Raw genomic sequence first — 57,880 nt, 5'->3', positions numbered from 1 at the left:
AATGCAAACGTTTGAATTATAGTATACATGATGTTCTGTTAAATAATGTTTTCATTTAACAGTGATTTATGGACAGCTTTTTTATCAAAGCTATCAATGTAGCTTATTCTTTTTAATGGTTACAGAATATTTCACAGAAGGATGTTGATCGATCACCTACTGATGAACACTTAAGTTGTTTCCAGTTTTTCACGACTACAAACAAGGCTGGGGGTATTTCTGTAGGGGATTTCTCAGGGAGTATGTGTATTTAACAGTCTTATCAATACTGCATCCATTGGCACTTCCCTGGCAGTCCAGTGGTTGGGACTCTGCGCTTCCAATGCAGGGGGCTCAGGTTCAAACCCTGATTGGGGAGCTAAGGTCCTGCATGTTTGAAGCCAAAATATATATTTATTGAACACTTACTATGTTCTTTACCTTGGAAGAAAAGCTATGGCCACCCTAGACAGCATATTAAAAAGCAGAGACATTACTTTACTGGTAAAGGTCCGTCTAGTCAAAGCTATGGTTTTTCCAGTAGTCGTGTGTGGATGTGAGAGTTGGACCATAAAGAAAGTTGAGCACTGAAGAATTGATGCTTTTGAATTGCAGTGTTGGAGAAGACTCTTGAGAGTCCCTTGGACAGCAAGGAGATCCAACCAGTCAATCCTAAAGGAAATCAGTCCTGAGTATTCATTGGGAGGACTGATGCTGAAGCTGAAACGCCAATACTTGGCCACCTGATGAGAAGAACTGACTCACTGGAAAAGACCCTGATGCTGGGAAAGATTGAAGGCAGGAGGAGAAGGGGACAACAGAGAATGAGATGGTTGGATGGCATCACCAACTCGATAGACATGAGTTTGAGCAAGCTCTGGGAGTTGGTGATGGACAGGGAAGCCTGGTGTGCTGCAGTCCAAGGGGTTGCAAAGAGTTGGACACGATTGAGCGACTGAACTAAACTGAACTGAATGTTCTTTACCATCTGAGCCACCTGGGTATCATACCAAGTTTTTATAAAAATTGGTCCTTTAATCCTCCCAACAATCCTCCTAGGTAGGTATTGTACTATTATCAATCTCATCTTACAAATGAGGAAACTGAAGAATAGAGAGGTTAAGTAATCTGTCTAAGGGCAAATTATCCAATTGTCTAAGGGTACAATTGGTATTAACAGAACCATGCTTTGAACCCAGGCAGTCTCGCTGCAGAGTCTGCTCCTTTAACTGCTAACTAAACTTGTGGGGCTGAAGCTGAAGCTCCAATACTTTGGTCACCTGATGCAAAGAGCCAACTCATTGGAAAAGACTCTGATACTGGGAAAGACTGAGGGCAAGAGGAGAAGGGGGAAACAAAGGATGAGATGGTGGGATGGTGTCACTGACTCAATGGATGTGAATTTGAGCAAACTCCGGGAGATGGTGAAGGACAGTGAAGCCTGGCGTGCTACAGTCCGTGGGATCACAAAAAGTCAGACACAGCTGAGCGACTGAACAACAGCCACAAAACTAGTGGGGACACATCATGGAGAAGTAAACAAAGACAGTTTTGATTAGTAATAATTGAATGCCATGGAGAACGTAAAATGAAAAGGTAATGTACTGAGAGGTTGTGTGGTATTATGGATAGGAAATGTGCACTGATTTGTTAAAGACCCACCTCCCCCATCTTGGGTACCTGGCCTGGTCCAAGGGAGGCACTGTTTGGGAGGAAGGGAGGAAGGAGGAAACCCTGATAGCTGCCTCCATACACACGCTGCCAAATCTTTGCCAGTGTTTGGTCAGCTGTGCTGACTTAGAATGAGGCCTGGAACTAGGGTCAGGCAAACAGTGGGAGGAACCCTTCACCACTGATCAGCCCATCAGTCGTGTGACTTTGAGCAAGTCGCTCTCTGAGTCTCGGTTTTCCTTCTTTGAGTGTTAGTCACTCAGAGGTGCCCGACTCTGTGACCCCGTGGACTGTAGGCCACCAGGCTCCTCTGTACATGGAATTCTCCAGACAAGAATACTGGAGTGGGTTGCCATTTTCTTCTCCAGGGGGTCTTCCCAAGCCGGGAATCAAACACAGCTTTCCCACACTGCAGGCAGACTCTTTACCCACTGAGCCACCAGGGAAGCCCTTCCTTCTTTGAAGACTGGGGGAAATAGCAGTGCACCACGCGCGGGTCTGGAGGAAGTCCTGTGGCACATCAGGCCTTGTTGCCTTCTGCCTTGACAGATGAGCCGACTGAAGCTCAGACGGGGTTCAAGGTCACAGAGCAGCTAGCCAGTGGACTAGCAGCAGAAGGGACTAAGCGAAAGATCGCCCCCTAGAGGCAGCTCGGGAATTTGTGAGCGTGTTGGTAGTCACGATGACCTCAGATGGGAGCAAAAGAGTGCATCCTACCCAGAATTGTCCCACAGCCCACACGACATCTGACTGTCCTGCTAGAGATTCATGAAGGTATTAAAAATAAAACTTTGGAGAAGAAAATGGCAACCCACTCCAGTATTCTTGTCTGGAGAAACCCATGGACTGATGAGCCTGGCGGGCTACAGTCCATAAGGTCGAAAAAACAGTCAGACATGACTAAGCAGCTAACACACAGACACACACACACACACACACACTTCTGCTCTCATGAAATAACCTAATAAATGAGTCTTTAAAAATAAATAAAACTTAAAAAAATAAATAAAACTTATTTTAATGACCCGAGCCTAGAACCTACCCAAGCCTAGAGCCTATCCCATCTTGTGTTATGCTTCTTGTTGTTGTTCAGTCGCTAAATTGTGTTGATTCTTTGTGACCCCATGAAATGTAGCCTGCCAGGATCCTCCGTCCATAGGGTTCTCCAGGCAAGAATACTGGAGTGGGTAGCCATCCCCTTCTCCAGGGCATCTTCCAAGATCGGAAATCAAACCCTTGTCTCCTGCACTGGCACGTGGATTCTTTATCACTGAGCTACCAGGGAAGCCCCCTTGTGTCATGCTGGAGGGAATTATTTTGCTACAATGCTTCATGATAAAGCCCACTATTTTGCAAGAACTCCATACTTCCTAATTTCTCCACCTTAATTTGCCTTGGTGTGTTTGCTATGTTAGTTTAGTAAGTGTTAGTCACGTAGTCGAATCCAACTCTCTGTGATCCCATGGACTCCTCCAGGCTCCTCCATCCATGTGATTCTCCAGGCAAGAATACTGGAGAGGGTTGCCATTTCCTTCTCCCATGTTTGTTTAAGTTACGGTTAAATTCCTCTTTCTCTTATCATCTGCTCTCTTATTGTGATCCCCAGGAAACCAGAAGCTAAATCTAATTCTGGCTCAGGCCAGGGAGAAACGCAAGCAAGAGTGTCCCTTCTTGTTCAACAGAGAATGATACTGGCTTATTATAAGGCTCAGGGGGAAGACGGAAGTTTTGGTAATATTGAAATGGAACAGTGTTTCAGTTGGCTCACAGCAAAGTGGGAGTGTGAGCCGAGAATTAACACCTAACACCTGGACTGAGACCACGGGAGCTAAAAAAAAACAAAAAAACCGAAAAAAAGGAATGTCGCAGTCTGCTTCCTTCACTGTCCCTAGTGCTCAAGCCTCAGCTAAAGCAACTCAGGGTGTGGCCTCTCTGGGTCAACAGAGCCACAGGGTCAGATCCTTCAGGCAAGGGTGGAAAATTCCACTTTCCCCTGTTTCTTATCCGATCCCCTTCCTTTAATTCATATGAAAGTAGCACAAACATCTGTTTACTTCACAATGGTCTCTACCTCAGTATATCCATGGTTTGAAATATATATTATTTTATTTATTTTTTAATAAAGGTTTTCTTCTTTTCTTAATTTTTGGCCATGCTGAGTCTTTGTTGCTGTGCAGGCTACTGTCTAGTTGCGGTGCAGCTCTTGGTGGCGGCTTCTCTTGTTGCAGAGCACGGGCTCTATAGCACAGGCTCAGGAGTTACAGTGATCGGGCTTAGTTGCTCCATGGCATGTGGGATCTTCCTGAATCAGGGATGGAACCTGTTTGTCTCCTGCATTGGCAGACGGACTCTTTACCACTGAGCCACCAGGGAAGCCCCATGTATAATTTTATTTTAAATTGATTTCCTTGTATGTGTCTTTTACATTTCAGGGAGGGCATTTGAGCCAATTGTTTGAAAACCATGTGATCAATTCATACAACGCAGTTTACACTGTAGCCAGTACTTTGCCGTGGATTATCTCATTTGATCTTCTCCCCAACTCTAGGTGGTGCTAGTCCTAAAGAACCCACCTCCCAATGCAGAACGCATGGGTTCGATCCCTGGGTCGGGAAGGTCCCCTGGAGGAGGGTATGGCAACTCCCTCCAGTATTCTTGCCTGGAGAATCCCCTGGACAGAGGAGCCTGGTGGGCTACAGTTCATGGGGTTGCAAAGAATCAGACACATCTGAAGTGACTTGGCACAAATGCCAACTCTATGAGGTAGATACAGTTACTATCACCCTCAGTTTACAGAGGAGAAAACAGAGGCTCAGAGAAGTAAATTGACTTGTCCAGGGTCATACAGGAGGTAGTGGATCAAGGGTTTAAATCCAAGGCATCTGGCTCCAGAATCGGCTTAACCATTCTGCTAGTCTCCCTCTCAGGAGAGGGAGATTACCTAGGGACCCCCAGTTCAGGATGTTAAGGGGGTTTCCAGGATGTTTTTTATATTTAAAAAAAATAAAAGGAGGGCTGAGCGTGATCAGTGTTAAGATCAGTGACATAACACATGGTGGGTTGTACCCTCTCCAGGATCATTCTTTATTCCATGATCTGCCACCAGGGTCCTGAATCTGAGCCGGAAGTGGGTGGGGTGGGGCTCAGCTGTGTGGCCATGACCCCCAGCCCAGGAGGGGCATGTGGCAAAGGGCAGAGGGCAGGAGATGGATAAGGAAGCAGTCAGCCAGGTGAGGCCCTCAGTTCCCTGTGGGCCTTGACCACAAACACTGTTTATGCCCAAACCCTGTCTCTTACCCCCTCCCCTCTAAGGGGCGGGGATCTCCTCCGTGGAAAACTACCCAGCTGGGCGAGCCCCAGGGAGAGAGGAGGCGAAGGGGGCTGGGACTCACAGGACCAGCTCTTTCTCCCCCCCCACCCTTCCTCCCGCCCCGCGCTCTCTCTGATGCTTACTGGGCTGGGTTCTGGGAAAAGGCCAGATTGCATCAGACTGGGCCTGAGGGGCTGGAGCCAGACTGTGGGCTGAGGAGGAGACGTGGCTTTATAAGTTGAGGCCAGTGAACTGGGAGGTGTCAGCAAACCAGACACAAACAAAACTTTAGAAGACGGGAGAGGGAGAGACAGACAGACAGAGACAGATAGATAGACATTATGGCCACCTTCCCAAGAGCAGCCAGCCCGTCCAGGCAGCCCCCAGGCCCAGAGGATGAAGATGCCATCCTAGATGAGTACGACCTCTACAGCCTGGCTCATTCTTACCCGGGTAAGGCCTGGCCCCACCACCTTCCTGGTCCTTCCATTTCCAATGTCCACCCTCTAAAGCGGACTGAACCCCACCTTCCCACACTAGGATCCCTCCTTGAGCTCCTGTCCACCCATCACCCTTCTCCAACCTGTCTCCTTGACCCCTGGAGTCACCCCCTCCCCTTAACCCCTCATCCAGTGAGCGCTGTCCTACTCAGCCTTGGGACCTCACACACTTCTAGAATATTGGAGATCATGAGGAAGGGGGGAAGTCCCTCAATCCACAGATGCGGAAGCAGGGACAAAGACTGCCCTAAATCTATGTGGTGACGATCCCCGGCCTCCCAACTTTAACCCAAGCTCTCTCCACTCGTGCCCTCCGGACCCCCTGAGACTCACACCTCTGCCCACCTCACCACGGACTCTCGCCTCATTTCCCAGGAATGGGAGGCCGGAAAGGTCGCAGCAAGAGAGAAGCCGCCATCAACACCAACCGCCACAGCCCTGGTGGGCACGAGAGGAAGCTGGTGACCAAGCTTCAGAACACGGAGCGGAAAAAGCGAGGGGCACGGCCCTGAGACAGGACTGGAGGTAAGGAGTCAGGGGCCCCCAGCAACTGTAAAGGTCCCTCTGCCTGGACGGGACAGACCTGAATGTGCGAGGGCCGGGAGGAGGGAGCCAAGAATTGTTGTCTCAACATAGAACAAAATGAGACACATGTTTGCGTTGCCTAGTGACCAGAGCAAAGGGAGAAACAGACCCTTTGCAAGTGGAGCAACATTTGATTTACAGACAGAAAAACTGAGGCCCAGAGAGGGTAGGGTCTTTCTCTGGAGTCACGGAACAAGTGAACAGAAGAGGCAGAACTAGAACCCAGGCTCTGGATTTTTCACCAGCTGCTTTCCTTCCCCCAGATGAGGCCAGAGGACGGACACCCACAGCAATGGAAATAGGACTGAGGCGGAACCAGCCCTGGGGGTGAGATCCAGGCCTGCTTGCCACACCCAAGCCCCAGGACTTAACCCCACCTGACTGAGGCTCCAGGGGCGCCACGGAAGAAGCACCCCCGGCCCTAGAGAAAGGACAAGATGGGGAGCAAGAGGCAGAGAATAGACAGAGGCAGAGTCAAGAAGGTACCTCCCCCCAAAAAGAAGAAACCGGAGCTCCCCAGGGTGATGGTGGCAATAAACAAAGTGTAGCAGCTGCCGACTGTGTGTTGTGTGTTTTCGTTCGCTCTCTTTGTGTGGCTTTCTGGGTGCACACTTCTGCCTGCAAGTGTCTGCATTTGCATGAACCAATGAGAGCATTTTGGTGAGTGTTTGTTTTGGGCTATGTGTCTGGGAGGGGTGTTTCTAATTTTGTATGGGCATAGAGGTGAGCATTTTTTTTTTTTTTGGTATATATGTGTTTGGGTGCATTTGTTTCTGTGGTTTCTCAGGAGGTGTATGAGAATTTCCTCTGTTTCTTTGAGATGCTGCCCATGAAACAAGCCCCCTCCTCAGCTCCTCTCCATTTTTGAAACAACAAACCTGTTGTTTATGTCGTCTTCGTATCAAATCACCTTTTGAAGTGAATGTTATTTATTGGTGCCATCTGCAGAACGACAAAAAGTGGGATTTAAAACATTTTGGGACTTGCCTCAAGTTACTCAGGGCTCAAATTCACGAATTCTGATTGTCCTCAAGTGTGAGGTAGGTCCCTTTGCCAAGGGGGCCGCCGGGACAGTGCTCTGGAAAGTCAGGTGAGCAGGAAAATTCTTACCCAGTGTTATCAGTCTTACAGCCAGACTTCCAGAAAAAATGTGGAGTAAGTAAGAGGCATGCTGGGAGCTGGTAGGGTATGTTGATCAAGAAAGAGACTCAGGTTGCTGTAATAAAGACTCAAACAAAGCAGGATAGAAAGTTCTCTGTGTGTCAGAAAGCAGTTCCAAGGGTTGGTACTCTGGGGTTAAAGTGGCAGCTCCATCGTGTCAGGGATTTCAGTTACTTCTGGCTCATTTTTCAGCCACTCTTCAAACATGGCTACCACTCTGCACTCCAAACTAGCTGCTCCAGCACCTGCCATTTCATCTGCATTCAGCTTATGTAAATAGAGTGGGAAAGGGCCTGGTGGAGGCCACAATAATTTATTTTTAAGGCCATAACCTAAAAGCAGAACACATTGCATCTGCTCAGAATTTAAACATATGACTACATCCAACTACAGGAGAAGTTGGGACATGTAGTATATAACTACTTAGCCACGTGCTAGCCCAAACTTGGGGAGAGTTTTATTATTAAGTAGGAGAGGGACTTTTCTGGTGGTCCAGTGGCTAAGACTCTGCGCTCCCAATGCAGGCAGCTTGAGTTCGATCCCTGATCAGGGAACTAGATCCCACATGCTGCAACTAAGACACAAATAAATAAGAAAGAAGCCAGAGAGTGAATATTAGAAGAAACTAGCAAGCAACAAGGGTTACAGGATGGAGAAAACCGCTCGGTCTGGCCCTGAGCATAGCCTTTTTCCTTTTCTCCTGTCCATTGCATATAAACCCTGGGTTGCAAAATTCAGAATCAATTGTTCTCAGGGACCCAAGAATATGAACAAAGGAATAAAGCAGCAGTTGGAGCAGAAACAGATGCACAGCAGATTAAGGCCAGCTTGAACCTTTAAGAACCTTTATCCATCAGGCTCCCTTGAGTTGCCTAATAACTGTCCTAGAATCTCTGACCTGAGAAGGACTTTAAAAGATATCTTTCCTGGTGGTCCAGTGGCTAAGACTCTGCACTGCCAGTGCAGGGGACTCAGGTTCAATCTCTGGTTGTGGAACTAGATCCCACTTGCCACAATTAAAGGTCCCATGTGCTGTAATGAAGATTGAAGATCCTGTGTGCTGCAGCCAAATAAATTCCTTTCAAAAAGGTGTTTACTCCAACCTTGTCCCCAACTAGGGATGGAGCCAGCACCCCCTGCATTGGAAGCACAGAGTCAACTACTGGACTGCCAGGGAAGCCCCCAGAGTTATCCCTTAATGTGAGCTGAAATCTGACTCTCCTACCTGCCCCTTGAGCAAGCTTCTGTTTTCTGGTCCCTTCTGTCTGATATGCTTTTATTCTCACTAGTCCTGCAAGGCTCAGCTCTTCAACGACTTCTCCTATTTGCCCTCCACCACCTGACTCCTTGCCTCCAAGGCAAGCAAGTCTGTGCCCAGAATCTCAGTCATTTTGACATTTAGCTCCTTCAGATTTCCCTTCAAACCCCTCTTTCCATGACAGATTATTTATTCATTCATTTAATACTTATTGGATGCCTACCACATTACCAGGACCTGGTTGAAGGTATGCCCTGCAAGGAGGGACGAACAGGACCCCGGTAGGATTGGAACCAGGCCTTGGAGTCAGTGTCATTTCTTGGACTCAGGAGTCAAATGACAGGAGCAGCACTAGGCAGTAGGTCTCTGCCTAGGATAGATCTGATGTGTCAGCTTCAGAAAAGCAAAGCAACAGCTCCCATGCACTGGGATACTGCTCTTGTGACACATGTTTTATAGGTACTGTCCCATTTAATCCTCACAATAACTCAGTAGGCATAGTATTATGTGCTCAGTTGCTTACACATGTTCAACTCTTTGCAATCCCGTGGACCGTACCCTACCAAGCTTCTCTGTCCATGGGATTTTCCAGGCAGGACTACTGTTGTGGGTTGCCATTTCCTCCTCCAGGGGATCTTCCTGACCCAGGGATCAAACCTGCATCTCCTGTATCTCCGGCATTGGCAGGCAGATTCTTTATCACTGAGCCACCTGGGAGCCAGGTAGAGTACTACTGATCCCATTTTATGTACCAGAAAACCAAAGTTTCTGTAAAAGAGAAGTTAAGTCACTTCCTCAAAGTCACACAGGCACAACCTGCAGAAGTTGGGACTTTTAAATCAGGTCTGTCTGATTTTCAAAGCCAGGTTTTCCTCTTTGTGACTACACGCCTGAGAAGAACTGACCATGAGGGATGCTAGTTAATTTCTGGTCAGTTACTCGGGACCTGTTTCCTTCCTCTGCCAATTGCTGAGACTATCCTGTCTTCTTTCAGCTTCAAAGGAGAAAATAGGCTGGGAAGGGTTGTGTCTCGCTGGGTGTGGCCACTCCTCGGGTAATGGATCCTTTGATCCACACTTGCCAGGAGGCCCCACACATGACCCCTCACTCCTGGTCCTACCCTTCCCTGGCACAGCCTCTGCTTGGGACGTTCCAGGAACCAGATAATTCTTGGGCTTATAGGATGTGCAGAGTTAAGGAGCCCCACTCTTTCCCCTTTGTCGAAGGGGAAATCAAGGCCTGGGGGGAGTGCAGGAGGGTGGGAGTGGCTTAAACACACAGGGGGACTGAGGATCCAGTCGGGACAAGAACCCTCCAGAACCTCCCTCTTCCCCTCCACTCCTGTCTTCATCTTCTCCTGCTTGTATGTAATACCTGTTTCCCCAGTTTCTTGGGTTCCTTCTGAGAACTGGAGAGTTGACTGACCTCTCTTTCTTCCTCAGGGGCTTATGGAAATTTCCAGGTAGGTTGCCACACTTCAAAGGATTCCCAGCTCCTTGCAGAGAATCTGTAAAGACACTGGGGCTCTTTATTTGCTTGTCCTCTTCTGTCCACTCCTTTCTCAAAGGCCAGCACTCAGATATATATATATATTTTTAAATTCAGAATCACCCGAAGTTGATTTTCAATGAGCCCTTTAAAAAAAGTGTGTGTTTTTTTTTTAATTTTTATTTTTGATTGCGGTGGGTCTTTGTTGCTGTGAGCAGCCTTTCTCTAGTTGTGGTGTGTGGGCTTCTCACTGCCGTGGCTCCTGTATCGGAGCACAGGCTTTAGGGTGCAGGGGCTTCGGTAGTTGCCCTACTCATTCTTAGTTGCCCTGCAGCATGTGAGAGCTTCTTGGACTAGGGATTGAACCTGTGTCCGGTACATTGACTGGCGGATTCCTAACCCCTGGACCACCAAGGAAGTTCAACTTTATTTTTTTGTTGTTGTTGTTTTTTTTTGGAAGTTCCACTTTAAAAAAATTAATTATTTTAAAAATTTATTTGGCTACACTGGGTCTTAGTTGTGGCTTGTGGGATATTTTTCAGTTGAGGCATGGGAGATCTAATTTCCTGACCAAGACTGGAACACGGGTCCTCTGCATTGTGAATGTGGAGTCTTGATCACTGGACTGCCAGGGAAGTCCCTCAACTAGCACTTTTTAAAAGTGGTACTATTAATAATAATAACAGTCTTAGTCCTAGATACCGTTGTTGATTTGCTCTCTCAGGGTTTTCCCAGCTTTACCTTTCACAGTTTTGTGATTTCTGCCTTATGGGCATTCAAGCTATACCATTATTTACTTTTTTACTCAAATATATTTAGAAGGAAACTATATAACTTTCAACAATGGAAGCCCACAATCACTTGTCACAGTTAGAAAATAACTGTAAAAAGAAATACCTAACCATAATTTTAAGTCCACCTGTGTACTACCTATGACAACTTTGTGTATTGAGTCATAAGTGTCCACACTTGGGGGAAAAAAATCAGTTGTTCACAAACCAGACACTGTGACAGGAACTTTGCATACATGGGAGATGGCCTCATTGTAATCACCCAGAAATTGAAGAAAATACTGATTCCTGGCTCCCTCTCCCAGAGATTCTGATTTCATTCATCTGGAGTGCAGCTTGGGCACTGGGACTTTGAAAAGTGAGTCAGAAAGAAAAACAAATACCATCTACTAATGCCTATATGTGGAATCTGGAAAAATGGTGCAGATGAACCTATTGGCAGGGCAGGAATAAATATGCAGATGTAGAGAATGAATGTGTGGACACCGGTCGAGGTAAAGAGGAGGTGGGAAGAACTGAGAGGTTGGAATTGACATAAATACACCGCTGTGTGTAAAACATAGCTAGTGGGAACCTGCTGTAGGGCACCGGGAGCTCAGCTCCATGCTGTGAGGACCTAGATGGGTGTGATGAGGGTGGAGAGGGAGGTTCAGGACGGAGGGGATATATGTATACGTAGGGCCAATTCACTTTGTTGTGCAGCAGAAACTAAAAAAACATTGTAAAGCAACTCTACCCCAATTAAAAAAGAGAAAAGTGATTCAAACGTGTGGTGAAGTTTGAGAACTGTATTTACCAAAGATGATCACAGCAAGATCCCACCCCACAAGCTCTCCTGACAGTGCGGGCTTGATGCGCCCTCCATCAGCTGGGGGATATGGGACTCTTTTCCTTCCGAACACGCGAGGACCTCTGCAACTCCCATGACTGACAGACCGTGGCGGAAGTGGTATTTCCTGAAACACCAAGCGCTTGTACCTTGTTGTTGGCGGTTCTTGGACCCCAGCCACCCTGTTGTGAGGAAGTTCAAGATAGCCCACGTGAGTCAATATAGAAAAGGTCACGTGTTATTGGTGGTCTGACCTTTGGTGCGGCGGAAGTCCCAGCTGAAAGCCATCTCCAGCCTCCAGACATGTGAGTGAAGGGAGCCTACAGAGGGTAGGGTCATCTTCAGCAACTGAATCTTCTTGGTCGAGGCCCGAGATATTGTGCAGTAGAGACAAGCCACCTCCAACTCCTGATCCGCAGAATATCTAGGTACATAACCAAATAGCTGTTTCATACCATTATGTTTGGGGATGGTTTGTTGTTAGGCCAGCCTTACTTAGAGTTTCCCCAGATCCATTCCAGATCCTGCCTGCAAACTTGGCTGTGACCTGGGACAAGTTATTATTTACCCTGTATCTTAATTTCCTCGACTGCAAACATTCACCTCCCAGAATGGTGTGGGGTGTTTTTTTGCTTGTTTGATTGATTGATTTTTGGCCAAGCCTTGTGGGTTTTGGGATCCTAGTTCCCCGACCAGGGATGGAACCCGTGGCCCCTGCAGTGGAAGCATGGAGTCTTAACCACTGGATCACCAGGAAGTCACCAGAATGGTGCTTTTATTGTTGTTTTTTCTTTTGCTGCTTGAGGGGCCTTAGTTTCCTGACCAGGGACTGAACACTGGCCCTGGGCAACAAAAGCAGTGAAAGCATGGAGTCTTAACCACTGGACCACCCAGGGAACACCCACCTCCTGAGATGGTTTGAGGATGCAAGGAAACTTTTTCAAGCACTTTACAGGGTACCCAAAAAAGATCTTAAGAAGGTAGCAGAGTGACAGCTGACGCCATGAGCTCTGGGCCCATGGCTTCAGGTCCCAGCTTGCTCACCATCTCTGTCTGACGTTGGTCCAGTTATTTGACCTTTCTCTGCCTCCATTTCCCCATATGGGAAGTAAGAGTGCTGATAACATTCAACATAGCATTATGGCTGTGACTGGGTTAATGTAAAATACATAGTAAACATCATGTGAGTGAGCTTTTAAAACAAGGGTACAGCCAACATAGCTCAGGTGTGCAAGAAATGAGATCTGTCTGTTGTTTAACTGAATTGATATTTCCTGTTCCTTTTCTGCCGGCGGCAGGTGTTTGAAGGGGTCAGTTTGCCATTTTTTCCACTTCTTTTCCCAGGGCACCCCAGGAGCAGAGTTGAGAAGCGGCATGAGTCCTCTTGGCCTTGACATCCCCTGGGTACACTGGAATCTGCCAAGACGTCCCCCCTCAGCCTTCCTGTCCTTTCTGTCTGTTCTGTACCATCAGCCGCACAGCACCTGCTCTTGTCTGTGTTCTCTGGGCCACCTCCCGCAGCCTTTGTGCCACACTGGGGTACAGGGGCACTGCTGGGGTCTGTCCACCTGGAAAACGGGGTACAGTTCCTTGCATACCTCAGATCTCACCAAACTCTTCAGAACAGTCAGGTCAGAGGAATCCCTTCTCAAGGACAGGTCTGCTCTAAGATCTCCCTCTGTCCTTTCCAAATTGCCTCCTTCTTCCTTAACTTGGGGAGTATTTTATTTTATTTTTGGCTGTGCTGGGTCTTCACCGTGGCACACAGGGTTCTCTAGCTATAGTACGTGGGCTTAGTTGCCCCATGGCATAGGAGATCTTTGTTCCCCGACCAGGGATCGAACCCGTATCCCCTGCATTGGAAGGTGGGTTCTTAATCACTGGACCACCAGGGGAGTATTTTAAAATTTGCCCACTCCCCACGCCATCCACCCTGCTCTTGTGTCCTCATGATTTTCTGTGCCTTGAGTCCCCTATGTTAGTTGCTCAGTCATGTCTGACTCGTTGCGACCCCATGGACTGCAGCCTGCAAGGCTCCTCTGTCTCTGGGATTCTCCAGGGACAAAGAGTGGATTGTCATTCTCTTCTCCAGGGGATCTTCCCGATTTAGGGATCAAACCCGGGTCTCCAGCATTGCAGGCAGATTCTTTACCATCTGAGCCACCAGGGTTCCACCAGGAGTCCCCTAAGGCTGTTGAAGTAAAAAGGAAACTTCAATGACATCCCTTCCCTGTAACCATGAAAGTCCACACTGATTAAACAGTGATGGGATGAGCATAAAAAGAAGAGGAAGAAAACTCCACCTGGGTTTGTAGAAAAAAAAATGTCTACAATCGCAGTGACTTTTATTATCATACTGAATATTTACCAAAGCGCTGTGGGAGGGAAAAGACCTGGGTCATGGGTTCACCAACTGTCACGGGCTGAGCCAGGAGGAGACCAGGTGTGCTAACACCCACACCCAAGCTTTCTAGAGAGTTCTGTGGTCTTCAGGGAGTCCAGGGGGAGCAAGCTAAGAAGCAAGAGCACCTCGCTCCCCTGAGGCCCTGTGCAAGCAGCCAGCCTGGACAGAGGAGAATGCTCCCCAGAGGCTGCACCGGGAATCCAGGTCTCTGCCAACCAGAAGCACTTTCTTTTCTTTGTAAAACAAGGTTCTTTTTGCTTCTCTGAAAACAAAAGCGGCTCATGCTGTGGAGGCGCTATGGTAAAGAAACTGTCTGCCAAGGCAGGAGGCCGGGAGACATGGATTTGATCCCTGGGTGGGGAAGATCCCCTGGGGGAGGGCACAGCAACCCACACCAGTATTCTTGCCTGGAGAATCCCATGGACGGAGGAGCCTGGCGGGCTACTGTCCAAGGGGTCGCAAAGAGTCGGACATGACTGAGCCCTGACTTGGCACACACCCGCGCTGTGGAATCAGAAGAATGACCCCTCACCTCTTGTTCTGTCCTCTTGACTGAACACATTCTTTCCAACTTTAGCAGAACACTGGAGTTATAAAATTAAGCACTTTGTGAAATGTTCACAGCAGCTCCGTGCAGCCTCGCCCTGTTATCTCTCTTTTGGAGAACAGTTGAGAGAGTTGTTAACTGCTTAAGGAAAGAATTATTTATTCCTTCAGCAGATATTTCCTGAGCCAGGGAATATTCTAAAAGCTACAGATACAGTGGTCAACGAGCTCTTTCCTTTTGGAACTTGTAGTGAGGGGCAGACAAAGAAGAGGAAAAAACCATGAATTTCAGTGTGGCTTGTCCCTGCTGGCTCAGACAGTAAAGAATTCACCTGCAATGCAGGAGACCCAGGTTTGATCCCTGGGTTAGGAAGACCCCCTGCAGAAGGGAATGGTTACCCATTCCAGTATTTCTGCCTGGAGAATTCCATGGAAAGTGGAGCCTGGCGGGCTACAGTCCAAGCAGTCGCCGCAAAGAGTCAGACATGACTGACCAACTAATACTTTCATATTTGTGCAATTTAAAATACCTTGGGTCTTCCCTGGTACCTCAGTGGTAGAGAATCTGCCTTCCAATGCAGGAGACACAGGTTTGATCTCTGATTCAGCAAAATCTCACTTGCCTCAGAGCAGCTAAGCCCATGTGCCACAACTTTTGAACCTGTGCTCTAGAGCCTGGGAGCCGCAACTACTGAACCTTGGTGTGGGATCTCCATTGTGATCCAGTGGTTAACACTCTCTGCTTGGGAGTGGCATTCTAGGGCCTCAGACACCTGCACCTTAGCATCAGGGTCCTCTGGTTCCTCTGCTTCAGAGCTGGTACCTGGCACTAAGTAGGTGCACAATTTCTGTAATAGTCACGAATCAATGCATCAGACATAGTCTTGATTAGGTGCTTCCCTGGTGGTCCAGTGATTGAGAATCCACCTGCTAATGCAGGGAACACGGGTTCTATCCCCAGCCTGGGAAGATCCCACATGCTGTGGGGCAACTAAGCTCGTGTGCCACAACCACTGAGCCCCCATGCCTAAAGCCCGTGCTTCAAGACAAGAGAAACCACCGCAATGAGAAGCCCTCGTGTCTCAACTAGAGAGCAGCCCCTGCTCGCCACAACTAGAGAAAGCCTGAGTGCAGCAACAAAGGCCCAGTGCAGCCAAAAATAAATTAAATATATATTTATATATTTATAAACTGTGAGCATGTCCTGTTTCTGGGAAGTGAACTGCCCACTCACCAAGGGGCTCCACGTGCAGTGCTCAGGATTAAGTAACAGACAGAGCAGTCAGGGGTGGTAGAGACCTCATGGCAACTGCCAGGTGAGGGGTCCGGGGTTGGCATGGGGCCTCAGAGGGTAGGGCTACTGGAGGACCTGGTGTCGGCCCAGGGCCTGCTGTCTCTCTCAGACACCTAGCAGGGCCTGGCCCAGGGCTCAGCCCAGAGTCAGTCTTCACTCCAAGTTTTCTCCATAGGGAGGCTTGATGAAACCTCACCCAAGCTAGGAAGTGAGTCCCAACCAGTGGTGCTCAGATCCAAGGCTGTCCACACTGTGGCCCAGGGCCTGCTTGGCTGGCTGTCTTCCAGAGACCTCTGCTTCAGCCCAGACTGTGCTCCAGAGAGGCACGTCTCTGGTTACCAGGCTCCTTTGGCCTGGGGACCCCCATTTGCACTCCAAACCTGTCCGAACTTCCCAAGCTCTAACTGCAGCCTCTTCTGTTCCTTCTTTACTCGTTCTCATTTTTTACATATTTAATCTTATTTATTTATTTTTGGCTGTGTTCTGGGTCTCTGTTACTGTACAGGCTCTTCTCTAGTTGCAGCGAGCAGAGACTACTCTTGGTTGCGGTGTGCAGGCTTCTGCTTGCGGTGGCTTCTCTAGTTGTGGAGCACGGACTCTAGGTGCCTGGGCTTCAGTAGGTGTGGCACGCGGGCTCAATAGTTGCAGTTCCTGGGCTCTGGAGCACAGGCTCAGCAGTTGTGGTGCACAGGTTCAGCTGCTCCAAGGCATGTAGGATCTTCCCAGACCAGGGATCGAACCTATGTCTCCTGCACTGGCAGGCGAATTCCTTAACCACTGAGCTACCAGGGAAGCCCTCTTCCTTACTCTCTTCTTCCAACTCTCCTTTAGCCTTTCTTTGCCCATTGATAACATCCATCCTGGGGTATTTATTAATGACAACTAGCATTTCCTAGGAGCTTGTGGAGCAGGCCTTATACTACTACTAAGAGCTAAACCTACAGCTTTACTACATGTCAATCCCAGTTCTAAGCACTTTACAAACAATAGCTCATTGAATCCTCTAAAATAGTCTTATGAGTTTGGATTATTTTCCTCATTTTGTTTTCCTTCAGGCCGAGCTGGGTCTTTGTTGTGGCGCCGGCTATTTCTAGTTGCCACGTGGCTTTTTCTTGCTGCTGTGCAAGGGCTTCTCCCGGCAGTGGGCGGGCTTCTCTTAGGGAGCAGAGGCTCTAGAGCTTGCAGCTCAGCAGCAGTGGAATTCGCGCTTCTCTAGTCACCCCGAGACATGTGGGATCTCAGTTTCCTGAGCAGGAATCAAACCCATGTCCCCTGCATTGGAGGGCAGATTCTTAACCACTGGACCACCAGCGAAGTCCCCTTTCCTCACATTAGAGATGATGAACCTAGGCACAGAGATGTTACATAACTTGCTTTAAGATCACACGGCTACTCAGCAGCAGTGCCAGGCATTTATGTGTATAATCGTCACTGCTGTCCCAGCTGGCTGGCAGGAGTGGTGTCCCCACTTGGTAGAGAAACCAGGCACAGGGATGTTTCCTGCCTTGTCCAAGGTCATCCTGGAAACTCTTGAAGCTGCAAAAGGTCTGTCTGACTCCCAACTAGAGTCCTGAGCCTTGAAACCCTCTACCTTCCTAATTTTGCCTTCTCGTTTGAGCTGAGAGGTGGGCAGGGCTGGGATGGCGGGCCTCGTGTTCCCGATGGGGAAACTGAAGCCCAGCATATTTGGGCAGAGTGGAGTGGGGACTTGCGTTGGGACTTTTCACCCCCAGGCTGGTGTTTTTTCTCTGCAGCCCTGACTCCTGGCCTTCAGACTCTTCCTTCCTGGCACTCAACAGAGCTGGCTTTCCCACCTTCTCACATTCCGCGAAGCTCAATCTTCCTGCCCCGTATTCATATGTCATTTTCATAGAATGTCCAGTGATGAACGTCTTGGGGATGGCAAGGTGATCCCTGCACCCCCTTTCCCTCAGCTCTCCCCACATACCTGACATGACCTAGAGAGTGCCCCCCTACGGGAGAAAAAAAGAGGAGGGGCTGAGGGTGAGAAGCCTTTTTTTCTTGCTAGACTTCCCCTGCCTCACCCCCAGGGTTGGTTGTCCCATAGGAGATGCACCCAAGGTGGGTGGCAGGGGGCGTGGCACCCAAGCTGCCTCACTGCTGCCTTGAGCACAGGGCAGGATGCTGGGACTCCAGTGGGGTCCAGCTCTTTGCAACCCCAAGGACTGTAGCCCACCAGACTCCTCTGTCTATGGGATTATCCTGGTAAGAATACTGGAATGGGTTGTCATTTCGTCCTCCAGGGGATCTTCCCGACCCATGGATTGAACCCACATCCCCTGCGTCTCCTGCATTGGCAGGCAAGTTCTTTTACCCCTGAGACACTGCAGAGGAAACCATACATGTGGCGAGGAGCCAGGCGCATGCGTACAAGGAGTGCAATGATCAGGTCTGGGGTGTAGGACTTAATTCACCTCTCCTCTCGCGAGAGCTGATGGGCACTGTGCCTAACCTCTGGGTCTTATCACTTGTGTTTTGGAGATAGCAGTGTGACTCCAGCTCCAACCTGGCCTCACCTCCCCCCTCAGTCTTCCTGACTTCACTAAAGCCCATCTTGGTTTCACCAAGGGGTTAGTTCCAAACCTTGACGCTGACATCATGGGGCCCAGGGATTCCCCTGGCCAGCCCAGGATGAAAATGAGGGACTTGAGTTCCAGTCTTCATTCTGCCACTAATCTGCTCTGTAACCTTGAACAAGACTTCCCCGCCCTGATTCTGTCCTGATGTCACATCTGAGGCTTCTAACTTCTGCTTCCTGAACTCAGGATTCCCTTGCAACCCCATGGAGTGCCCCACATGGTCAGAGCTGTAACAGGGCTTGGAAAATAATCAGAAAAATTGGCGGATGGTTCCTTTCTCTCTCTCTGTTTTTTAATCATCTGGGTTTTAATTTCCCTATGTAATCACAGTGGCAGCATTTGAAAATTGTTATCACTTTTCAATGAGGAAACTGAGGTCCAGAGCAGGCTAGTGACTCACCTGAGGTCACCAGGAGGGTTAGCTCCACACCAGAGTCTAGAGCTCTTTCCAGCAGTTGTTACCCTCACCACATCCCTTCCATTTCCTTCTGGCCCCAGCCCAAGCCTCAGCCCACCAGCCAAGATCCACTTGTGAAAGCTGAGGCCCAGGTGGGTAGGCGCAGGCCCATCCTTCAACGATGTGGGCAGAGGCTGTCATGGCCTTCACTGGCCCTCTGGCTTTTTGCCAAGGATCTGCTAAGATCTCTTCCAGGGCCAGTACCCAGCAGCCCAGGTGCCTCATTACCCCCTCAGCACCTGGCTGAAGCCTTGGCCAGACTGGGAGAAAGCTGGCTGTGAGACCTCAGGGCTTTGCTGATCCCAGGCCTTCTGTTTCATCCTGGCAGTTTACAGCTCACCAGCCATAAGCAAAACCTGGTTTAGACACTTGTTGGCAGAAGACAGATTGGTTCAATGATTTATTGAGAACCTGCTCTTGTTAACTACTGTTATGCATCAGTGCATAAAACAGGCAAAAATTTCCATCCTTGTGGAACCCATATTCTAGTGCCTGGAGACAGAGCAAAAAAAAAAAAGAGAGAGAGAGAGAGAGAAAATGTTCAATATCTAAAAATATTTGATATCTAAAGTACTATGCAGAAAAATAGTACAGGGAAGGGACTAGAGAGTTCCAGGGGCAGGCTCACCTTTTATCAGGGTAGTCGGTAAAGATCCTATTTGTGAAGGAGACATTTGAGCACAGTAGTAAGGAGAAAGTGAGCTTTGCACACATGAAGCAGAACAGCCAGTGCAAAGGTCCTGAGGCAGGATGTTCTAAGAGCCAGGAGGAGGCCAGTATGGCTAGAAAGGTATGAGTGAAGATAGAGTGGGCAAGATAAAGAAATGTGAGATGTCCACTGGAGACAAGATTTATGGCAGGAAGGGATGAGCCATTCAGGGAAGAAAGCCCATGCCGAGGGGTCTGGGTACAGAAAAGGTTGGGGAAAGGGACCTTCAGAGAAGGCAGTGAGGGCATTCTAGGTTGAGAGACCAGCCTGTGCAAAGGCAAAGAAGCAACTGGTGGAGCAAGAAGAGGGTTGGAGGGAGGTGTGAAGCTGGAGGAGTCAACCGCAGACAGATTGAGAAGCAGCAAGGGCTGGGAGGTCCCAAGGAACACTGAGAAGGCTGGGAAGGTCAGGAGGTTGTAGTCAGACAGTGGAAGATGGGGTTAAAGGTTTGAAGGGTAAAGCGGCTCTGGGTGATGGCAGAGAGTCAGGAGTGGCTGTGGTTGGGGAGGGGGCGGAGTGTCCATGCCTCCAGGACAATGGCGGGGCTCAGGGATGTGAGGAAAACCAGCCAGGGCCTTGTCAGCATCAGTCTCAGGATGGATGGGACCCAACAGGGAGGAGCATCAGTTGCCTGGGATGTGGGGGAACGAGCTGCCACCACTGGGGGGCGCTGCAAAGGAAACTGGTCCTGGCTAGGCAGGTGTGAGCCACCCTTCCTTTTCCTTCTCCTCCAGTGGCCTTCTGCATGGTTCCTTGGCAGGTGCTGATACTTCCCTGGGAATTGGTCCCTGGTGGCCCTGTGCATGGGCACGGATGGGGAGGCAGGGTATAGGAAGGGGAAGCCCCTTTGGTTTCTGTAACACAGCCGGGGCCCAGCAGGGAAACCCCATGGGTCCTAAAAGGAAAGTGGCAGCAGTGGGCTTGGGGGAAGACCAAGAAACCCCATCTTCTCCTTGAAGATGGGAAATCCAGGGCGGGGCAGCGTTGGAAGGGAGATCTGTAGCCAGGCCTGACAGCCGTCTACAGAGCAGAAACACCAGAGCAATTCGGGGACCTGGCCCAGCCCTGATCCTGACCTCACAGAACCCAACCTGGCCATGGGCTGAGCCCTGACTCTGCTCATCCACTGAGCTCTTAACCCGGCCCAAGCCTGAGCCCTGACCTGAGTCACCCAAGCGGTCAGGATGTTGGCCGCAGACTGAAGTTTGTGTCCCGTCTGGTCTGAGCTCTCAGCCCAACCCTAACTGGTTCCACACAGGGCCCCCACGTCATTGACAGCTCTGACCCCAAACACAGAGCCAGGGCAGAGCCAGGGCACTGACCCCAGATGAAGTTCAGAGTCTGGCCCTAGACTGAGTCCTGAGTGCTAAATCCTAGATCTGATCCTGGCTGAAGTCTGAGCTTGGCCCTGAATGAACCTATTCTCATGCTGCCCTGATCCTGACTACAGACTGAACCCTTGAGTCTGCCCAGACTGAGACCCTACCACCTCACACACAGCCTCATCCCAGCCACCCACTGAGGCCTGGCTTCCCTTGCACTCCCTCCCTCAGCCATCTGGTAAACCAGCAGAGCATGAGGATGACTCAAAACCCAAGTCCCCTCTAATGGGCAATCCCCTTACCTGGCCATCCGTCTTTGGAAGGACAGTGGACTGGTGATGGCACTGGGATGATGGCGACATAGAAGAGAAACAGGAGAGGGGGCTGGAGTCCCTGGGACCTACCAGCAAGCAGAGTGGGGCGGCTCGCCCAAGGGTGGGGAAGTAAGGGGATGGCTGGACTGTAGAGTGCAGCAGGGAGTCAGGAGCTGAGATTGACCGAAACCCCAGCTTCCCGCCACCCCCACTGCACCTCCCACCCTCTCTGGGAAGGGAAATTACATTTCCCCATTTTAGCAAGGGGTGGTGATGAGGGAAGACTCGGTGAACACAAAGCCGAAAGTAGAAGCAGGACGGAAAGTGAAACTGGGCGCAGCCCCCAGTATAAGACTCCCCCTGCCCGGGAGATGGCTGTCCAAGGAGGCTGGGCCCCGCCATGGGCCAGACGGCAGGCGACCTTGGCTGGCGTGAGTTTGAGGCCAGGGCTGGGAGCAGAGGGGAGGGGGCTTGGCTGAGACTGGGCAGAGGATGGGTGAACTTGACCACTGTAGATAGGGGCCAAGGGCTGAGGGGCTACTATGTGGCCAAGACTAAGGAAAGAGGCTGAGCAAGTAACACACACACACACACACACACATACACACACACACACAAGAATACAGGACACAGCTGGATAAAAGATGGGAATGAGATAGGCATAACTTGGAGAGAGGGGCTGGGGCAGAGGCTAGGGCTGGGCAGAGGGTGGGGCAGGTTGGCTGGCATGAATGAGGGGACAGGAGTAGAAGGGAGGAAATTTGGTGAGAGCTGGGCTGAGGATGGGAAGACCTGACTGGCATGAATGGGGAAAACTGGGCAGGCAGTTTGACCAGGATCAGGGCCAGGCAGATAAACTAAGCATCTATTTGGGATGAATGAGCCCCTGCTCAGTCAGCTTGGGTGAGAACTGGGGCTGGCTAGGGGAAGGACAGAAGGAGCAGGGCACTGGGGCCAAGGAGTCAGCAGCCTTACTGGGTCAAGGGTGTGGAGTTTGAAGCTTGGAAGGAGGTTCAGGCTACAGTGGGTGACTGAAGGACTCAGAGGTTGGAACCAGAGCTATAGGCAGAGGAGCTGATGGGAGGGTCAGGGTGGGGACCAAGGGCTGGACGATGGAGACAGAACCCTCAAAGACCAGGTCCAAAACCCCAGGATTGGCTGCAGAGGGGAAGGAGAAGCCAAGGGAAGGATCTGGGGGCTCCAGAGTCCAAGCAGAAAGCAGGGGATCGGCAGGAAACGGCACAGCTCGGTTCTGGGTGGGCAATATATGGAACTAGAAAGGACCTCACTCTGTCTTAAGCCTCCAGAGTGTCAGAGTGACCCCCAAGCCACGGAACCTGAATGCTGGAGATTAGAGACAAGACCCACCGTCTCTGGAAGTCCATGGGGGTAGCGGAAGCACCCAGAATTTCCTCTTAGTCTTTATTAAGAGGACATTTCAAGGAGCAGAGCTCAGGATTTGGAGATAGAGAACAGATAGGAAAGACGCAGGGAGAGAAGAGGGAGTCAAGAATAGACTTCGACTTAGTAAGCAGTTTTGGTTTGGGTTTCAAGGAGAGTTGTGCAACTGCCTAGGGATTGCTAGATTTCCTCTCCCGGAAGAAGAAACTGCCCTCTTCCCAGAGCTCCAGCCCCACTGCCCCTCTTCCTTCTTTCCAGGAAATGCAGGGCGGGAGGCATTTTCAGAGATCAGCCCATCTGATCCTCCATTTTACAGTTGGGAGCCCAAGGCACAGAGATCAGAGGTGGCTTGCTCAAGGGAAGAACCCAACGGAGAGACAGGGCTGCTCCCTCCTGTTCCAGGCCCTCCTCCCTCTCCTGGGAGCCCTGTTTCTCCCACACTGCAGAGTGATCTACCTGCCCTGGGGGAGGCTGGACCCATCTGTCCTTCTGACTCCCTGGGATAGAGCCTTCAGCATCACCAGCCCTCCCCTGGGGTTCTGGTTCAGGCCAGCCAAGCTGCCTGGCTAAGCCCGGGGAATCATCGGCAGAATAGCCTGTGCCCACTGCGGTGGAGGTGGTGGCCTTCCCCTGAGGTCGCCGGGGGAAGCACTCAGGCTCTGCATTTGGGCCTATCTGGACCAGCCCCGGTCTGCTCACCCTCTGGCAAGTCACCCTCCCTGAGTCTCATTTCCCCATCTGCAAAATAGGGAGAATAACAGCACCCAGATTTCCTCACATCCTTGTGCAGTTTGTGCATTGAGGAAGGCATCTGGCCAAGGGAGTTAGTGGCGATCAAGATGCAGCCCGAGATGTGCTTCAAAAGTGGGCACTCTGCGCCAGGCTGTGTGTACCTGGGGAAGGGGCATTTTCCTTTCATTGTACAGAGACGCAGAGCATGCGTGCCAAGTCGCTTCAGTGGTGTCCGACTCTGTGCGACTCTATGGGCCGTAGCCCACCAGGCTCCTCTGTCCATGGGATTCTCCAGGCAAGAATACTGGAGTGGGTTGCCATGCCCTCCTCCAGGGGTTCTTCCCGACCCAGGGATCGAACGCGAGTCTCTTATGTCTCCTGCATTGGCAGGTGGTTCTTTACCACTTGCGCCACCTGGGAAGCCCACAAGAGATGCCATATGGTGTCTCAATAGCTCATTAGTGGTTTTGAGGAGTCAGTGGGATGACACATAGCGCGTGCCTGTAGCACAGGCTCAGAAAAGGCATGGTCCCTTCCTTCCTTCGCCCAAGTTCTCCTCAAGCTCACCCCTCATCTTGTTCACTCCCCTCCCCCATCTCTCCAGGGCTCAGCCTTTTGCTGCTCTTCTTGCTTCTGGCTCGAGCTGGTGTCTGGGGATTCCCGAGGCCCCCGGGGAGGCCCCCCCTGAGCCTGCATGAGTTGCAGAGGGAGTTCAAGGTCAGCCTGCATCTCGCCAGGAAGCTGCTCTCCGCAGTTCGGGTCCAGGCTCATCACTTTGTGAGTTTCCCTAATGCAGCTGGCTCTGGGGATGGGAAGATCCCCAATCCCCTTGGGCCCCCACTTATAGACCTTGTCCCATAGGCTGAATCTCACCTGCCTGGAGTAAACCTCGACCTCCTGCCCCTGGGAGAGCAGCTCCCCGACGTTTCCACGACCTTCCGGGCCTGGCGTGGCCTCTCTGTGAGTGGGGGACTGGCAGGGTGGGGCAGGAGAACTGGCAATAAGGCTGGTCTGGGTCCGTGGAGATCAAGTCCACTGAATTGAAGATGGATTTGGGGATAAATTGAAGGAGAGCATCTGGATGAGGCTGGGTAGGTCACTGAGCATAAAGATGAGGCTGGAATAAAGAAATGGCATTAGGAAGAAGGTTAAGAATGAAGCTGAGCAAGGACAGAGGCCGGGATGAGAATAGAATGGGATTGGGGATAGAGATTAGTAGGGAGGAGGTATGCAGTTGGTGTGAGGAGAGAGAATGGTGAGAGGTTAGGAATGGGGGAAGAGGCTGGAGATCAGTGGAAATGAAGTGGGGGACAGAGAAATAGTGAGGATTGCTGGTGAAGATGGGAATGGAATGAGGGTGGGTACAGTTGGAGATGGGATGGAGACACGGTGACAGTGAGGCTGGACGCATGGAAGAGGGACGGCACTGGGATAAGGATGGGAATCAGGATGGGAAGGAAGTTGGAGACAGAATAAAAACAAGTGAGAAGATGGAGCTGGGATGGGATGGTAGAGAAGGAATGGAATGGGGTTGTGGATAGAGAGTGACAGGAGGATGGAGATGCGGTTAGGGATTAGAGATAAGTTTGGGCGTAAGACTGGAAATGAGGTTGGGAAAGGAGATAGGATAGAGATCAGAGACCATGGAGATAGGAATGGTGATGAGCACAAGAAAGAAGTATGGATGGAGATGGGGTTAAGGATGCGAATAGCCATGGAGGGACTTCCCTGGTGGTTCAGTGGTTACGACTCCATGCTTCTACTGCAGGGGGTGTGGGTTCACCCCCTCGTTGGAGACCTAAGATCCCTTGTGCGTAGTGTGGCCAAAAAAAGAGTTCTACCAAGAATAGATTTGGTGATGGAATGGAGACTGGAGTTGTGTTGGGGATGGGACCCAGAGAGAGATGAGGTGGGTTGAAAGTGGATCCTTGGCCTGCAGGCCTTTCCTGATGCCTTCCCTCCCCTGCCACAGGACCCAGAACGACTCTGCTTCCTCTCCCTGACACTTCATCCCTTCCGTACCCTGTTGGGAGGGCTGGGGAGACAGGAGTTCTGGACCAGCTCAGAGAGGATGCAGCTACAGGTCACAAGGTTGGATCTCCGAGATTTGCAGCAGCATCTCCGCTTCCAGGTAGAGTGTCCATCCACCCTCCTCCACCCCCAGAGACCAACACACAAAACTCTTAAGGCTCACTGGCTCCTTTTTTTTTTGTTGTATTTTTAAATTTTTCATTGGCTTCCGTTTAAAACACTCCCCCTGCCCAGACATAGGGTGTCTGGAAGGAGATGCTCTGTGTTTGTGGGTGTGTGTGAGAGTGTGTGTGTGTAGGTGCACGAGGCCCTGGCTCTGCCCCCTGAATCTCTGCCTTCTCTTGGGGTCTTGGTCTTAAATGAGAGAAGCCAGGACAGCACCCGGCATCAGCAGGTCCTGCAGCCAATTAGGTTCCCTTCTCTCTCATCCTCTGACATCACCAGGTTTTCTTGAACATTTCAAAGGGAAATAGGAATTTTATCCTTAGCAAAAGGATAATAGAAAAGGAAGATAGCATAAAAACTAACCAGATCACTTTTATGCCCATTTCTGATCCTAAGATGACCCTTGAGAGAGGAAGTTCCCTGGTGGCCTAGCGGGACTCCTACTAAGCCTCTTAGGACTCCAGACTTTCACTCCTGGGGACCAGGTTCAATCCCTGGTAGGGGAACATCCTTCAAACCCTGGACTGAAACCTAAAGAAAAAAAAGAGAGAGATAGAGGGAAAGAGAGGACCTTCCAGAACCCCCAATCCCCAGGGCAATCCTGGGTGAGTGACAGTCTGCTCTGTGAGCACCATCTTGCCTTGTGACTTCCAATTTTTTTTTTGAACCAAAAAATGAATCAGGCAGTTCATATGAAATGATGACATCATGGGAGATGTGAAGTAGGGGTTGTCCAGGGAAATCTGAACCTTGTGGTCTCTGATGTCACTCTACACCATGGGGCACAGAAAGAGACAAGGTTTCACTTGGGGTCTCAGGCTGGCCATTCTCTGACCCCCTGCTCCTCTCCTTGCAGGTGCTGGCTGCGGGATTCAACCTTCCTGAAGAGCATGAGAATGAGGAGGAAAAAGGACTGCTCCCAGGGGCTCTGGGCGCCCCCTTACAGATATCTGCCCAGGTATCCTGGTCCCGGTTTCTCTACACCTACCGATTGCTACACTCCTTGGAACTTGTCTTGTCTCGGACCGTGCGGGACTTGCTGCTGCTCTCCCGGGCCGGGAACTCGATCCAGGCCTTGGGGTTCCCCACGCCCAGCTCCCAGCCCTGATGGAGTGACCTCTTAGCGGAACCCATTAGGACTTGAGGACTGGAGTCTGGGGCATCAGACAGCCTCCAGCTCATTTGCCTTAGACAAGGCACAACCCCATCCCAGACCCTACCCAATAACTTAAGGCCCCTCCAGTCTTTGTCAGATATTTATTTCTTAGATATTTATTTATTGTTTAGAAAAATGAAGGTTTATTTATTGTTTTGGGGGCCTGCTAGTCATCCTCAGACTAGGCCACCATGCTGTCTAATAAAGCACTCCCACCCTCTCTCTGCCTTGGTTTCTTTCCAGAGAAGGGGTGCCTGACACCCCGAGGGGCCCTGGCGAGGAGGCTGCAGCTTTTGGCCACCCTGGACTCCTCTCTGCTCCTCCATTTTGAGGGTTTCTGGCCCACCTTCTCCCACTCTGGTTTGTTCAGCTGGTGGTTGCCATAGTAACCAACAGAGTTCCCCCACTCAGCTCCCATTCTGGAAGTTCCAGAATGCTGGCAACCGGCATGCTTCCCTTTGATTGCAAATGGAGCTCCACAGTCCCTCCTGACCCTTTCCTCCAGGCTGGCTTCAACCTCAGAGGATCGCGTTCCTCCTCCACAGCACCGAGGGCCTAGTCAGAGACAGGGTTAGGGAGAGCAAAGAGTGGGTGCCGTCCGAGAGGGAAGGCCCGGGGGAGAACGGTCTCTGTCTTCACTCGGTTTTCCGAGCAGCTGAGACAGATTTACGAGGCAGGCAAGGCAGGTCCTCAGAGACAGGCAACCCCAGCAGGGCAGGGGTCCATCAGCCACAGCGGAGAGGCAGACTCCTTAAGTTCATGATTCTCGCTGGCATCTGGTTCTGTCTGCTCCACGGACGACACATGCAGCAACTCAGGCCCAGGGGGGTAGCGGGGGTCGGTGAAAAGGACACGTCCGAAGCGGCAGAGGAAGTCAGGCTGAGCTGGGTTCGACCCAGCCGTCCCAGCAAGCCTTGCTCGGCGCCTGGCTCCCGGGGCCTCGGATCCTGTCACTGGGGCTTTGGCTGGCCCAGCCGGGCCCGCAGTTCCTGCATCATGCCTGGGTGTGCCAGGCCAAACCTGCAGATGGAAGACAGGCGTGGGGAGCTGGCCTCCAGGTGCTGTCGGCCTCTTCCCCAGGCCGACCGGGTCACCCCACCCTGTGCTCACCCCTGTCCCAAGGGACTTCTCCTGGCCGGCAGTGGAGTCCCTTCAGGCCTGGGGGGCCTTGGCTCCGGCGGCTGCTCTGGCTGGATTCTCTGCTCTGGGGCTGATGGCTCCTCCTCAGTTGGGGGGCTGGGAGGCTCCTCGGGTGGCTCAGGGGCCGGGGTCCGACGGAAAGAGGGCCGGGAGCGGCGCTGCGAGGAGCTGCGGGACAGGAATACCCGGCTCCTCGAGACAGAGACGTCCAGGCGGGACCCCGGGAGCAGGGCCTATAGGGAAGAGGGCACAGGGTACCACAGGGCTGGCTACAGCTTTGGGATTTTGCTCCATCCTGTCCTGGACCCTACCCAGAGCGCTCACCTCACCCCACTTGCCATCAGCATCCTGTCCAGCGCTCCCGTCAGCCTCCCCTCGTGGTCCAGGCTCAGCCTCTGCAGGGCCCTCATTGGTTGACTGGTCCTCCAGGGCTTGGACATCCTCCAGGACTTGGATATCCTCCAGGCCGTCTGGATCAGTCTCCGCGGCCTCTGCCTTTTGGCCTCCGGTCACCCCGGCATCCTCCACGTCAAGGGGCCTTTGTGCTTTTCCCTCCTCGGGGTGCTGGTTCCCATGCTGCCCCTCACCGCTTTGCCCCTGCTCCCTTGCTCTCCATCCCCCAGCCTCTCCTTCCCACAGTGCCTGCCCTCCTGGGAGGTCCTTTGCCCTCAGCGCCTGTGGGCCCAAGGGAAAGTCATCCACCTCACAGATTCCTTCTGCCCCTGCTGATTCCCCCAGCCCCGTCACCTCTCCCTCTGGCTTACCCTCCAGGGTAGCCTCAGGAGCCTCTGCTTGTCTACCTTGGCCAGGCACCTCCTCCTCAGCTGAGCCCTCCAGGCCAAACTCCTGCCCCCTTCTCTTCTCTCCCTCTGCAGCCTCCACCAGCTCACCTCTGTGAGCTTCCTCTCTCCCTTCCAAATCCCAGGCTCTCCCAAAGGCATCCCCAGCCTCTCTTTCGGGCTCTTCTCCAGGCCCAAGGGCCCCTCCATCCAAAGCTGCCTTATCCTCCACCATCTCAATAGCCAAAGAATTTGCCTCTGGGCCCTCACTGCTCTGGGGGTTCACAGCCACCGCCTCCAGCCTCCAGCCTCTCCCTGAGGGTCTGTCCTCCCCGAAGGGCCCAGGGGCTTCTACCTCTTCCTCCTGGGTTTCTCTGATGTCCAACTCTCCCAGGAACTGGCCGGTCCCTGCTTCTGCCCCGTGCCTTCTGCCCTGCTCCTGGTTCTCCGCTCCCGGGGCCTCCGCCTCCTCTGCTCCATGCCAGGCTTCCATCCACTCCCCACCTGCCTCTGGGATTGCTGGTCGTGCCAACTCTCGGCCTCCTGCAGCCTCCACCACCGATGCCTGGCCTCTTGTGGCCTCCTCCTCCCCCTCTTCAGCATCTCCTTTTTCCTCCTGGGCATCATCTCTCTCCACATCCTTTCTTCTATTTTCCCAGGCTTCGGTCACAGAGCTGTTAGGATTCACATGCCCCACGTGCCTGGGATATTCCTGCAGGCTCCTCCCTGTCTCCTCTCTGCTCAGGGCTAGAATGCTCTGGAGCTCTTCTTTACCCACCGGCCCTTCCTCAAGTTGTTCTGTTGTGGTCTGGGGGCCTCCCATCAGCTCAGGTTCTTGGCCTCCAGTGACCTTGTGCTCAAGGCCACCCCGCTCCTCCTCCAATGCTTCATCCCCTGTCTGAGTCTCTTCCTCCTCCCTTCCCCCATTGAACTGCTGGGGCCTGGCCTCTGGGGTTGCCTCCAAGTCAGCATCCCCTTTAGCCTCATTAGCTACTTTGGCCTGGGGCAGCTCAGCCTCTGTAGCCGAGCAACTCTCCTTCTTCTGCTCCTTAGCCTCCTCTGTTTGTACCACCGCCTTGAGACTGGCTTGACCAGCCTTGACCTCTGAGTCTTGCCTCCCCACGGCCTCTTCCTCAGCCCGATCTGCCTGACCCTCAAAGCCCTCCCTTACCTCCCCCACTGACCTCGGACCTTCCTCAGTCTCCCTCCCTGCTGCCTGGCCTTTGGCTTCTGCTTCCACTCTCCGGGTTCCTAGGACCTGGGTCTGTTCAGGGAACAGGCTCACTTCGGTCTCTCTATTCTCGTCCACCTCCTCCTCCTGGTCTCTCTTGGAGGTCTCCTCTAGGGCCCAGACTCTCCCAGTACCCTCTGGGATCCTCTTTTCTGGGACTGCCCCATATTCTGCCTCCTCGACTCCTGGGAGGTCAGCCTCCTCCCTGCCCGAGGCCTCCCCATCCTCAGATTCTGCCCCCGGCTCCTGCGTCCCCAGTGCCCTTGGGCTTCGACCACACCTGACCACCACCACCCCTTCTTCCCTGCCAGCCCCTTTGGCCCCAGGGCCCTGGATCTCCTCTGCCGCTGCCTCACTGACCACCTGCTCTGACTCCTTGCCATCCCCTGCCACCTTGTGCCCGTCGGCACCGGCCTTCCCCTCAGGCTCCTTGTGCCAGGCCCGCTCTGACTCCACCCCTCCCACCACCCCTGGCTCTGTTGCCCTGACCTCTTCCTCCTCCCATTCCCATGTTCTCAGTGTCTCCTCTCTCTTCACTTCCTGCTCATCATGCTCCTGGCTCTCCAGAGCTTGGCTCCTCCTATCTTGACCAGCCTCCGACTTCTTTCTGGCCTCCAAGGGGATACCTGAATCCTGGCATCTGATGGCTTTGGCTGCCTCCCAGTCCTCAGTGTCCTGCCTCTCAGCTTGAGACCCATGGGAGCTGCCTTCTCCACCACCTGAGGTCTGTTCTGTAGCTGAGCTTTCCTCCCAGCATCTTCCAGTCTCTCCAGGCTGTCTCAGCCCTCCATCCTCCTTGCTTTGACTGCCTCCAAGACCCTCCAGGGCCTCCTGGGCTTCCTCTTCCACCTTCCCCAGGGGCCTTCCTGCAGCCACCTCCCTCAGTTCCTCAGCTGCACATGCCTCCTTCCTCTCTACAGTGGGGACTTCATCTCCTATAAGGTAGGAAACAAAGGTATTGAGAGAGTCCTAGAAAAAAAGAGGGAGGGAGACAAAAGGCATTAAGGGGAGGCCCGGCCCTCTCCCTGGGGGCCCTGGGCCAGAGGCACTCAGGATAAGAAAGAGGGGTTCTAGGATCTGGGGGAAGGAGGAGGACAGGATCTGCAGAAGGAGTAGGAAAGGGCCTAGATGAGAGATCTGTGGATATGTTTGCGGGGATTGGGGGATTGAAATCCAAAGAAGATTGGGCTAACAGGCTGCCTGATCCTGGGGAAGGAATCTGGGTCTGAGGAGAGACTCAAAGGGAGAAAGGAAGGTGAGGCCCCAGAGAGCAGGGTAAAAGGCTCCAGCATCTCTTTGCCCCTCTCACCAGTGCCCCTCTCAAGGCCTGATGCAGCCCAGGGAGATGTAGCCGGAGGAAATCCATCCTGTCTGTCTCTGTGTGTCCAGAAAACTGATAATGACTGTCCCCACCCACTGAACCAGTCTTCCCCAGGACCCAAGACACTTCCTCTTCCCCTATCTCTTCCTGACGCATCCCCACCCCAAGCCCTGCCCGCAGCTGCTTCCAGCACAGGTTGGGAAATAGGTATCTATCACATAAGGGACTTGGATGTGCATTTGGAGCTAGAAGGCAAGGGAGGAAGACCAAAAGGGAAAAGTGGGAGCCAGAGACCTCAGAATTGGGGTCTGCTGAAGCAGTATGGGGCAACTGCAGCTCAAGTGACTCAGGTCTTGTATTTACACCTCGGCCATTTCTGTCTCCCCTCAAAGCCACAGCCTCTCTGTGAGAGGAAGCTGGGGTTTGTGGTTCCTGTTTTGCCTGGGGACAAGGAGTAGGAGTGAGCAGGGGGCTGGTAAGAGCTCTGGTTTCTCATTTCAGGGTCATTAATGCTTCCCCAAGAGGAAGAAAGAGCTGGATTGGTGGCTCCAATGCCCATTCGCTCATCTGTAGTCATTCTTGCAAAACGAAACTTGGCTACACTTTGCATTGTGGTTATTCACGTCTACCTCCCACCTTCGAGTTCCTTGAAGGAGGAGGCCATGTATGACATGTTGCTGAATTTCTAGAGCCCTGTATGGGTAGTAGGATCCTGTTTTTCATTGGTTGAGTGATCTGGGAAGCATACCAAGGGGGGTACATTTCAAACAGCAAGTCTGAGGGCCTGGTGGGGAGAAAGAACTGGGAGAGGTGGGCATTGACTGTTGGAAGCCCACAAGAGAGATTAGCAGGGGAAGGACGTGATGAAGAAAATGCAGAATGCTGCTTTACCACCTAGAGGAAGGTAAGAGGATATCTGCTCCTTATTTGGGACTACGTGAAATTACTTTAATCTACACCTCTTCCTCTATCCCCTCCTGGAGCCTCACTTTCTAAATTTTCAATGAGAGGAACTAGATGAGATCGCAGACTCAGAATCACCGGCCTTAGAATCATTTGGTCTAAGCACCCTTAATGCAGGCAAGAATCTGCAGCCAGCTCAGCCAGCAACCCTGCCCCTGGTGCTCTATTTCTTAATGCCGAGTTTCTAAAGTCACCTTTAGATCTCATTTTGTATGATCATCAGTAGCTTTCCTTTTTTGTTTTCTCATCTGTAAAACCAGGGTTGAACTACCTTGGTTCTAACATAAATTAAGAAAAGAGTTCTCTTAACTCTTGTATACTGCCAAGAGATAATTCATGAAATCTTTTTAGGTGGGTGCTATCTTTACTTACATTTTCTAAAGCAATCTAAAGGCAACAGATAGGAATAAGAATGATGTGAAGCAGCTGCCTTTGTTGTCAGCCAGAAACAGTCTGGGGTAGTTGTGTGGCCATATTTGTTTCTGGCAGTTGCAGGCCGTGAGAGAAGCTGAAGCCATTGGTAGCCATGACTAGTGCTGGCATGACGTTCAAGGCCTTGGGCGCTGCTACCTAACGTCATAGCTCTTCTTGCTTATCCTATCCACACCAGTTTTAAACCGGTGGTTCCAGGATTCTCCCAGCCTCTATCTCTCCTACGCCCCGAAGCTGGGAAGGTCTAAAACGAAGGCCGAGAGAAGACCCGGAAGTGGTGAGGACCTTGAAGCACGTGATGAGGGAACCCACCGGTGCTGTCACGTGACTCTCTGTTTAAGGGTGCGGGTGCGAAATGTTCAGCTACTCTTAAAGGTACAGGCTGCAGGGCCCCCTGCTTTAGAGGGGGTGGGGGCAGAGTCCGACAGCGGAGCGTGGTAGGGCGTGCCAGGGTGGGAGATGGAGCCCGGGGTTAGGGTCGTGGCTCGCCGGGTGTGAGTGCAACGGAGGACTCGGAACTGGGACGGCAATGGGGCGTTGATCCCTCTTACCTGTCTCAGACCCTCATCCGTCCCACTGGAGCCAAGTTTGAACTCTCGCTGACTTCGGACTCCCGGGGGGACCAGAACCTGAAGCCATGGGAGGCTGTACGGGCTCGCCGCGGCGCCTTTCGGATTCCGAGGGTGAGTATAGCCGCTGAGTATAATCCTTCAACGGGATTGACTTCCTCTGTCCTCGCGACGTACCTGACAGGCTCGGGCGCTGGTCGGCCCCGGGAGAATATCCGTGGGACCATCGTGCACCTGAGACTAGGGTGGGAGTCATGCCCTCTTTTTCTGCCTCTTTCAGGGGAGGAGACAGACCCGGCACCTCGGCCTCCGCTGCAAGACAGTCAGGGCGCCCATTGGAAGAACGCGGTGGGCTTCTGGTGAGTGGCCTGAGTAAGTAAAAAGCGGGTGGGAAGAGGGAAGCAACAAGAGGAAAGAGGAAAGAAAGAGTTGAGCTTCAGAAAAGGAGCTGAATTCACAAAATTTTTTTTGTTGTTTTAGTCGCGAAGTCGAGATTCTTTTGCAACCCAGTGAATTGTAACCTGCCAGGCAGGCTCCTTGGCCGGTGGGGTTTTCCAGCAAGAATGCTGGAGTGATTTGCCATTTGCTTTTCCAGGGGATCTTTCCCACCCAGGGATGGAACCCACATTCCCTGCCTTGGCAGGCAGATTCTTTACCACTGAGCCACCAGGGAAGTTTTTTTTTTGCCCTGAGGATCCACTGTAAATTTTCCACATTTCACTCATTCACTTTCACCTTTTGGTCAGTTCCGCATATCACCTGGAGGGTTATTTTCTTCTTGTTTTTACTGCAATCAGCTCAGCCTTTAAATTTGTAAATACATGTATTTTTAAAAAGAAAACTGTAAGTCACTTTTCTGGATGGAACGCCAGTATTTTTTTAATGCACTTTTGAATAAATGCATCACTAACTTTAAAAAGTCATCTGTCTACCTCCTGAAATCATTCAAACACTGAGCCTTGGGAAATAATTTTAGCACTAACTTAAACATCAAGGGGGCTTCCCCGGTGGCTCAGCAGTACAGGATCCACCTTCCAAGCAGGAGAACCAGGTTTGATTCCTGGGTCGGGAAGATCCCATGGAGAAGGAATTGGCAACCCACCCCAGTATCCTTACCTGGAAAATCCCATGGACAGAGAAGCCTGGCGGGCTACAGTCCATGGCATTGCAAAGAGTCGGACACAACTTGGTGATGTTTACAACAACAGCAACAAGCATCAAGGACTTGGGTAGCAGATTGGGTTGGAAGTGAGGCTTCTCTCTCTGAGCCTCAGTTTCTCAGCAGTAAAATGGGAGGAGCAGCAGTAGGCTGCTCCTTGTGAAAGGACTTCGTAGGCTTGTGAAAAGGACACATGAAATTCTATTGCTCTGCCCTGTTCCCTACCCATCACTGACAGCAGCTGTGGGAGATGAGAGTAAGTGAACAAGATCCTTCATAGATCATAAAGGGTATTATCTTGTTTTGATTTCTACATCACTCTGTGACATAGTCAGCAGGGAAGTTTGTACCCCCATTTTACACATGACTCGACTGAGGCCACTCAAGTAGGAAGTGGCAGACTTGGGACCTGAACATAGTCCTTTGGGTTTCAAGCCCCCAGGATCTTTCTACTGTACCACAGTTGGAGACATTGGATCCGTGGATTAGAAATGCCCCAGGAACTGAGTCATGGTGGGAGCTTGGAGGAGAGAATCATCAAGGATGACTTCCTTCTCTTCCTGGGAGAGGTCTCGAAGATTAGATGTGAACCTAAGTTTGTCATCCCGAAGCCTGTGTTTCGAACCCTCCCACTACATGGGGATGTGGTCTGAAGACAGAGGAAAAAGAAGGCATGGGGAAGGGGGAGGTTTGGTGCTGGGATGGTGGATAGATTGTAGTCCTAAATAGAGGTTATGATCTATTCTCATTTGTCAATTGTATCTCAATAAAACTGGGGATGGGGGGATCTGTCCTGCTGACTCCAGGCTCTTGGGCCTCTGCAACAACTTCTCTTATGTGGTGATGCTCAGCGCTGCCCACGACATCCTTAGTCACCAGAGAACACCTGGGAATCAGAGCCATGTAAGTGACCCTCTCTGCCACCACCACCAGTTGCTGTGGGAAGATGAGGGACTCACCTTGGGCAGAGACCTACTTGAAACACTCATGGAATGGAGTGGCTAAGGGGTGGGGCAGGATGGCTAAAGTTCCCAGACCTCAGAGCAGTAAGGGCCTTTAAGAATCAATTGGTATGGGCTTCCTTGGTGGCTCTGTGGTAAAGAATTTGCCTGCCAGTATAGAAGACAAGGGTTCAATCCCTCTTCTGAGAAGATCCCACATGCCGCAGAGCAAATAAGCCCATGAGCCACAACTATTGAGCCTGTGCTCTGGGGCCCAGGAGCCGCAACCATTGAGCCTGTGGGCTGCCACTTCTGAATCCTGAGTTCCCTAGAGCCCCTGCTCTGCAACCAGAAGGGCTACCTCAGTGAGAAGCCTGCCCACTGCAACTAGAGAGTAGCCCCCACTTGCCACAACTAGAGAAAAGACTGTGCAACAATGAAGACCCAGCACAGCCAAAAATAAATAAAATTTAAAACTTTTTTTTAGAAAAGAAGCAGTTGGTTCTTGCAAACCAATTGCAAACTCAAATGTTGGCTGGGTGGGACTACGGTCTAAAGCATGGTTTTTTAACCCCAGCATTATTGTTGACGTTTTGGGCTGGATAATTCTTTGTTGGGTGACTTTCCTATGCATCATACGATGTTTAACAGCATCTGTGGCCTCTGCCCACTGGACACTAATAGAATGTCCCTCACCCTCCAGTTGATGACAACCAAGAATGTCTCCAGACATGGCCAAATGTTCCCTGAAGGGTATAATCACCTTTGGTTGAAAACTTCTTGTCTATCATGAGCTAGAGGAGGCAGGCCTAAGAGGAGCAGCTACCACCTTGCAGGTCCAACAGGAAATTTGGTCCAAGATCAAATTTCTCTGGAAACCTAGGTTTTTAAAATGAAAGTTCCCGCATGTGTTACCCAAATAAAGTCTGTTTACAGGGCCCTCTTTGGCATGTCGACCTTTAATTTGAGACTCCCGTGGAAACCTCCCCCTTCCCATTGAGCCCGTAGAGAAAGTGAGGTCTTAAGAGGCGAGGACTGACCCAAAGACATCCTTCAAGTCAGAGCAGAGCTGGGAATGGAACCAGGCCTTGTTTGTCTGCCCTCCTGCCTCCCTGGGTGAAAAACTTTCTTCTCTCCCATCAGGTGGACCCAGACTCAACGCCCACCTCCCACAATAGCTCATCTCGATTTGACTGCAACCCTGTTTCCACAGCAGTGAGTACCCATCTGGTCCTCCCCTTCCCCTTCTTCTGGGTCCATAGATCCCACCCACTCAGAACCCAGCACCCATGATTCTAATCACTAAGGCTGCCATCTACTGAGCACTTCCTGTGTGCAGCAGGAATTAGCTTATTGAATCCATGTAACAGTACTGTGAGTTAGACTCTATAATTATCTCCATTTTCTAAATAAACTGAAACTCAGAGAATGTGAATACTGAACACATAACTCAGGAGCAGCAGAGCTGGGACTGGGATCCAGACCTACGTGATGTCAGAACCTGTGTTTGTACCCAACTAACCGGGTTTCTGTCTTTCCCTGGCCACTGGGTTGGAAGGCTTGTCCCTGGGAAGGTCTGGGGTCTCATTCGGATTCTCTGATCCCAGGCAGTGCTTCTGGCCGACATCCTTCCCACCCTCATCATCAAATTGCTGGCTCCTCTTGGCCTTCATCTGCTGCCCTACAGGTCTGGGTGTGGGTGGCGGGAGGAAAGGCAGATGGGATCTGTGAGTGGGGAGACGGGGAGGGCTGGGGAGCCGAGAATGGTAGCTGATCATCCCCATCCCCCTCCTCCCTCCAGCCCCCGGGTGCTCACCAGTGGGATCTGTGCTGCAGGAAGCTTCCTCCTAGTTGCCTTTTCTCATTCCGTGACGATCAGCCTGTGTGGTGAGTGGGAGGTTTTATGTCAAGTGGGGGGTTCAAAGGATCCACAACACACAGGGTAGTCTCCCCAACTTCCCAGAGGAGAGAGATCATTTTTTATAACCCTCAGACACCTGCTAAAACTGTCACGGTAGGAGACAGGACATGAGGTCAATCTGGAGGGATAGGTAGGGGAGATGGGGGAAAATGGACAGAATAGATGGAGATCAAGATGAGCAGTCACCAAGAGTTTGTGATGGAGGTGGAGGAGGCATCAAGGACAGGGAATTCTTGGGAATTCCCTGGTGGTCCAGTGGTTAGGACTCAGCACTTTCATTGCTGTGGCCCAGGTTGGAAAACTGGTTGGAGAACTAAGATCCTGCAAGCTGCACGCCCAGCCAAAACAAACAAAAAGAATGAGTTCTTGCTCTTGGTTTGATAGCTGGGTGGGTGGAGGGTGCCATTCCTTATGAGAGGACGTACAGAGGAAGGGGCTTGGTTCTACTTCACATCTGGAGCCCAGCCTATTGAAGGGAGCTGTTTTTATTTATTTGATTTTTGGCTGCGTGGGGTCTTCCTTGTGGCATGAGGGCTTTCTCTAGTTTGCGGCATGCGGGGTCTTCTCTAGTTGTGGCTTGGTGTTCTCTTGTTGCGGAGCATGAAGTTAGTTGCCCGGCATCATGTGGGATCTTATTTCCCCCACGAGGGATTGAACCCACGTTCCCTACATTGGAAGGAGGATTCTTAACCACTGGATCACCGGGAAGTCCCAGGAGATCTCTTTTCAGCCCGTCTGTGTGGATGCAGAGGAGGTTGCGGCCACACCTGCTTAGGGGATTGGGGCTGTCGGGGAAAGGCCAGGTGTGGCCACTGCCATGCTTGTCGTCCCCCAGGTGTGGTCTTGGCTAGCATCTCTTCAGGTCTGGGGGAAGTCACCTTCCTCTCACTCACTGCCTTCTACCCCAGGTAAGCAGGCAGAGCAGGGAGTGAGGGGAGGTGGGGGCCCCGCTGCTGGCTTTGATCCTACCTACTGCTACTGTGTTCTCCTTCTCAGGGCCGTGATCTCCTGCTGGTCCTCAGGTACTGGGGGAGCAGGGCTGCTAGGGGCACTGTCTTACCTGGGCCTCACCCAGGCTGGCCTCTCTCCCCAGCACACCCTGCTGTCCATGCTGGGTATCCCCGCCCTGCTGCTGGCCAGGTAAGCAGTCCTGGGCTGGGAGGAAGAGGGATTCGAGGAGTGAAAACTTGACCATGATCCCCATCTTCAGATCCCTACAGCCAAGTTGGGGGATATGGGTTCTGGTCTCTGACAGGCCTGGGTTTGAATTCTGGAGCCTGCTTCTTGTTAGTGGTCTTATATGGGACAAGTTGCTTTACGTCTCTGGCTCTCAGTTTTCCCATCGGTGGACTCTGTTCATCTTGTGTGTATTTTCATGTGTGTTAGGAGAACATTTTCATTGGTCGATCAAACCTGTGATTTCACAGATCATTGCTTAGGACCAGGCCATGTAGAAAAAGGGAATCAATTGAAAGGGAAATACTAAGTGAAAAAAATATGATATACAGGAGGGATATGGACATGGCAAATATCATGAAGGCAAAACATAAGTGACCGAACTTTGGGAAGTTCTGGTCTAGTACAGGATGTTCAGTTCAGTTCAGTCGCTCAGTCATGTCTGACTCTTTGCGACCCCATGAATCGCAGCACGCCAGGCCTCCCTGTCCATCACCAACTCCAGGAGTTTACTCAAACTCATGTCCATCGAGTCGGTGATGCCATCCAGCCATCTCATCTTCTGTCGTCCCCTTCTCCTCCTGCCCCCAATCTCTCCCAGCATCAGCATCTTACAGGATGAACACATCATAAATGGAAGCTGGAATGATTATTGGGGCTTTCCTGGTGGCTCAGTGCTAAAGAATCCACCTGCCAATGCAGGAAACATGGGTTCGATCCCTGGGTGGGGAAGATCCCCTGGAGAAAGAAACAGCAACCCACTCCAGTATTCTTGCCTGAGAAATCCCATGGACAGAGGAGCTTGGTGGGCTACAGTCCATGGGGTCACAGAGTCTGAGATGACTTAGTGACTAAACGAGAGTGATTATTAGAAAAATAACAAGAAGGCAGAGCTGATACGCTTGTTTGAGCCGAGAGTCAAAACAAGGGCCCGTGGTTTAGAAACAAGGATATACATTTCAGCTCCAGAGAAAGAAGCATTTTTGCACAGTTAAAGGCTCTCTGGCCAGGTTTGAGGTGTCTTGGAGGAGGGAAGGAATGATGGGGGCTATCCTGGGAGGGAGTGGCCTTTCCAGTCCGACAGAGGCTCTTCAATCTTCTCTTCATTCTGTCCTTTTCTAGCTATTTCTTGTTGCTCACATCTCCTGGGCCACAGGATCTTAGAGGGGAAGAGGATTCAGACCCATCAGCTCGGCAGCCGCTGATCAACAATGAGTCCTCAGAGTCGAAGCCAGGTAGGAGACTCAGGAGCCCCTCAGAACAGTGGTCACTTTCTCTCTCTGGGTTTCAGTCTTTTCCTTTCTACTGTGGGCAGTTTAAAGGGGACATGGATAGGCAGACCGGTTATGGTGAGAGCCAATCACATTAGTCTATTCAAGAAACACTCATCTTTGGGACTTCCCTGGCAGTCCAGTGGTTCAGACTCTGCGCTTCCAATGCAAGGGGCATGGGTTCAGTCCCTGGTCAGGGAACAAAGTTTCCATATGCTGTGCAGTACGGAAAAAAAAAAAAAAAATTATCAAATACTACGTGTTATGTCATTTGTAAACAAATAACCAGATCAGAAACTCATTTTCACATGATGTTGATAAGTATTAGAAGAGCATAACAGAGTGATGTGCTTCGAAATGACATGGTGGGAAGGAGAGGGGTTCTACTTAGAGAAGGTGCTCATCGAAGGCCTTTTTGAGGACATCTCATTGGGCTGAAATATGAAAGACAAGGAGTCAGCTCTGTGTACATTGGGGTGAATAGGTTCCAGGCAGAGGGACCAGCAAGTGTTAAGGCACTGTGGTGGGAATGAGCTTGGATGTTGTTCAAAGAAACAGAAAGAGGGGCCCAGTGTGGCTGGGGGCAGGGCCCTATATACCACCATCAAGCTGTAAGCTATACAGGGACTTTCCTGATGGTCCAGTGGTTCAGACTCTGCCTTCCAATGCAAGGGGCACGGGTTCAATCCCTGGTCAGGGAATTAAGATCCCACTGAACATGCTGAACATGTGGCAAAAAAAAAAAAAGGCTATACAGGAGTCATGAAAAAATCTTTTATCTGGTTACTTTTTTTTTTAGTCATGGTAACGTTCATACCATGAAGTTTACCGGTTTAACCATATTGAATTGTACAGTCCAGTGGCCTGTGTGCATTCACACTGTAGCATTGGCTGGTTGATTCCTGCACACCAGCACCCCTTTTTCTGAGTCAGGGTGCTGACCTCACCTGCCCTTCTCTCCCTGCCGCCCTACAGGCTCCGGCTCACCCCTCTCCCTTCAGGAAAGGTGGACCGTGTTTAAGGTACGGATGGTGGCTGTGGCGTGTCCCCCGCGGCCAGCATTCATCACCTGCCTCCCACTCATGTCTCCTGACTTTCCAGGGCCTGTTGCACTACATCGTCCCCTTGGTGCTGGTTTACTTCGCTGAGTATTTCATCAACCAGGGACTCGTGAGTGAGGGCTGCCAGGAGGGGTGTGGGAACAATGATGGAGGTGGGGACCCACACGGCCTTGTCCATCTCCCCTGTCTGCTCTTTGCTGCAGTTTGAACTCCTCTTCTTCCGGAACACGTTCCTGACTCATGCTCAGCAGTACCGCTGGTGAGAAGTGTGGGGGTGGGTGGCAGGACTGGCAGGGGGCTGGGGGCGCCCCTCAATGATAAGGACTGAGGTTGGGGGGGGCTGCCCTGCCGAGGAGGCACCAGAGGGGCTTCCTCCTTCTCCGTGCCCCATCGAAGGTACCAGATGCTGTACCAGGCCGGCGTCTTTGCCTCCCGCTCCTCCCTCCGCTGCTGTCGCATCCGCCACACGTGGATCCTGGCCTTGCTGCAGGTACTGAGCCCCTGGCCCTCACTCCCCTCCTCCCTTGGCTCCCAGCTTCCCCAGGTTCCGTCATTTCTCTCCCTCAGCAGGGGTTATTGATCGCATCCCATCATGTTCTAATCATGGGGAATGGAGGCCAACAGGGGTCTGTGTAAGATGCATGGCCTCAGGTACCCAGCAAACCCCGGTGCAGATCCCAGCTTCTATACTCAGTAGCCGTGTGATTTAGGGCAGGTCTCTGAGCTAATCTTGAACCTCAGTTTCTTCATCTGTAAACCGGGCATGGTTGTAAGAAATGGAAATGTGAAGCATGAGAGAGTGAGATTGTGTATCATGTCTTAATCAGTTAGATGACTATTTACCCAAGCCTCCTGCAAAGAGACAGACTTTCAAAGAATGTTTCTAACAATCGGAAAAATGTCCTGTTCTTTTATCCCGGATGGTTAATTATATAGAACCAGTGACTTTGTGAGTAAAGCAGGTTATTTATCTCAAGACTGGTGAGCAAATTCATGGCAAAGGTCATGTAAGTGATTAAGCTTTAAATGAGCAAAAAAATGAAAGGAGTTTTACATAACCAGCAATCATATTTCATTATCATGCAATTAAAGCCATTGAAGGTAACTAATAAACCTTCGACTTTTTTTTTTTAAAAGAAAACATGATTTTAAATATTCATATTTTTTAATTTGTTTCTAAGTGTCAGAGTTCTTGGTCAAACAAAAATAAGTCCTTACTGTGTGCTCAGCCACTCAGTCGTGTCCAACTGTTCGTGATCCCGTGGACTATAGCCTGCCAGTTTGCTCTGTCCAGAGGATTTTTTTCCAGGCAAGAGTACTGGAGTGAGTTGCCATTTCCTTCTCCAGGGGATCTTCCAAAACCCAGTGATTAAATCTACATCTCCTGCTTGGCAGATGGATTCTTTACCACTGAGCCATCAGGGAAGCCCAAAACAAGTGGTTGGCAACCTCCAAATTATTTTAATATCCCTCTGGACCATGCTCTTGGGAACAGAAAGAAAGAAAGTGAAGTTGTTCAGTTGTGTCCGACTCTTTGAGACCCCATGGACTGTAGCCTGCCAGACTCTTCCGTCCATGGAATTTTCCAGGCAAGGATATTGGAGTGGGTTGCCATTTCCTTCTCCAGGAGATCTTCCCTACTTAGGGATTGAACCTGGGTCTCCGCAGGCAGACTCTTTACCGTCTGAGCCACCAGGGAAGCCCAGAAGGGCATATAAAAAGGTGACCTTTAAAAAATAAATCTCACAAAGGTCCATCTAGTCGAAGTTATGGCTTTTCCAGTAGTCATTTATGGATGTGAGAGTTGGACTATAAAGAAAACTGAGCACTAAAGAACTGATGCTTTTGAACTGTGGTGGTGGAGAGTCCCTTGGTCTTGAGAGTCCCTTAGACTGCAAGGAGATCCAACCAGTCCATCCTAAAGGAAATCAGTCCTGAATATTCATTGGAAGGACTGATGCTGAAGCTGAAACTCCAATGCTTTGGCCACCTGATGTGACTAACTGGAAAAGACCCTGATGCTGGGAAGGATTAAAGGGGGGAGGAGAAGGGGAAGACAGGATGAGGTGGTTGGATGGCATCACTGACACGATGGACATGAGTTTGAGTAGGCTCCAGGAGTTGGTGATAGACAGGGAAGCCTGGTGTGCTGCAGTCCATGGGGTCTCAAAGAGTTGGACACGACTGAGCAGCTGAACTTACAGGAAAGTCCTTTGCCCTTTTTAATAATTTTAGCTCACTTCTATGATAACAAGGTACAGCATTAGAATAGATTATACTTTAATGTTAAGTCAACTGCATGCAAATATCCTCTCAGTCTCTTCCTTATTTATTTAAACTACTGCCAGCCTAGGGCTTTGTACTTGGCAAGTTCCAAACTGTATGTTCTTAACTCGGATTCTTCATTAGATGCTACTGAAATGAGTCACTTACGATTTTCGCTATAATTTTAAGCAAGGCTACTTCATAGAATTAGCAGCGTATAATCGTTTGATTCCATTACAGAAAGCATCTGGCCCTGATGTGCCAGATGAATGTGTGTGCAGTATTTCTAGGGTGACCTTGGTATTACCAGGGTGTGTTCTTTTAGATGCAGATCTCTGAGCCCACCTCTGGCTTCCTGAATTAGAACCTCTGAGGGCAAGGCCTGTGTAACAAGACCCACAGGTGATCTGTGTGTATTGGCTTGGCCAAAAAGTTCGTTCAGGTTTCCCCATGCCATTATAGTGAAAACCTCAAATGAACTTTTTGGCCAACCCAATACATTAAGCATGTGAACCACTGGGGTGGCCTACAGACTAGGGAGGCAAACTTATGTCCCACTGGGTTGGTAGGATGCTCTGAAGGACTAGGGCACAGAGGAAGGGACCTACACCCTTGGATGGGGTCAGCAAGCCTTCCTAGAAGGCAAGGGAACCCCTAAGCCCCGCTTTCTCAATCTCGACTTTATTGGCATTTTGGGCCTGGATGGTTCTTCGTTGTTAGGCTGCCCTGGGAGCCATAGCCTGCTGAGCAGCATCCCTGGCCTCTACCCACTCCGTGCCCGTAGCACCCTCCCTCCCCAGGTGTAACAACCAGGAACATCTCTGGATGTTGCCGCATGTCTCATAGGCGGCAGAGTCACGCCCAGTTGAGAACCTCTGGTCTCACTTAGCATCTGGTTGGTAAAATCGGGGGAAGGGAGACCTCTCCCCTCAGGGAGGCTTTGGGAGGAGGAATGAGATCATGGGAGTGAGAGGGGCCTTGATCCAAGCTGAGCCGTGAACAGTGGTGACTAGGAGAGCCCAAGTGGGGGACCGCAGGCTAGCATCCCAGACCGTGGGAGTGACACGGGTGCAGGGAGGAGGGGAGGAGACCCCCAGGGTCCAGGCTGCTGGGAAGCGGTAGGGAGAAGGCCTCCCCCAGGTCCCAGGGTCCGGTAGGCCAGCTGGGTGTTGGAATTTGGTCCCCGCCTGTCAGCCCTCACCTTCATCAGCATTCTCCCAGACCCGGGACCACTGGACGGGATGGCACCTCCCTTCTTGCCCTCCTCTGGTCCCAGGTTCACCCCTCTCCTCTCCCTGCACCCACAGTGCCTCAACCTGGCCTTCCTGCTGGTGGACGTGTGGCTGAGCTTCCTGCCGAGCATCTACCTCATCTTCCTGATCATTGTGTATGAGGGGCTCCTAGGGGGTGCGGCCTACGTGAACACCTTTCACAACATTGCCGTGGAGGTCAGCACCAGCCGGGCGAGGGCTGTGGGTGGGCGGCCTCTCTGGGAAAAGTTCCAAGCAGGGGTGTTGAGGACTAAAGCCTCACCTTCGTTCCCCACCCTCCCCAGACCAGCGATGAGCACCGGGAATTTGCCATGGCAACCGCCTGTATCTCTGACACCTTGGGGATCTCGCTCTCAGGGCTCCTGGCCCTGCCTCTGCATGACTTCCTCTGCCAACTCTCCTGACATTCTGACTCCTTGGGACATAGGACACGCTGACCTGGGCCTCTACTGATAGGTGGACAGGTTGGACCAACCCCATGCCCACCCAGATCCCATCTGTGAGGTCTATCCCCAGCCTTCCCTACATGGCTGTGGTGTAGAAAAGTGCTGAGGCCCCATTCCCCTTGGACGGAGGGGCAGCAATTTTTCTATCACTACCAAGCTGGTTTCAGGGAATTTCTTGGCATTAGGCCCTCGGAATAAATGCCTATTTTATCAATTGACTCTTGTGCCATTTTTCTCTCTGAAAACATTTCCTGGGACTTCCCTGGTAGTCCAGTGGTTAAGACTTCACCTTCCAATGCAAGGGTTGGGGGTTCGAGCCCCGGTCAGGGAGGTAAGATCCCACAAGCCTCTTGGGCAAAAAACTAAAACATAAAACAGAAGCAACATTGTAACAAATTCAGTAAAGACTTTAAAAAACAAAAACATTTTCTTCTGTTTATGAAAATAGGAAGTTCACTATGGAATATATACAGGAGAGTGTGAAGGAAGCACTTCAGCAAATGGTCTAGCCTTTGAGGCTTTATTTGTTAATTCCTTTATTCATTTACTCATTCATTCACTGTGTGGGACAATCTATATACCTTTTTTCTGCCAACATGTAAGTTTCCAAACCTACAGAGGCTGAAAGAACTTGCACAATGAGTACTATTGTATGCACCACCTGGCTTCTACAATGAATGTTTTGCTGTTTGCTTTGTCATGCAGCCAACCTTCCATGCACATCTAACCTTTCCTTAGTTCAACTTATTTTTGTGATGTATTTCAAAGAAAGAGGGTGACTACAAAAAAACCTCCCTCTAAATGCTTCAGCATGCACAGTTTTACCTAGAATTTAGTCTTGTTTACAGTCCCTTTTCAAGGTTATTTACATACAGTAAAATGCACAAATCTGTTACATATTTTCAAAGTAACTGAGGTTGACTTTGCAGTATTTCCCACTCTTCATTTTTTTTTTTTTCATTTATTTTTGTTAGTTGGAGGCTAATTACTTCACAACATTGCCGTGGGTTTTGTCATACATTGACATGAATCAGCCATGGAGTTACATGCATTCCCCATCCAGATCCCCCCTCCCACCTCCCTCTCCACCCGATCCCTCTGGGTCTTCCCAGTGCACCAGGCCCGAGGACTTGTCTCATGCATCCCACCTGGGCTGGTGATCTGTTTCACTATAGATAATATACATGCTGTTCTTTCGAAACATCCCACCCTCACCTTCTCCCACAGAGTCCAAAAGTCTGTTCTGTACTTCTGTGTCTCTTTTTCTGTTTTGCATATAGGGTTATCGTTACCATCTTTCTAAAAAATATGGAACGCTTCACGAATTTGCGTGTCATCCTTGCGCAGGGGCCATGCTAATCTTCTCTGTATCGTTCCAGTTTTTAGTATATGTGCTGCCGAAGCGAGCACCCCACTCTTCATAATTACTGTCTCCACCATATTTGCTATACCTGTGCATAACAATACTTTATTAAGATTTTTTATTAAAGCAATTAACTTTTAATAAAATTTGGTTATTTTAAAGAAAAACAATGTTACTATTAAAATGATGAGTTTGGAATGTTAGTTATCTATATAGTTTTTCAAGAATGTGTTAAAATATATAGCTAGTGGAATGTAAAACGAACATTCAAGTACCCTCTGAGACTACCCCATCTCTATCAGTGATGTTTTTGGCCCACATTCAGGGAAAATGCTGACTTGGTGGTTGACAGCATGGGCTTTGGAGGTGGAGAAACCTAGTTTTGGGGTCCCAAATCTGCTATCCAGTAGTTCTAAAATCTTGTGCAAATCTCTTCATCTCTCTGAACCTCAGTCTCTTGATCTGTCAAATGTTAATAAGACCCAACACATCATCAAGTGGCTGTGGAAATTACATGAGCCCCTGGGAAAGCATGGCACTCAGTTAATGTTGGCTTAGATCATGTTGTGGGTTTTTTTTTTTTTTCCATGTTGTGGTTTGACTCTACCTTTCATCTTGTCTTATTTCAGTGGTTCTCAAATTTTATAGTGTGCACCATGTTGTTCAGTCGCTAAATCAGTGTCAGACTCTTTGCGACCCCATGGACTACAGCACGCCGGGCCTCTCTGTCCCTCACTATCCTGGAGTTTGCCCAAGTTCATGTCCATTGAGTCGGTGATGCTATCCAGTTATCTCATCCTGTGCTGACCTCTTCTCCTTTTGCCTTCAGTCTTTCCCAGCATCAGGGTCTTTTCCAATGAGTGTGCACCATAAGGCTTGTTGACATACAGATGGCTGAATTCATATCCAAAATATGTAAAGAAATAATACAATCCAGTAGCAAAAAAAAAAAAAAAAAAAAAGATAATCCAATTTAAAGTGGGCAAAGGAACTGAATAGATATTTCTCCAAAGAAATATGAAAGGTTAACAGGTCAACAGGTACTTGAAAAGATGCTCAACATCACTAGTCATGGGAGTTCCCTGGTGGCCTAGTGGTTAGGATTCCTGACTTTTAGTGCTGTGGCCTGAGTTCAGACTCTGGTCAGGGAACTGAAATCCCACAAGCCGAGTGGGGTGGCCAAAACAAAACAAAAAAACCACTAGTCATTAGGGGAATGCAAATCAAAACCACAGTAACATGTCACTTCACACCTCTTAGAATAGCCATCCTCAAAAAGACCAGAGATAACAAACGTTGGCAAGGATGAATAGTAAAAGAACCCTTGGGCATTGGTGGGATTGTAAATTTGCGCAGCCACTATGGAAAATGGTAAGAAGATCATCAAAAAATTAAAAGAACTACCATATGATGCAGCAATTCCACTTCTGGGAATATATCTAAAGGAAGTGAAAGCACTAATTTGAAAAGATATCTGGACTTCCCTGGTGACTCAGTGGATAAGAATTTGCCCGCCAATGCAGGGGATACAGGTTCAATCCCTGGTCTGGAAAGACTCTACATGCTGTGGAGCAAGTAAGCCTGAGTGCCACAACTACTGAACCCACTCATTCTAGAGCCGGTGTACCTTAAGGAAGAGTAGCCTGGCTCACTGCAAGTAGAAAAAGCAACGAAGACCGAGTGAAACCAAAAATAAATAAAAAATTTTTGAAAGAAAAGATACCTGCACCCCTATGTTCATAGCAGTGTTATTTACAATAGCCAAGACATGGAAACAACCTAAGTATCCACTGATGGGTAAGTGGATGAAGAAGTTGTGGCAAAAAAATACACACACGAATTCTACCATTTGCAGCTACACGGATGAAGCTTGAAGGCATTACGCTAGGTGAATGAGATTGACAGCAAAAGACAAATACTGTAGGATTTCATTTACATGTGGAATTTAAAAAAAAAAAACTTTTTTTCTTTTGTCTGCTGCCCTTTGTGGCTTGTGGGATCTTAGTTCCCCATCCAGGATTAAACCTGAACCACATCAATGAAAGGGCTAATTTATGATCCATGAACATGGGATGTCCTTCACTTATTTATTAATGAAAGTGTTAGTCATTCAGTCATGTTTGACTCTTTGCGACCCCATGGACTATAGCCTGCCAGGCACCTCTGTCTATGGAATGCTCCAGGCAAGAATACTTGAGTGGGTTGCCGTTTCCTTCTCCATGGGGTCTTCCCGACCCAGGGATTGAACCTGGGTCTCCTGCGTTGCAGGCAGATTCTTTACAGTCTGAGCCACCAGGGAAGCCTGATCTTCTTTATTTTCTTTCAACAACGTTTTGTTGCTTTCATTGTACACATTTTGTATCTCTTTTGTTAAATTTATGCCTAGGGATGTCCCTGGTGGTCTAGTGGTAAGGAGTCTGCTTTCCAATGCAGGGGACACAGGTTTGATCCCTGGTCTCAGAACTAGAATCCCATATGCTGCAGGCCAACTACGTCTGCCCGCTGCAGTGAAGACCCAGCACAGCAAAAAAAAAAAAAAAAAGATAAAATTTTGCCTAAATATTTTACTGTTTTTGGCGCTTTTGTACATGGAATTACTGTCCTAATTTCCTTTCTGGGTTTTTCATTGCAAGTGTCTAAAAATACAATTGATTTTTGTCCATTGATCTTTTTACCCTCCAGCCCTGCTGAATTTATTAGTTCAAATAGGTTTTTGTAGAGTCCTTAGGATTTTCTATATACAAGATTATGTTCTCCGCAAACCTTCCTAATCTGAATGCCTTTTGTTTCACTTTCTGATCTAATTGCACTGGCTAGAACCTCTAGTACAACGTTGAATAGAAATGACAACAGTGGACACTCTTGTCTTGTTCCTGATCTTAGGGGAAAGCTTTCAGTCTTTTTTCATTAAGTATGATATTATCTGTGAATTTTTTATGGCTGCCTTTTATTATATTGAAGAAGTTCCCTTCTATGCCTACTCTGTTAGGTGTTTTGATCATGAAGGGGTGAAAAATGTTGTCAAATGCTTTTTTTTTTTCATTTATTGAGATGATCATGTGGTTTTTATTTTTTTATTATTATTATTTTTTTGATCATGTGGTTTTTAATTAAAACTGACTTTGCGAGACTTCCCTGGTGATCCAGTGGCTAAGACTCCATGCTCCCAATGCAGGGGGCCTGGGTTCAATCCCTGATCAGGGAACTGGAACCCACAACTAAGAGTTTGCCATAACTAAAGGTCCCATGTGTCACAACTTAGACCCTCTGCAGCCAGATAAAAATAACTTAAAAAAAAAAAAACCTGACTGCATTTCTGAGAAAATCCCACTTGGTTATGGTTAACGGTTTATGTATGAGATTTTCTAGTAATTTGCTGAGGACTTTTATGCCATCATTCATGACAGAAATTGGTCTGTAATTTCCTTTTCTTGTGTCATTTTTGTTTGGTTTTAATATCTGGTCAATGTAGACCTCAGAGTATGAGTTGAGAAGTATTCCCTCTTCTATTTTGAAGGAAGAGTCTGTGAGGAACTCGTGTTAATTCTTTAAATATTTGTAGAACTAGCTAGTGAAACCATGTGGATCTGGGCTTTTCTCTGTGGGTAATTTTTGCTTTTTTGTTATTGTTCTGTCGTGTCCAATTCTTTGCGACCCTATAGATGACAGCATGCCAGGCTTCCTTGTCCTTCACTGTCTCCCGGAGTTTTTGCTACATGTGGCTTTTAAGCAGTTGAAATGTGGTTAGTATGACTGAGAAACTGAATTTTAATTTCATTTAATACTAATGAGTTAAGTTAAATAAACCACAGATGGTTGTTCTTACAGAATAGGTCTTGAACAGTGGTAGCCAGTGGGGTGTTACTGCCCCCTATGGTCATTTTGGTAGTTTGTGGGATTTTGAATCCTATCGTAAATGGGGCAGAGAGCCTATGAGAAGCTGAGGGCCAAGCCATCCTACTGTGTACAACATGGTCCTGTGTGAAAAGTAATTTTCCTATGCCTGAGTGACTTTTCAATGTCCCCCTCAAGATATCTAGCTCCACTTTACATGTGAACCGAGAGTATATCTTGCTTAGTTTTAATATACATGAATTTTCCAGGATCTCAAGTATCATGTTCATGGAAGGAAGACTGTATTTTGTTTTGTTTGAACATTTATCAAGAGCTTGTTGCTATGTTTGAAAAATCCCCTTAGTAAAGGGAATACCCATTGCCTCATTCACTGTGAGTCTAAGTATATATAAAAATGCTAAGTATACATATACATCCTTATTTCAAAATGTCAAACATGAAGGAAGAAATTCAACATTTGTTCATATGATAATTCTGCCTTCATAAATCCAAACAATGTCACTGCAAATAGGTACAATTTTCTATTTCTTTTGTATCTTCTAAGGAACTGTCTCAACATTTACATACTTAAATACATATTTTTAAAAAATTATTTATTTAGCTGTGCTGGGTCTTAATTGTGGCCTGCAAACTCTTAGTTGCAGCATGTGAGATCTAGCTCCCTGACCAGGGATTGAACTCAGGGCCCCTGCATTAGGAACCCTGAATCATAGCCACTGGACCACCAAGGAAGTCCCCAAATACATATTTTTAATGAAACTTTCCCCCTATTTTTCCTTTATAAACACACTTAGAACATAGCAGTATTTACTGAAGCTGGATATATGCTTACTCTATGACTCAGTTATCCGACCCAACAGGATAAGTATTTATGTCCACAAAAAGACTCATATCAAAATGTTGATAAAAGCTCTATTCATAATAGCCTGAGACTGGAAACAGCGCAAATCAATAGGCAAATTAATACATCACAAATTAATTGTGACGTAGTCACAGTTGAAGAATATTCAACAATCAAAAAAGAAGGAAATTCTGGTTTATGTAACAACATGGATGAATCTTATAGGCTTCTGAAAGCAGCTAGACACAAAAAGAGAACATACCTTCTAATTCTATGTTTACATGAAACTCAAGAAAAGGCAAAACTAATAGGTTATGGTAGAAGTCAAAGCAGTTGGTCCACTCAGCTGTATGTGTCTTCATTAATAATAATAATCATTGTCTTTCAGCAATAATAATGAAAAGAACACATTACTGAACACTCAGTCACTTGGTTGTGTCCAACTCTTTGAGACCCTGTGGACTGTAGCCTGTCAGGCTCCTTTGTCCTTGAGGATTCTCCAGGCAAGAATACTGGAGTGGGTTGCCATGCCCTTCTCCAGTGTGTTCTTCCCAAACCAGGGATAGAACTTAGGTCTCCCGCATTGCAGGCAGATTCTTTACCATTCGAGCCATCAGGGAAGCCCTTATTGAACACATGCTATTGGAAATTCACTGAGGGGGCAACCAAGACACACACAGAGACACTATCCCTAACTTCAAGGAGCTCAGCTCGGTGGCTATTTGGGAAAATAAAACACACACAAAGTAAAACAGTGTGTGTCGGAAGGTTATATTATCTATACATTTCATAAAATGTTTCAAGATATTTGTTTTGAAAGTGGGGCATTGCATCTGATAGAGCTGAGACCTCGGCAGCCAGAGGTGGGTGAGTAAGCATGGTACCCAGGGTCTAGCCCCAGAGAGGAGTCTTAACACCATCCTCCACCTCTGTGGTCTGCCTCCTCCCAGTCTACCCCTCTTCCAAACCATGGTGTATTCTACTGTAGTCAATATTAGAAAATAAGACAATATGTTCAGAAGAGTCTTCTGTGGCCTCTAAATTAAGGGACCTAGTTTTCAAGACCTCACTTTGTCACTAGCTTAACCATTACCTGCCCTTTCAGAGTCTTGGTTTTTCTCATCTGTAAAATGAGGTTAGTAAAAGCAGTTTTTCCTGCCTACCTACAAGTTTGTTATGAGTTTCAAATGCTTTTATGCATTTGAAATTGCGATTCAAGTGCCAGTAAAGATTATCATCTTTCTGCTTACTGGTTGCATTATTACAGGGACTGAGAGAGAAGCAGTTTACTAAGGGCCATGTGATACCCACAAGGGATGGGAGATTCCAGCCTGCTCAAAGTTCCTCCAGGGTGTGCTTCTTGTTCTGGAACCATCAAAGACCGCAAAAAATAACCAAAACAAAACACCTAGGCATTAATGAAATTCATTCATTAAAAACATTCACGTTCAGCTTGGCTCCACTTAAGGAAACTAGTTACACTCAAGGAAGACATTCTTGGGTTTTTATTCTGCTGCCCTCATTCCCATCCATCTTACTCACAAGACCAAGTTGTGGCAACAACTCAAAAATTGTTAGGATCTAGCTCTAAAACAGCCAACCTCCCAATAGTTCAGATGACTGTGAAATAATATTTGAGTTAAAATATAGGCTAGCAGTGTGATCCTGGGCAAGTCACTCGGCCTCTTAGGACATCAATAGCCTCTTCTCTAAAGTTGGAATGGGGGGTTCCCTGGTGGTCCAGTGGTTAGGGTGCCACTCTTCCACTGCAGGCAGTGTGGGCTCAGTCTCTGGTTGGGGAACTAAGACCCCACAAGCCATGTGATGTGGGAAAAAAAAAAAAGTTGGGATGATCACACTTGCCTGGGACTTCCCTGGCCATCCAGTTGTTGAGACTTTGCCTTCCTGTCAGGGGGTGCATGTTCCATCCCTGGTTGGGGAACTAGGATCCCATATGCCTTGTGGCCAAAAAGCCAAATCACAAATGAGAAGCGGTATTGTAACAAATTCAGTAAAGGCTTTAAAAAAAAAATCTCCTTCAGTCACTAAGGCATGTCCAACTCTGTGACCCGATGGACTGTAGCCATGAGGCTCCTCTGTCCATGGGATTCTCCAGGCAAAGATACTGGAGTGAGTTGCCATTGCTTTCAGTGATACGATAGTCTGCCATTAAAAAGAATAAGCAGGAGGGAGGGATAAATTTGGAATCTGGAATTAACAGATATGCACTACTGTATATAGAGAAACAACCAGGACCTACCATATAGCACAGGGGTCTATGTTCAATGTCTTGTAATAATCTATAGTCGAAAGGAATCTGAAAGACTACATAGTTACATGTATAACTGAACCACTTTGCTGGACACCTGAAACACTGTAAGTCAACTATACTTGAATTAAATAAAAATTTTAAAAAAGAACGAGAGATCCATAAGCATTATAGAATGTGCTGCAAGATATATGAACAATGAAACAAGATGCAGAAGAGAACATAAAGTATGACAGGACTTGTGTAAGATAAGGGGTGGGGTATACATATACATACATATATATATACACATACATATATATATACACACTCCATGTCTCTCTCTAGGTAGACAGATAGATGATCATAGATAGATAAATTATCAACAGATCTATCAACCTTTCTCTATACTTAGGCATAGATATGTAAAAGGACATAGATATGCGACCCCATAGACTGTAGCCCACCAGGTTCCTCTGTCCATGGAATTCTCTAGGCAAGAATACTGGAGTGGGTAAGCTGTTCCCTTATCCAGGGGATCTTCCCAACCCAGGAATCGAACCCAGGTGCCCCACATTGCAGGCGGATTCTTTACCATCTGAGCCACCTGGGAAGCCCAGATAAATGCATGCTCATGTATAAAGATTTTATTGATAAGGATATATAAACAGAAACAGATATCCAGTATCACATGTAGATATCTAAGAGATAGATCTTTACATAATCCTTATACATATACATACATCCATATATCTGTATCATTTTATGTATCTATATCTATATATATAGAGAGATATCTGGAAGATTACATTGTAAACTGATCATTATATTTGCTGCCAGGGAAAGAAGTTAAGGAACTGGAAATTGGGGTGAGAAAGAGATTTTTTTCCCCTCTGTATATTCTTTTGTAGGGCTTCCCAGGTGGTGCAGTGGTAAAGAATCCGCCTGCCAATGCAGAAAACGCAGAAGACATGGGTTTAATTCCTGGGTTGGGAAGATCCCCTGGAGTAGGAAGTAGCAACCCACCCCAGAATTCTTGCCTGGAAAAGTCCATGGGTAGAGGAGTCAGGTGGGCTACAGTCCACGGGTCTGCAAAGAGTTGGACATGACAGAGCACATATTCTTTTGTATCATCTACATTTTGTAATCATATACGAGTAGTACTTTCAAATAAAGAGAGATGATCCTGTAAAAGATCCTGGAATGGTAGATGCTTTAAAGAAATTTGTGAATGTTCAGTGAACCTTGTTCATTTAACTGGGATGTCCCAAATGTATTTTTTTCTTTAAAAATATAATTGAGTCACAGCAATATGTGGTATGTGGTATCTTATTAAGTTTTGACAGTGCTTAGTGGATTGTGGGTACATAGATGTTCATTAAAACAATCTTTATTCTTATCTCTATGTTTTAAATATTTCACACACAAAAAAATCTTAAGCGTACTCAGTCGTGACAGGAGGGAGATTACGAGAAGGGAGTATGGGGGGGATTCTGATCTTCTTTTTCTTGATGTGGGCATACAGGTGTGTTTGCTTCGTGGAAATGCATCAAGCTGTGCACTTATGATTTGTCACTCGTCTGAATCTGTGCTACAGGTCAATAAAAATTCTACTAAAAAAGCCCCCTCCCTGTTAAATTGAAAATTTTCATAATGACTTAGTAAAGGATGAGTAAAAAATAAAGAGTTTAGATATGATTTTTTTTTTTTCTTTGCACATGATCAGGGTCTTGGGAGTAACGAGAAACCACTCTAAAATCAGTAGCTTTACTTTAGTCTGAATTTGCATTTCTTCATCTTCAGTGACAGTGATCTTCAAATCACTCAGCCTCCTTTACCCTTTATTCAAGCTCCCTTGGCAATTTCAGTGTATTCCCTTTCTGTTTTTGGAGGTGAAGAGGTTTGAGATCTGTGGAGAGAGAGGGAGGGAGAGAAAAAAGAAGAGAGAAAGAGAGAAAGGAAAAGGGAGAAGGTGGAAGAAGAAAGGGGTGACAGGCCAGGATGTGTGGAAAGGCCCTGCCACATTCTAACCCCGATACACCAGCTGTTGAATGTGCTTTGAACTGCTCTGTCTCTAGGGTTTTGTTCAGCTCTTTCCTCTACCTAGAGTGACCTCCTCCTTTCCCCAGTTCCGTTCAGTGACTCCGTCATGTCCAACTCTTTGCGATCCCATGGACTGCAGCATGCCAGGCTTCCCTGTCCATCACCAACTCCCAGAGCTTGTTCAAACTCATGTCCATCGAGTCGGTGATGCCGTCCAACCATCTCATCCTCTGTTGTCCCCTTCTCCTCCTGCCTTCAATCTTTCCCAGCATCAGGGTCTTTTCCAGTGAGTCAGTTCTTCATATCAGGTGGCCAAAGTATTGGAGCTTCAGCTTCAGCATCAGCCCTTCCAATGAATATTAGGACTGACTGATTTCCTTTAGAATCGACTGGTTGGATCTCCTTGCTGTCCAAGGGATTCTCAAGAGTCTTCTCCAACACCAGAGATCCAAAGCATCAATTCTTCAGCATTCAGCTTTCTTTATGGTCCAACTCTCACATCCATACATGACTACTAGAAAAACCATAGCTTTGACTAGATGGACCTAGCAAAGTAATGTCTCTGCTTTTTAATATGCTGTCTACGTTGGTCATAGCTTTTCTTCCAAGGAGCGAGCATCTTTTAATTTCATAGCTGCAGTCACCATCTGCAGTGATTTTGGAGCCCAAGGAAATAAAGTCTATCACTGTTTTCATTGTTTCACCATCTATTTGCCATGAAGTGATGGGACCAGATGCCATGATCTTCATTTTTTTAATGTTGAATTTTAAGCCAGCTTTTTCACTCTCCTCTTTCACTTTCATCAAGAGGTTCTTTAGTTCCTCTTTGCTTTCTGCCATAAGGGTGGTGTCATCTGTGTATCTGAGGTTATTGATATTTCTCCCAGCAATCTTGATTCCAGCTTGTGCTTCATCCAGCCCAGCATTTCTCATGATGTACTCTGCACATAAGTTAAATAAACAGGGTGACAATATACAGCCTTGACGTATTCCTTTCCCAATTTGGAACCAGTCTGTTGTTCCATGTCCAGTTCTAACTGTTGCTTCTTGACCTGCATACAGATTTCTCAGGAGGCAGGTAAGGTGGTCTAGTATTCCCATCTCTTAAAGAATTCTCCACAGTTTGTTGTGATCCACACAGTCAAAGGCTTTGGCATAGTCACTAAAACAGAAGTAGATATTTTTCTGGAACTCTCTTGCTTTTTCAATGATCCAGAGGATGTTGGCAATTTGATCTCTGGTTCCTCTGCCTTTTCTAAATCCGGCTTGATGTCTGGAAGTTCTCAGTTCATGTACTGTTGAAGCCTAACTTGGATAATTTTGAGCATTATTTTGCTAGCATGTGAGATGAGTGCAATTGTGCGGTAGTTTGAGCATTCTTTGGCATTGCCTTTCTTTGGGATTGGAATGAAAACTGACCTTTTCCAGTCCTGTGGCCACTGCTGAGTTTTCCAAATTTGCTGGCATGTTGAGTGCAGCACTTTCACAGTATAATGTTTTAGGATTTGAAATAGCTCAACTGGAATTCCATCACCTCCACTAGCTTTATTTGTAGTGATGCTTCCTAAGGCCCACTTAACTTCACACTCCAACAACACACTCCAACGCTCCAAGATGTCTGGCTCTAGGTGAGTGATCTTACCATCGTGGTTATCTGGGTCATGAAGATCTTTTTTGTATAGTTCTGTGTATTCTTGCCACCACTTCTTAACATCTTCTGCTTCTGTTAGGTCCATATCGTTTCTGTCCTTTATTGTGACCATCTTTGCATGAAATGTTCCCTTGGTAGCTATAATTTTCTTGAAGAGATCTCTAGTCTTTCCCATTCTATTGTTTTCCTCTATTTCTTTGCATTGATCACTGAGGAAGGCTTTCTTATCTCTCCTTGCTATTCTTTGGAACTCTGCATTCAGATGGCTGTATCTTTTCTTTTCTTCTTTGTCTTTAGCTTCTCTCCTTTTCTCAGCTATTTGTAAGGCCTCCTCAGACAACCATTTTGCCTTTTGGCATTTCTTTTTCCCGGGGATGGTCTTGATCACTGCCTCCTGTACAATGTCATGAACCTCTGTTCATAGTTCTATCAGGCACTCTATCTAATCCCTTGAATCTATTTGTCACTTCCACTGTTTAACCCGAAGGGAGTTGATTTAGGTCATACCTGAACAGTCTAGTGGTTTTCTCTACTTTCTTCAATTTAAGTCTGAATTTTGCAGTAAGGAGTTCATGATCTGAGCCACAGTCAGCTCCCAGTCTTGTCGAATAACCATTGACAGGGGAATGATGGATCCCTCCTTTCCCCATGATCTGCTAAATCCCACTTTTCTTTCAAGGGAACACTGTACCCCCAGTGATTAACAGTACCAGACACACAGAAAATGATGAATGAATGAAACCCACTTTTTAAAAATGTAAGACAGTTACATAAGGATTTGTGGACTAATGAAAGAATACTAGGTAATAATTATGCTTATGTTGTACAAGGTACTTCACATACACTGTCACTTAATTCTCAAAACACCCTATGTGTTCAGTCGTGTCAGACTCTTTGCAACCCCATGGACTATAGCCCATCAGGCTCCTCTGTCCACAGAATTTTCCAGGTAAGGATACTGGAGTGCGTTACCATTTACTTTTAGGGCTTCCCAGGTGGTGCTAGTGGTAAAGAACTTTCCTGCCAATGCAGGAGACATAAGAGACTCGGGTTTGAATCTTGGGTTGGGAAGATCCCCTAGAGGAGGGCATGGCAACCCACTCCAGTATTCTTGCCTGGAGAACCCCTGGGACAGAGGAGCCTGATGAGCTACAGTCCATAGGGTTGCAAATAGTATGAGGTGACTGAAGTGACTTAGCATGTGCATGCACTCCTCAGAACACTCTATGA

The 57,880-nt window shown here is 48.8% G+C and overlaps 4 protein-coding genes and 1 non-coding gene across 13 annotated transcripts; 3 read left to right on the top strand and 2 right to left on the bottom strand.

Annotated features, from left to right (window-relative positions):
- The first annotated feature begins 5,131 nt into the window (after positions 1-5,131).
- Positions 5,132-6,600, top strand: NUPR1 (nuclear protein 1, transcriptional regulator). Its single transcript, XM_061153998.1, has 3 exons — positions 5,132-5,413; positions 5,836-5,985; positions 6,309-6,600. The coding sequence occupies exons 1-2, from the start codon at positions 5,302-5,304 to the stop codon at positions 5,970-5,972; spliced, it is 249 nt and encodes an 82-aa protein (XP_061009981.1). The 5' UTR covers positions 5,132-5,301; the 3' UTR covers positions 5,973-5,985; positions 6,309-6,600.
- A 10,104-nt stretch (positions 6,601-16,704) lies between these two features.
- Positions 16,705-26,804, top strand: IL27 (interleukin 27). Of its 3 annotated transcripts, none has more exons than XM_061153131.1 (5): positions 16,705-17,361; positions 23,956-24,128; positions 24,213-24,311; positions 25,324-25,482; positions 26,404-26,804. In XM_061153131.1, exons 1-5 carry the CDS (start codon positions 17,232-17,234, stop codon positions 26,653-26,655), a joined length of 813 nt encoding a protein of 270 aa, XP_061009114.1. In that variant the 5' UTR covers positions 16,705-17,231; the 3' UTR covers positions 26,656-26,804. The 3 variants fall into 3 exon arrangements, with proteins under 3 accessions (XP_061009114.1, XP_061009116.1, XP_061009115.1); XM_061153133.1 differs by lacking the exon at positions 16,705-17,361 and adding an exon at positions 21,489-21,649; XM_061153132.1 differs by lacking the exon at positions 16,705-17,361 and having other exon boundaries at positions 21,991-24,128.
- APOBR (apolipoprotein B receptor) lies at positions 26,791-31,297 on the bottom strand. The gene is made up of 4 exons (XM_061153122.1): positions 31,163-31,297; positions 28,168-30,822; positions 27,814-28,076; positions 26,791-27,723 (listed from the first exon to the last, which is right to left on the bottom strand). Exons 1-4 carry the CDS (start codon positions 31,217-31,219, stop codon positions 27,654-27,656), a joined length of 3,045 nt encoding a protein of 1,014 aa, XP_061009105.1. The 5' UTR covers positions 31,220-31,297; the 3' UTR covers positions 26,791-27,653.
- Positions 31,298-31,683: 386 nt separating this feature from the next.
- On the top strand, positions 31,684-44,867 carry CLN3 (CLN3 lysosomal/endosomal transmembrane protein, battenin). Of its 7 annotated transcripts, none has more exons than XM_061153123.1 (17): positions 31,684-32,078; positions 32,748-32,944; positions 33,130-33,252; positions 33,419-33,510; positions 35,104-35,200; positions 36,382-36,453; positions 36,846-36,925; positions 37,040-37,125; positions 37,995-38,067; positions 38,156-38,299; positions 39,458-39,570; positions 40,582-40,628; positions 40,708-40,776; positions 40,871-40,926; positions 41,064-41,157; positions 44,240-44,380; positions 44,488-44,867. In XM_061153123.1, the coding sequence occupies exons 1-17, from the start codon at positions 32,054-32,056 to the stop codon at positions 44,605-44,607; spliced, it is 1,629 nt and encodes a 542-aa protein (XP_061009106.1). In that variant the 5' UTR covers positions 31,684-32,053; the 3' UTR covers positions 44,608-44,867. The 7 variants fall into 7 exon arrangements, with proteins under 7 accessions (XP_061009106.1, XP_061009109.1, XP_061009108.1 ...); XM_061153126.1 differs by having other exon boundaries at positions 31,695-32,078; positions 32,768-32,846; XM_061153125.1 differs by having other exon boundaries at positions 31,695-32,078; positions 32,748-32,911.
- A 1,084-nt stretch (positions 44,868-45,951) lies between these two features.
- LOC133064100 (U6 spliceosomal RNA) lies at positions 45,952-46,059 on the bottom strand. The gene has a single exon (XR_009694574.1). It is a non-coding gene; the product is annotated as a U6 spliceosomal RNA (small nuclear RNA).
- Positions 46,060-57,880: the final 11,821 nt, after the last annotated feature.

Source organism: Dama dama, chromosome 10 (assembly GCF_033118175.1).
Source record: "Dama dama isolate Ldn47 chromosome 10, ASM3311817v1, whole genome shotgun sequence".
In the NCBI taxonomy this organism is placed as follows: domain Eukaryota; kingdom Metazoa; phylum Chordata; class Mammalia; order Artiodactyla; family Cervidae; genus Dama; species Dama dama.
The sequence above is the reverse complement of the archived record's forward strand: the minus strand, read 5'-3'. Positions and strand labels throughout refer to the sequence as shown.

Bases quoted from the DNA above. Each gene is read 5' to 3' on its own strand.
- APOBR (XM_061153122.1), bottom strand. From the start codon at position 31,219: ATGGATTTCCTCCGGCTACATCTCCCTGGGCTGCATCAGGCCTTGAGA. The intron at 30,823-31,162 runs GTGAGAGGGGCA...CTTTTTTTCTAG, and splicing joins AGGCCTTGAGAGGGGCACTG to GACTCTCTCAATACCTTTGT. The intron at 27,724-27,813 runs GTGAGCACAGGG...TTCCATCTGCAG, and splicing joins AGAAGTCCCTTGGGACAGGG to GTTTGGCCTGGCACACCCAG.
- CLN3 (XM_061153123.1), top strand. From the start codon at position 32,054: ATGCTGCTTTACCACCTAGAGGAAG. The intron at 36,454-36,845 runs GTGAGTACCCAT...CTCTGATCCCAG, and splicing joins GCAACCCTGTTTCCACAGCA to GCAGTGCTTCTGGCCGACAT. The intron at 36,926-37,039 runs GTCTGGGTGTGG...TCCTCCCTCCAG, and splicing joins CTTCATCTGCTGCCCTACAG to CCCCCGGGTGCTCACCAGTG.
- IL27 (XM_061153131.1), top strand. From the start codon at position 17,232: ATGTGTATAATCGTCACTGCTGTCCCAGCTGGCTGGCAGGAGTGGTGT. The intron at 24,312-25,323 runs GTGAGTGGGGGA...CCCCTGCCACAG, and splicing joins GGGCCTGGCGTGGCCTCTCT to GACCCAGAACGACTCTGCTT. The intron at 25,483-26,403 runs GTAGAGTGTCCA...CTCTCCTTGCAG, and splicing joins AGCAGCATCTCCGCTTCCAG to GTGCTGGCTGCGGGATTCAA.
- NUPR1 (XM_061153998.1), top strand. From the start codon at position 5,302: ATGGCCACCTTCCCAAGAGCAGCCAGCCCGTCCAGGCAGCCCCCAGGC. The intron at 5,414-5,835 runs GTAAGGCCTGGC...CTCATTTCCCAG, and splicing joins CCTGGCTCATTCTTACCCGG to GAATGGGAGGCCGGAAAGGT.